At 29.4% G+C, this 65,164-nt stretch overlaps 4 protein-coding genes across 4 annotated transcripts; 2 read left to right on the forward strand and 2 right to left on the reverse strand.

Moving 5' to 3' along the window:
• The first annotated feature begins 11,662 nt into the window (after positions 1-11,662).
• Positions 11,663-25,625, forward strand: FY (Transducin/WD40 repeat-like superfamily protein). The gene is made up of 18 exons (XM_028054955.2): positions 11,663-12,085; positions 12,843-12,934; positions 13,081-13,149; positions 13,318-13,422; positions 14,187-14,282; positions 14,373-14,455; positions 14,611-14,682; positions 14,757-14,854; positions 17,812-17,871; positions 17,963-18,023; positions 18,103-18,190; positions 18,716-18,779; positions 20,062-20,140; positions 21,002-21,091; positions 21,541-21,626; positions 21,952-22,457; positions 23,976-24,212; positions 25,403-25,625. Exons 1-18 carry the CDS (start codon positions 11,866-11,868, stop codon positions 25,442-25,444), a joined length of 2,148 nt encoding a protein of 715 aa, XP_027910756.1. The 5' UTR covers positions 11,663-11,865; the 3' UTR covers positions 25,445-25,625.
• Positions 25,626-28,531: 2,906 nt separating this feature from the next.
• Positions 28,532-33,551, forward strand: LOC114170063 (Tetratricopeptide repeat (TPR)-like superfamily protein). Its single transcript, XM_028055539.2, has 3 exons — positions 28,532-28,778; positions 29,301-31,559; positions 33,214-33,551. Exon 2 carries the CDS (start codon positions 29,425-29,427, stop codon positions 31,186-31,188), a length of 1,764 nt encoding a protein of 587 aa, XP_027911340.1. The 5' UTR covers positions 28,532-28,778; positions 29,301-29,424; the 3' UTR covers positions 31,189-31,559; positions 33,214-33,551.
• A 3,330-nt stretch (positions 33,552-36,881) lies between these two features.
• On the reverse strand, positions 36,882-38,799 carry LOC114170064 (two-component response regulator ORR10-like). The gene is made up of 5 exons (XM_028055540.2): positions 38,337-38,799; positions 38,099-38,199; positions 37,934-38,014; positions 37,489-37,559; positions 36,882-37,270 (listed from the first exon to the last, which is right to left on the reverse strand). Exons 1-5 carry the CDS (start codon positions 38,437-38,439, stop codon positions 37,084-37,086), a joined length of 543 nt encoding a protein of 180 aa, XP_027911341.1. The 5' UTR covers positions 38,440-38,799; the 3' UTR covers positions 36,882-37,083.
• A 13,316-nt stretch (positions 38,800-52,115) lies between these two features.
• On the reverse strand, positions 52,116-60,016 carry LOC114169714 (Major facilitator superfamily protein). The gene is made up of 5 exons (XM_028054981.2): positions 59,760-60,016; positions 59,247-59,464; positions 56,340-56,582; positions 54,356-54,639; positions 52,116-53,274 (listed from the first exon to the last, which is right to left on the reverse strand). The coding sequence occupies exons 1-5, from the start codon at positions 59,857-59,859 to the stop codon at positions 52,395-52,397; spliced, it is 1,725 nt and encodes a 574-aa protein (XP_027910782.1). The 5' UTR covers positions 59,860-60,016; the 3' UTR covers positions 52,116-52,394.
• Positions 60,017-65,164: the final 5,148 nt, after the last annotated feature.

Below are 65,164 nucleotides of genomic sequence, written 5' to 3' on the forward strand. Positions count from 1 at the left end.
ATGCAAGATGACCTAATCGAAAAGGTGGAAATCCCAAAATATTCATTTGACATAATTAATGATTCGGTTCCAGAAGAACCTCAGGTACTTGAAATTGTTGAAAATGATGAGATCTCAATAAATTATGTCATGAATCATATAATATGAAACCAAAATGAAGTCAACATTGACGAAACTTTTACATATAATATAGCGATAAATGCTATAAATGACAATGATGATCAATAATCAATGATCATTGAAGATTGTCGACAAAGACATGATTGGCCAAAATGAAAATATGCAAATAAGCATAATTAGATTTGCTTGCTAAACGAAAGATTTTTGGACCTATAGTTCGAACACCTGAAGGTGTGAAACCCGTTGAGTACATATGGATTTTTGCGCAAAAATCAAATTAAAAATAATGAAATTGTTAGATACAAAGTACAATCGGTTGCTCAAGGTTTTTCACAAAACTTAATATTGATTTGTGAAAAGACATTCTCTGGTATTGTATGCAACAACATTGCAATATTTGATTATCCTAGTTGCGCAACAAGATTTGCATTTACATCTAATGAATGATGTTACAACCTATTTGTACAGTTCTCTTAAGAATCATATTTATATCAAAATCCCTGAAGGATTTTATTTGCCCAACAAGGCAATTTTTGAAGAGAGTTATTCAATAAAATTGAACAAGCTCTTTTATTGATTAAAGCAATCAAGATGTGTGTGGTATAATTGTCTAATTGAATACTTATTAAAAGAACGATATAGAAATGATCCTATTTGTTATTGTATTTATATGAAAAGATCAAAAAAAGGAATTTGCCATAATTATTGTTTATGTAGATAATATAAACATCATTGGAACTCCTAATGAGCTCACAAAGGCAATTGATTGCTTAAAGAAAGAATTTGAGATGAAGGATCTTGAAAAGGCAAAAATTTTGTTTGAGATTACAAATTGAGTATTTAAACAAAGGTGTTTTTTATACATCAAGAGACTTATATAATTAAGGTGCGTAAAATGTTCTAAACGGACAAGTCACATCCATTATGCAATCTAATAGTTGTGAGATCGTTAGATGTTGATAAATGCCCTTCTTAGACCTCAAGAAAATGATGAAGATCTTCTTGTTCTAGAAGTACCATATCTCAGTGTTATAACAACACTAATGTATCTTGCTAATTATACTTGACGTGATATTACATTATTTGTTGTAAATTTGTTAAGCAAGATATAATTCTTCACCTACAAGAAGACAATGGATTGGAGTAAAAAAATATACTATGTTACCTTAAGGGTATTACTAATATGGAATTATTTTATCCAAATGTTTCAAAATTGGATCTAATGGATTATGCATATTATTTATTATATTCTCACAATTGCACAATGACTGATCACAAACAAGATATTTATTTACATGTGGTACCAAAATGATTTCATGACGATATGTGAAAGAGACCATAACATCAACATTATCAAAATCATGCATAATTTTTAGCATTACATGAGGTAAGTCGTGAATATGTTTAGTTAAGGTTTATAATTCAACATGTGCGACAAACTTGTAGTCTATCCTTGAGAAGAATGGAATCAACAACCATACATGAAGACAATAGTGCATTGTTCAATTGATATGATGATGTAGAGATCCAAAAGATTCGTTCATGCAAAAATTTAGCAGATTTATTTTACAAAGTCTATGTCAAGGAGAACTTTTGAGCAATTGGTTCACAAGATTGGACTTCGTCACCTTAATGATGGTAAGTTTATATGAGGGGGAGAAATAGAAGATGTAAAGAAAAATATTATATAGAATTGTGTACTCTTTTTCCTTCTCTAGGTTTTTATCCCAAAGGATTTTTTCTAGGAAGGTTTTAACGAGACACATTCTTCTATCAATAGACACCAAGGGGGAGTATTATGAATTAATGGTTGTCCATTTATTTGATATAGTTACTCATATGATTGTTTACTTTTCTTTCTACCTTCAAAGTATGCATATAAATGTCATTATCCCTTTGTCACATTCAAATGTATTTAAGATGAATTAAGATAAAGTAATATATTTGTAATTAAAAATAAAAATATAATTTTATTATATATATTTATTGTGCTTTTATATTTTCTTTTGTTTTTAAACTTTTTATCTTGTGTATTACTAATTTAGCTTTTATTCACATAGAACAATATAAATGATTTAATGTTTTATCTCCATGTATTATTTATATATATTTTTTATAATAGGTATAATGTAAGGCCCATTTATTTTCTGCCTAAATCCTTAAGGGCTGCCCCAAAGTTGGTTGGGCCTAGGGCTGGCTCAAAAAGGGGAACCATACCCTAAGTCTGCCCTAGGCTAATCTTTTCTTTTCATTTGCAAAACACAGTCGTCAAGTCCCTAACCTCTCCCTAGAAGCTCTGCTAGGGTTTGATCCTACGCCCCTTTCAAGCTAGCCAAACCTCGTTCTTCTGTCACGCAAGTGGTTCTTGAATTGTACTCTTCGCGTTCTAAGTTGGTTCTCATGGTTCTGCTGGGCTCACTGTAGCAACCTCGCCATTTTTGTGTCTTTAGTCACAGCTCTTGAGTCCGTTTTCGAAGCTGTTGGGTTCGTTGAGTCAGGAGTTGAAGTTGTTTGCTAAACCCTTTCCAGGTAAGGGAAGCTTGAACTTATAGTTGCCTGTAACTTTTGTATGTTTCTGGGTCCGAATCATATGCGTGATGTATGCTCATGGTTGATTGTGTGATAGTGGTGAATAGATGATTTCTGTTGATGTTGTGTGCTGTGTTTTCGCGTGTGTGTAGTGGTGGGCACTGTTTTTCTCGCCCAAGCGAGCGTGTCTCGCCCAGGCGAGACTAACAGAGGCTCGCCCATGCTTTTGTGTGCAAACTGTCGCCCAGGCGACTGGTTTTCATTTTGAGCGAGACGTGATCTCGCCTAGGCGAGAATGGTTTTCAAAGACTCGAGTTCTCGCCTAGGCGAGGAGGAGCTCGCCTGAGCAAGAGGATCTCTCGCCTGAGCGAGGCCTTCTAGCCTGAGCGAGACTGGGGCAGTTTTGTGCTACGATGTGAATGACCCACTGGTATGGTTGCTTGTTGTATGAATTGGGAAACATGAAATATATGAATTGTTGTTTATGCATGATGTTGGTATTATAGGGACTTTTTGATTGGTTGGTGAAACACGTATAAAGCGTGAGTAGGACGTAATCCCAGGGCTCTTGAAGGGAGAGCTTATGGTGGTGCCCCACTTAATGGACGTAATTCCTTGGACCCTCCTAGGGGGAGACCACGGTGGTGCCTCAGCTATTGGACTTAATCTTATGAACCTCGAGGTAAGAGTTCATGGTGGTGCCTACACAACAGGACGTAATTCCACTGTTTTGTGGTGGTGCCTCACGGTCAGGACGTAATTCCACGTAGGCCACGTGGTGGTGCCTCTTGTAAGGGTGTAATTTTGCGAAGGTCTCGTGGTGATGCCTCACTGCTAGGACTTAATTCCACTGTCTTGTGGTGGTGCCTCATTACGCGTATCCAGATTGTCTAGTTTTGGAATGGTAGTGGTTCGGTATCTCCTGTGTGGTTTCCATTATTTATGCTTGATTATGTGATTTGACGTTGTATGTTCTGATGTAAATACCTTGTACTCTAGCTTACCCTTTCGCTGGTTTGTATGATTGTGTGTGGTTTTCCTCCTTGCGATGATCATCAATCTTATTGATGTGATCAAATGTGAGAACTCCTGAGAGTGACAATGATAGTAGAGATGCAGCAACTTGATGGTTATGGACGGATATTGGGCCCGTTGTGGGACCCATCGCGGAAGGAGTTTCATTAGTTATGAGGGTCTTGTCTATACAAGGCATAAAATTATTATTTCCACCTGTGTACTTTGTTTTAGGTCGTGTGAGACCTCTTTCCATGTAAATGGGCATGTTTGGTGTTCTGTGTACCTTCATACTCTAACTTTAAAGTCTCTGAATATTCATGTATGTGGCGTTTGATTCAATTTGAGGTTATTCAGTTTTTGGGATGTTACATATAATTTTATCATAAATTTTGGTGTAGTCTCCATGTATTATTTTATTTATTTATTTTGTTGATAGTTTTCATGTGATGGTGAGTTTTTTTTTTATTGATAATTGTTAGTTGTTAGTTTTTGTTAGGAGGAAGTTGAATTCACAACTTCTCCCCTTTTTCTAAACCAACCTTATTTCTCCAAAGTTCATGTGATTGTAAGTGATCATAGATGAGTTTTACAATGACGTTTAACATACCTTATTTTTACATTAAAAACCATTTAAAACCGTGTGCAATGGTTTAAAATTTGAATATAAAAAAGGAATTCGTGTTTTTAATGGTAGGTATGAAGTATAATTTTTTTATCTTATTTTTTTTATTGAGTTAAAATTTTATTATTGTTTAAAAAGTTAGTCCACGAAACAAATAAAAGTCGAATGTATATTTACATAAAGTTTATTCAGTCAAATAATTAAAATAAATTTATTTTCAATATTAATTTGGTTAACAATTAATTTATACAACACCATTTTTAAATACTATTTTAATCAATTATTCGTTTAAATATTAGTTTAGTTATAAATCAATTTAAAATATTGTTTTAATCAATTATCAATTAATTAAATATTATTTCAAATATAGTTTGAGACCCCAATAAACACAAATTCTCTCGTGATTTTTTTATCCAAACATTACGGTCCTTGAGAAAATATATGAATTCAAATATATGTTAGTATAATATTAATTTTTTAAATAAATAATAATGAGAAAATTATATTAACTAGTTTCCCATCATATTTTATATCATTGTCAATAATTTACAATGCATCATAAATTCATTAATAAAAGAAGGTTTAATAAAAAATATTTAGTTCAATATATATGAGGTTTATTTAATCTAATCTTTTATTTCTTTTTGAATCCAATATACATTTTGTTTAAAATTAGTCAATCCAATCCTTTCCGTTATATACATGTTCACGTTATAGACATTAGAGTCGTCAAAATGGGTTATAACCCGCGAGCCAACCCGGTTCATCACAGGTTCGGGTTGGGTTGAAGAAAAATTACAAATTTCAGTACATGTTAAAAATGAACCCAACCCATTAAGAATCCGGCTCATTCGAGTTGAACCTTTGATGAGCCGGGTAGGCTCATCAACCCGTCAATAAATTTTAAATATTTAATTAATATATATATATATATATATATATTAATATACAATATATATATATATATATATATATATATATATATATTATATATACATATATTATATATATTATATATGTATAATATATGTATATATATATATATATGTATATTGTAGATGGGGATAAAGAAGATGCTTCAAAAGATGAAAATGTTGTGGATTTATTCATTCAAGATTCTAATACTATAGTTTGATAAGTGACAATAATGATTTGATGTTAGATAGTAATTTACATTTTTGTGATTTTGGTTTGTATTTGGAGTTTAACATAATTTGGGATTTTATTTGGATTGTATTGAAGTTTATTTAGATTTTTAATCGGAATTATAATTTAGTTTTTTTTTTAGATTGAAGAAAAAAATTATGTGTTTTTTTTTAATTAAGTGAGTTAGTGAGCCAACCCGTTTAACCCGCCAACCCGTAGTGAGTCGTGTGGGGTTCTAATTTTATTGGCTCGCTAATAAGTGAGCCGGGTTGGGTTGACCCACTAAGTGGTCAACCCGTTGCGGGTCGAGCCGGGTTAGGTCAGGTGACCCGTTTTGACAGGTCTAATAGACATATGATAGCGTAATTATAATATGACATTATAAAATTCAAGTTGACTTTTGTTTTTCAACTTAACCTACTTAACATCCTTAGTAACATAAATATAACAAAAAAAAATTACATTCACTCTTTTATACCAAATAAGAATCGAGAAAAAGAAAATCAAAAAGATTACATTAAATAAGTATTACAAATCTTAAAACTAAAAATTCTATTAAACCATAAAATAAAAAAATAAAACAAAATCCAGGTACAAAACCTTCTTAAAACTACACCAATGACGTTTCTTCTCAAATATATATAAGATAGTCTAATTTTTATTTTTTTAAAGATAATTATATTATACTTGAAACTTGATAAAATAAAAATATAATTTTAAAGATGTATATATACTTATTTATATTTATATTATAATTTTTACATCATATTTTACACGTTGGATTTTTATGTAATATATTAGGATTAAATATGTTTTTAGTCCATAAATTTATATGTGAGATAGGATTTTTCATTATTGTCTAAAACTTTGATACATTTTGGCATTTAAACTTTGAAAATAAATAAATATAATCATTTTAACTCAACAAAAGTAATATTTTATGTGTTAAACGATGTTTCAAGTTGATATAAGAGTATAAATGTGTCAAATAGTGTCACTAACTCAAATGTTAACATGAAATATCATTTAACACTTAAAAAAATAGATTCGTTAGGTTAAAAAGACTATATTCATTCATTTTCAAAGTTTGGAGACTAAAATATTTCATAGCTTGAGAGAAAGATGAATTTCAATTTCATGTATAAGTTTAGGGATTAAAAACATACTCAAGTCTACATTATTACATCCAATACATTTTTAATACTAGGAGAATGAGAAGGAATGCTATTTAGTTATTAATTTTTTTATATATTATTATCACTAGTCTTCATGGAGTTGGTGGAAAGAAGTTAATGAGAGGGTTCGCCTCCACCAGACATATAAAAGATAGCTCCAATTTAGCTTTCTAAAATTAGAGGTGTGTTTGGTGTTGACACAAAAAGTAAAGGTAAAGAAACTTGTCTTAGTGTGAGAACCTATAAAATCTTATTTTAAAAATTTGTAGTGTGTTAGAAAATGAGATCTTATTATTATTTTAATAATAAAAAGCTTACATAAAAATATAAATTTCGTAAAAGGATCTCATTACCTAAAAACACTTTATCTCTCTATAAACCTTTTCTAGGAACTCTCTGCCACGATTAGAGATTACTGGAGAGATCTCTGCGACATATTCTCTGATTCTGTCTGATTAGTTTTCTCTACGGAGTATGTTGATTTTCTAGCCTTTTCTCTGTCAATTCTCCTTAGGGATACATGTGATGATTGGTGAGTCGCATCGGTCTTCTGATCATTTTTTGTGAGTCTTTGTTGATTAGTGGCTCTATTTTTGTTCCCTGATCATGTTTGTATTGTTTCTAGGTTGAATTATATGTTCGAAAACTAAAAAAGGGTTTTTCCGCTGTTTAGAGTTGAGGTTGAGTTACCATGTAAGGCAAACTAATAATTATTTATATGCAAAATTATGCAGACTCGTTGGGCGAGCTACTAAACCAGGGGAGTCCTGATTCATGAGTTGTCGGGCGAGTAGGAGCTCGTTGGCAGATTATGAATCAAGGGTTCCCTATTTTATAGGGTTGGTGGACGAATCCCTTTCGCTGGGCGATTAATGGGTGAATTAATTCCTTGGAGTCCCAATGATAAATTCGCTAGGCAAGCAATGGCTCTCTGGTCGAGAATGTACCTTTAGCCCAACAAGAAGATGTGCTCGCTAAGTAGAGATGGCAAATAAACCCGTGTCCGTGGGTATCACCCGAACCCGTCCCTGTTTTGACGGGGAATCCCCGCTTTGACTGGGTATGGGTATGGGTATGGGTAATACCCGAAATTTTCAACTGGGGATGGGGATGGGGATGGGGATATATATATACCCGCCCAAATACCCGTCCCCGCTTAAATTACTAAACTATTTATAATTTATTAAATAATCTAAAAAATATATATAAATAAATAATATATTTACACATATAATATAATATAATATAATATAATATAATATAATATAATATAATATAATATAATATAATATAGTATATATACATATAAATAAAATATACTTTTATATATATATATATATATATATATATATATTTACACATATACATGTAATATAATATAATATAATATAATATACATATAATATACATACATAATAATATAATATAATATATATAATATATACGTATAAAACAAATTAATCATTTAACTAGTGAGATTTTTTATAAACAAATTTATAACATTACAAATTTATAAAAATTTAAAAGAAATATATATATATATATATATATATATATATATATATATATATATATATAAAAGCATAAAATATCTACGCATATACATATAATATATATACATAATAATATAATATATATTATTATATTTATATTATTATATAATATAATATATACTTAAAATAAATATATATCTATAAATATATATATATATATATATATATATATATATATAAACTTAAGATATCCACACATATAATATATATACATAGTAATAATAATATAATATAATATATATAAATAATTATATATATATATATAAACATAAGATATCCACACATATAATATATATATACATAGTAATATAATATATAATATAATATAATATAATATAATATAATATATATATATATATATATATATATATATATATATATAACATATTTCTCATTCTCTTTGTTTTTTGTTATACACTTTGTTTACTCTCTCAATTGTCTGGTTTGTTTTTCAAGATTTAATTTTGAAGGTAATTTTTCTTCTTCTTATTACATAATTTACTCTCTGTACATGGTTATGTTCAAATAGGTGTTCCTCAATTTCATTCTATGAAATAATTTTTAGGTTACACATTTGATTATCTTTATTTATTTATTTATTTTCATGAAAATGTTCGACTCTTATTTTGTAGCTCTTCTTTTTGTTACTTTGGTTATACACTTTTTTACTCTCTTTTAATTGTTTGGCTTGTTCTTTAAGGTTTTACTCCTTTATGATAATGAATCTGATGAAGAAGGTACATTATATTCTAGTAATTAAAATTTTCAATTTCAATTATTATATCATATCTAATTTTTCATTTTTTTTTATGTGTAGGTGGATCGAATGCAAATGAAACCACTGATCATTTGTAAAATTAATAAATATTTTGGTTATTATAAAATTTTAGTAATGTGTAATTTTTTAGCTTTTATATAATTATTTGAATTTTATTTAGTTGTTATTTGATACTTTAATTTGAGATTTATACTATTATAATATTTTTCTTAATATTTGACATCATGAAAATCAAAAAGAGTATGTTATTTTAATATTGAATATTTTGATAGTATCATGATTCCGTTGGTGTGATTTTTAAATTTTTTTTATAAAAAATATTTAATTGATATATGGAACAATAAAAAAATGGGTATGGGTATGGGTATAAGAAAATACCCGTTACCCGGTGGGGATGGGGATGGGTCAAAAGTTGTATACCCGTTGGGTTTGGGGATGGGGATGGGGATGAATTTTTATTATGGGGATGGGGATGGGATCATGATACCCGTACCCGCCCCGCCCCGTTGCCATCCCTATCGCTAAGTGAGTGGATCAGGACTAGAACTCAAGGTTCCTCTTTCATACTGAAATATGTGCTTTGTATAAATTTGATGGTAAATGCTAATTGGAATAATTGTATATCTGTGTATTTATATGTGAGTATGGTGTGAGAATTTATTTTTAGAATTTCAAGGGAAGTTCTAAGTTGTGGTACTTTAGTGTATGCAATAACATAAAGGTTCATTATTGGTTAGTATCATTTCTCTAATAACTACTCACACTTAAGTTGAGTATAGTAGGTTATGTGGTGAAGAGAAAAAGGATGTCCTAGCCACTAGACTCGATCAAATCCTAGGCGTGAAGGGGAATTACCTTGTGAATGGTTGGGTGATAACCCTTGAGGCCAAACTCTGCAAAGTCTGGGAGCCACACACATGTGCAGACCGCTAGGGGATCTGATGTTTATTGCATGTATCCGGATAATGGAATCAATGTTTTGTGATTTTATGATACAATTAACTTGGTATGTGATTTAATTACTTAATGAATGTTTGTGACTTGATTTTAGTTTATCTGAATAACTCTTTTTCATATTAGCTTACCCTTTGTTGTTTGTGTTATTGTGTTTGTCTGTTTCTTTTGCAATGATCACTGAATTGTGTGAGCATATGAGATTTTAGGTGAGGATATTCCTCTTTTGGACCACCGTGGAGCTCGGGAGTAGGATTTGTTTTAAGTTGGTTTAGTAGTTTTGGTTTGAGCGATAACAGTCTCTTAAACGTCTTTTGTTTAAATCTTGTATATAAATATATGACTACAGTTATGAGATGATTGCATTAATATTTTTATATTAGTCTTTCACTATCTATTTTTGGTCTATCATCATATATAATGTTTTATTTAGTAGTTTAAAACTGTTAAATGGAATGTTACAGTTACAACAATATTGGTTTGCCATGTGGTTCCTAAAAAAACTGCTACTATGTTTATAATGAAAGGATTTGGCATATTTGGAGCTACCATATGTTTTAGATGAGATTGTGAAATTTTGTTTTTCATATAATAAAATAGAAAATTTATATAGATATCATGTAAAATCATAATTTACCAAAATAGGATAAAAGTAAAATTCAAAGACTTTACTTTTATCATACTTTAAAAATATTTGAATTAATTTTGTAGTAGTTACCAACAAAATAACTCAAGAATATCTCAATGTGAATGAAATTTACCTATTTCAATTTCAAAGATCACACTTCAAATTACAATGATCAACTCATTATTTATCATACATTTTATATTTTCACAATAATCAGTATCCTTATATATCTATTTGCTATAAGTAAATAAATATTTGAAATCAAACAATACAATAAAATAAATAAATAAATAGGATCAATGTTCAATTGAAGACAAATATAATTAAATAAACAATGTTAGTGCATAACTAGGTAAAAATAAATAAGCAAATATGACAAATGTGTAACTAGAGTTAATATAAATAAATATGAATGATGTTAGAGACACCTAACTTAATATAAATATGTAACTAAAAGGCTTAAAAACTAATTTGACCTATGTTTTCAATCAGGTTTTTCAATGTGGTACTAGTTTTTTTCCTTCTTTCAATTAAGTCCCAATTGAACAAAATTAATGAAAATTGGGTTTGAATTGAATAAAAGTAATGAAAATTGTGACTAAACTTAACAAAATTAACAAAAATTGTGATGAAATTAAATATAATACATGTGGTGACACTTAAAGTGACTCATAGGTCACAAGGATATATTGACTTGACTTGTTATGTGAGACACTTTCACGTGCAATACAATGTTAACTTGACACATGTACAATTTTTTTAAATTAAAAATAAATAAATAGAAAATAAAAAAGTCATGAATTAACACGTGATACATGGTCACTTTTAAACATCGTTATCAAAAATAATAAAATTAACGAAAATTGAGATATGTTCAAAACAAAATAAATGACCAAATTACAAAATACATACTAAAATAAGGACCAAAGTTGTTTAAGTATTTTTCTTAAAAAAATAATTTATAGCAACACTTTTTCTAAAATAAAAAATATTAAATAATAACTTATTTAAATAAGATGTGTTTTTTCTTAGTGTAATATTATCGACTTCCAATTAAATATAGTTTTAAAACTTTATATAAAATTAAAATAAGATCTTATGTAAACTATATCTGTTGACACCTATCAAAGGATTTAGAAGTTTTCTGAAAAATCTTTAGATTTGAGTAAAACGCCGTCGTTCCTGGATTCGTTCCCTTCTTCTCTCTTTCCCGCGCCGCGCTATCGGTTATTTCTTCCCTAATCCCAACCAAAATTTGGGGTTTAGGGTTTTCCTCTGTCCTCTGCAATCCAATTTCTTGCATTGCTCAGTCTCTGTTTCTCTTTATCCACAACCCAGTGACAATGATGTATAATGATCCGCAGCACCAGCAGCACCAGTACCAGCAGCAGCAGCCGCCGCCGCATTTCCACCACCAGCCGCCGGGTCAGGAGTTCCACCGCGGACCTCCGCCGTCATCACAGGCGCCTCCGGTGATGCGGCAAGGCTCCGCTTCGTCGACGAACCTGGCTCCCGAGTTTCACCACCCCGGCCCCGGAGGACCCCCTCCTCCTCATTACGATGGTTCGATTTTGCTTGTTCTTCCTCCAATTGCTACTTATAATCATGGTTGATCTAACATGAAAACTTACACGTTGTTGTGATTTCATGTAAATGTGGTGCTATTAGGTATGTATCTGAGAGAGAGACGGGCTTTTGGAGAGAAAGATTGTTTAGAGAGAGAGATTTTAGAGAGATAATCTTTAGAGAGGTGTTTTGAGAGAAAAGATTTGAGAAAAAGAGACTTTTTAAGTAGATTTTCTTTTAAAGTTTAGTCAAAGAAGAGTTTGATTGGTTAATTAATGCATGGACTGGGTGGGCATGCGAAGAGATGAACAACTAAGACTTGAATTTTAACTTCTAAAGCTCATTAGAATCTTCTAAAGATATGGCATGTGAAATGTTTGCAATAATTTGATTTAGTGGGTTTGATATGGAATTAAGAATCATTCTTTGTGACCTTATTTTCTTTTGATGGAATGAATAGTTTGTTTCTCTGTGGATCTCTCCATATATTGTTATACTTCAGTTTAGTACTTGTGTGGATATATTGTTTTTTCCCGTGTATAATGTTTCTTCTATTTTTTACTTCTGAGTGAAAATTGCATTATCTATTGCATGTAGAAGAGAAGATGATGCTTGTGGTTTTTGAAAAATGTCTATTCTCATATTATTATAGTTCAAGGTTTTGAATTTTTAAATCTTCTTCATTTCCTCTAAGATTTAAATTCGTCAAAATTAGAGGGTGACTTTTCTAATTTAACATTGATGAATTTTTCAGTTCACAGTGATGGCCATGGTGCTAAAAGAATACGAAAGCTTACTCAAAGGAAAGCAGTTGATTATACAAGCACAGTCGTGCGTTATATGCAGGTAATGATTATTCGTTAATAACTAATGGAATTGCCCATTATTCGTCAATACAAGCCCATAACTGTATTGTTCAAATTTTCTACTTTTTCATCTTCATCTGTGTCATTACAATTTGAAATTTATGGGCAATCTGTACCCGCCTTCAGGTTCGTATGTGGCAGCGGGATTCAAGGGATAGGACAGTATTGCAGCCTACCCCAGCAGCAGCAATTGATGTCAGTGAGCCTCTTTATTGGTTTTCTACTTATTTAATTTGTTTTAAGTTTGTATATTCTTTCCTTTATTCAATTAACATAGCTTGATAGGTTTTAAGAGTTATTTTTAATCTTTAATTTTAATGATCAATTCCTTTTACTAAACACCTTATGCTATTTTTTGTGCAGATGTTGCCAGCAGTTGGCTATCCAGACAACCCATCCACTAGCTTTGCTGCTAAATTTGTTCATACATCTCTAAATAAAAATCGTTGCCCCATTAATCGCGTTCTTGTAAGTTAGATGGAAATGTTGTGAATGGCATGATATAATATGGTATGCAGATTGTCAGTTATTGATGTACCAGCTGTATGTTTTTATTCTTTCAAACATTTCTGAATTGAAGCTGCTTCTCATTTGGATTGATTTTGCTATTTTAGGGTTCTGGAGTAGTATGATATGCTTTTTCACTTGTGTATATCAATGGTAAAATTTGCTGCTAATTTTGTTCAAATGTTACCATGTTTTAAACGAAATAGGCATCCTGTTAATTTATTCTCAAAAATTGGATTGAATAACAAATAATATTGTTTACTTAGTGTCACTTATTTAGTAAAATAATAAGTTAATGACATGTTGAATGTGGTTCCTGTTCTATTTTATAGGTGTTACTCACATGTTTCCTTTTGATTCCTTGATAGTCTTGCTACATAGAAATGGTTTACACCTTTACAATTGCATGATTAGCTGATATTACAAATTGCAGTCTGCCTGCTCCTTTTGGCAACTTGTATACACTATATAATCTGTGTGCCATATCATTCTTTTATTTTATTGGATTTTTATTGTGATATCATTCTTTTATTTTATTGGATTTTTATTGTGAGACTTTTGTATTGAATGCTGTATTATATTAAGTTACAGCTGGACACATTTGTTTCTATCAGGCCTTTCAATTGGTTTAGGAAGATAAAACTAATGCATATTTATTTTCTGAATGTGCCACTGAATTGCATTTGACTTCGTTATGCGAATCGCTGTTTGATTTTCAAAAATAGTGGACTCCAACAGGCCGGCGACTTATTACTGGCTCACAGACTGGGGAATTCACTCTTTGGAATGGACAATCTTTTAATTTTGAAATGATTCTTCAGGTACATAACTTGAATTATTGTCTCAATATATTATTGTAGTCATTAGTCGTTAAAACTAAAAGTCAAATGTGGATTTTGAAACACATGCAGGCTCATGATCAAGCAATCAGGTCCATGGTCTGGAGTCACAATGACAACTGGATGGTCTCTGGTGATGATGGAGGCGCAATAAAGTATATCCATAGTTTAATCTATTATGTTTTAAGCTTTATATTGCATATATTTATTTATGCAGATTTTGGTTGTAAAAGGAACATATGTGTAATGGGATATTTTTCTTACTGTATATCTAATTATATGTATTTGTATGTGTGTGGCGTATTTTTAGGTATTGGCAGAACAACATGAACAATGTTAAAGCCAACAAATCTGCTCATAAAGAATCAGTCCGTGACTTAAGGTAGATGTTTTATTTGAGAAAACAAATTTGTAACATGCTGAAGGGGATGGCTTCTGTAACTTTTTTATAAACAGTTTCTGTAGGACAGATTTGAAGTTCTGTTCATGCTCTGATGATACCACCGTTAAGGTTTGGGATTTTGCACGTTGTCAGGAAGAGTGCTCATTAACCGGTAATGTGCTTTGGATGGACCATATCTGAAAATTAGTTACCTCTTTCTAATCAACTTGGTGTCTTGAGATTGAATCTTAAATAGTATTGTGTCTAATATATTTGTTGTGATCTTACTCCAGTAGTATTTTCTTATTCTCTGGTTTATGTCTGCTTTATATTTTTAGGCTTCCTAATTACAAATTGTGTTGCTTGTGCATTTAAAATTGAATCTCTTTACGTTAAATAATCATTTGTGTTTCTAGATGTTGGGTTGTCTATGGTAGAGGAATTGTAAGTTTTAAAATAGAGGAGTATCTGTTCAATTTTCAAGTAATACATGCCACCAGTTGCCTCCTTCTATTTGTGCTGGTGTGAGTTGGATTATTCTCATTATTACAGCTCTTTCTCATCTTATTTGTTGTGGAACAAGTCCTTGTGGATGACTATTTTCATATTTTGATGGGGATACTTGTTTACTGTTGTTGGTTTAATGCCTTCTAATTTACCATTTTGCTTTCTTAGGGTTGCTCTCAATGATTTAGTTTATTTATTTGGATTGCTGGCTTGTTACTTGTGAAGGACCTGTGGGTAGGACTTGCTGTTGCACATTTGAGTTGATGTTTGTTCTCTCTTTTCTTTCTCTAAGATTTATTATCTGTTTGGAATTATCATGAACTGTAGAGTCAACCATTTTGGTAGGCCCACAATACAAGGGGGAGGGAGAAGAGGGGGCGTGGGAATTGAAGAGGGAATAAATGGACCTAAGAAACATAAGGAGGAGGGCAAAACAGAACGGACAGGTGGAAAGAGGGAGATATGAATCATGCAGAAGGATGAAAAGGAGAATGATTATTTGGAGGGGTGAGTAACCAAAGATGGGCATGAGGCAACATGAGTTAGAATTGTTTGGTTAGGCGGAGTGGAGAAGTTGGTTCTTCCTCATAAAAAGGGTGCTATAATTTCTAGTGTCTTATTTTCAATCTTTCCAGAAGCTTTGCTCCATCCATTGTCAGTGCTTTTATTCTTCTAGATTTTTCATTGTAACAGAGGCCTCCCTCTGATTTAGTTGTAATGCAGTATCAATTATATTTCAGATTTATCATTCCAATTCTGGTGCCTAGCTCATTTAAAAAAAATGATTCCCTGCTCAACATCTTGCAATAAGACCCCTTCATTTTTAAACTGTTATTCGACTGTTTTAAGTAAAAGTGCTTGTGGCTTTTTTCTTTTTTCTGAGCTAAAAGGGGTCATAGATGAAGAATTTTATTTTTAAGGCTTAAATATGTTTTTTTTTCTCCAAAATATGTTTATTTTTTTGTCCCTGATATTTTTTACTTTTGGCCCCCAAAAAATAATTTTGTATTTCTTCCTTTAAAACTTTTGGATTTGCTAACCGGTCCTTGAAACATTTTTGGTCACTAAAAAATCATCATGTGTTTTCCATGAAATGATGACATACGTTAATAATGCCAATTACATTTTTTTTTCAGAAACCAATATCTAAGAAAGTTATCGGGGACCAGGAAAAGTATGCCACATGTTTTGGGGAATAAACATATCTAAGCTGATTTTTAAATATCATTTATCCACGATTTAGAGTATAACTGGAACTTCACAAATTTAAATGAAGATAATGACTGGATTTGTAGCATTATGTGTATACATGTACATACCATTATGGCCTTCAGAATATACCATAACATGTTGGGGACCGAAAAACAACACTTTGTTGTGCAATTTGTTAGAGATTTTTTTTTTCATACGTGAAATACTACTATGGTCATTAATGTTCTACTTTAAGTGCATGTGGAAACTTCAAAAGTTCCAAATATAATGGAGTCATCCCACCATGTCTATTTATTCTTATGTCTTTCAATGCCTTATATCGATTAGAGATATGATCAAGTTATATTATATAAGTGAGTGCAAATCACACTTTACAAACCTGTTTTATAAAGTTGATTTAAGCTTAGAGTTTACTTTTTAAGGTGATATTAGAATCTATTCTTGCGAGTTTGTTGGGATTATCATGCTGCTTGCACTCAAACCACCCACAAATATGTATTCTTACACTTGAGATGTCCAACTCTTGGTTTGAGAGGGTGTGTTGAAAATCCCGATATAATAAAATTATAGTATATAAGTGAGTGCAAACTTCATCTTATAAGCTGGTTTTTTTTATGTTGAGTTTGGTTTAAATTCTATTTTCTAAGAAATGCTTAGATTTTTATGCAAAGTTTTACGTCTTTAAATTTTCCTAGGCACTCGATTGTTCTTCTAGAATGTTACCTTTTATTAGTTTTTCTTTAAAACCAATCAATTTGATAGGACCCAATTAATTCCTGGATTTATATTTCAAAAGTCTTACAATCTATGTTGTGTTTATGGATGACAAATGAACTTATACCCACGGGTGTTGTTTGAATCTATCTCAATGTTGATATGAGTATGAGTATGAGTAATACTTGATAGGTAATAGAATTTGAGATAAACATAGAAATGCAGTCGTGTGACTGAGATAAAGGGAAGGTTTTGTGAAAGAACAAAATGAAATCTACGTCTATATTGTCACAATCTGTCATGTTTTCAAATACATTGAAGAACTTCCTGAAGTAGCAGTTGTAGGAAGTCAGGAGCAGTTACAGATTAATGTAACTGCCTAGAGATACATAACAGAGAAATATAAAATATAACAGTAACAGTAATGTACAGAACAGTAAAATTATAAATTACAAACAGAAAAAGAGATAACACTAATGATAGGAATGGAGATGAGATACAAATTTCATACTCCTTAGGAATTAGGAACAAGGATGGATATGAGTTTTTAATATGGGGACAGGGACGGGTATATTTAAACTCGCTTTTGCCCAGCCTTCTTGCCATCTTTAGTTGTGTTCATTCATTATATTGTTTTGTTGTCTGTTTTGAAGGCCTAACCTTAGATTTATCTTTGTGGCATTTGAACTCAGCCAGGCCATGGTTGGGATGTGAAGAGTGTTGACTGGCATCCTACAAAATCCCTTTTGGTATCAGGCAGGTGCTTTAAATATTTCTTTTACAAATTTCTCAAGATTGTCAATTTCAATGAAGTGATTATATGTCCCATCTGATTTTCACAATGCAGGCGGGAAAGACAATCTTGTGAAACTTTGGGATGCTAAGACAGGGAAAGAGCTTTGCTCATTGTGAGTGTAAACATTAGTGCTGATTTCTATTGTTTCTTGTGTTTGCTTGTTTTTATAGATTCATACTTCTGTCATGCAGTCATGGGCACAAAAATACTGTGCTATGTGTCAAGTGGAACCAAAATGGCAACTGGGTGTTAACAGCTTCAAAGGATCAAATAATAAAGGTTGGTAAATTTATCTTCGTGATGCTACCAATTATTGGATCCTTAATATGCATTTGCTTGTCATTTATATTTTGAATTGTTAAGTAAACCTTTGAGGATTCCGAGTTATTTTATCCACCGATCAATCTTTCGTCATTTTTTACTGTAGCACTGCACTTTGATTTATTTCTTTGTAACTTTACCTTTATTGCTCATTGCTTCCCATTTTTTTCTTACTTAATCCTGCTCTGTTACTTATTTTCTCGCTTTTGGCTTATTATGCAGTTAAGATAAAATAAGAAGAGTGATTTTGAGGCAATATTTTTGAGTGCACAATTCACATTCAATTAAATGATATCTAAACAGATATTTAATACGGATACAGTTCGCATGAAGAGTAAATAAACAGTTAAATTCTCTTAATTTCCCTCAATACAATGAACTAAATCTAATAGAAAGTGAGATAGTAATGCGGTTGTTTATAACTCCATCGTATGCATTTCCTATCTCAGAGTACCAATATTCATATTTACCTTGTATTTACAGCTTTATGACATTAGAGCCATGAAGGAGCTTGAGTCATTCCGTGGACATCGCAAAGATGTTACTGGTTAGTGGTGTATCTTTCTCTTGGAATAAGAATGGAAGTATAGTTCATTGAGATTAATATATCTTGCAATAAAAATAATGATTGCTCAGAAGGTGTATGATGATAAAAACAGGATTGTCACCAGAAATTCTTCTGCCTAAACAACCTAAAAGTGACTCTGAAACATTTAGGAAAGTTCATTGTTACATATAGGCTCTTTCATAAATTTTTTGAAAATCTGTCACGCAGCTGAGATTATATTAGTATATATGGAATTTTGCTGTGTTACCTGGCTTTGGAATGCGTCAGGTCATTGTAAAACTGAAGTCGAGTTGGGTCAGAATGATATGTGACACACAATTAACTTCAAGCTGCTTTTTAAGTTTTGATTTGAAGTTTGATTGGAATGATTGATTTTAATTGGTGGAAATGTCCTCAAAGTGCTATGAATTGTTTATACTTATGTTTGGGTATTTTATGTTGCTAGATGTGACTAATTGTATGACTTGGATTTAGTTTAGTTAATAATCCTAGCAGGTTAATGCTGAGTTATTTAGTTCAAGTATTATATGTTCTGTTCTTTTATTAAGATCATGTCATCAGTCTACTAATCTCAATAACTGCTTTGTTGGCTACCATCTTTCCTTTCCATATATGCCTTGACTATGCCTAACACTGTTAATGACAGTTAGCAAAGTTAGATTGCAGTCAACAAAAATACTTTATCGAAAACTTGAGCTAAAAATGGTTAAATTAAATGATGCAACAATTTAGTCTCAACCCCAAATAACATTTTTATGGAACACTTTGAGCACCCCATCCAATTTTAAAATTAAGTTCTGTGTATTCTTATTGATTAATTATACTGGTTTTCCTAATATAGTGGTGTATTTGCTGTTGTATGCAGCAGTGAGCATATTGATATGCCACTTTTTTATTAGAAATTGAGTTTAAGGCCTAACTTAACCTCATAAAATTGACATGTAAGAGGAAGATTGCCCTAGCTTATAAGCATTACAGAAGCCTCAGCTCTAGTAGACGAGGGTTATATCCACCCACTCACCTATAACATTGAATGTGCATGAGATTGCAAATTAAGGGTGGCTGAGACTGTCCACAACTAATGCAACTTTGAAAGCTTTTGGGTTCCTAGAAAAGAAACTCGTAGTTCCACACGTTATGAATGCACGCACAAAGTTACTTGTTGCTTAATGTTTGATGTAGGGTAAATGATACTTTCTCTAATACTTCTGCAACTGTGATAAAATGGAATATAATCTTTCTGACTTTTGACACTTGTTAGCTTTGGCATGGCATCCATTCCATGAGGAGTACTTTGTGAGTGGGAGTTATGATGGTTCCATCTTCCATTGGCTTGTTGGGTAAATTCGTTTTCTCAGTTGTTGTCTTCTCTCTCTGTAGTGCTTACATTATTTTGTACAATGTTCTTTTTCTCGTCATCCCTGTCTATATCAGTTTTATTTGGTTGTGATTTTTCTGTTATTTTTGAAGATGATTGGATTCTTTGAAGCGCTTAATAAATAAGTACTTATCATGTAAGCAATTGGATTTATGTTTTTATAATTATAGAGAAAATAATGTTAAACAATTTTTGTATAACTTGTAAGCTGTTTTCGTAAGTTATTCTGTTGGACTAATTCGAAAGCAGCTTACGAACGTATCAAAGGCTGCTTTCATAAGCTCTTCCAAACACTTACGCGAGTGTTTATGTCATAAGATATGTCTAAATAAGTTGTTAATAAGCTATTCTAAAGTAACGGGTCTTCTTATGCCTAAAATGCATTGGTGGAGTGTACTATATGTATTCAAATTAGTTGTTACAAGTTTTTAAATTAAATTTGGGGAAAACTATTAGTTACTGTCATAGAATTAAAGTTTGTGTGTTTTGCTCCATAAGAAATGTTTGCTGAATTTGAGCTATTGCTTCACACACTGGGCTTAGGTGAAAAATATCAGCTATTGTTTTTAGTTGTAGCACCAGTGAGTTGATTTATCACAATTTTTATTATTACAGCTTCTGAAATAAATGGTTATTTTTGTTTTCTTTTTTGTCTTTCAGTTTATATGTATAGAAAGCAAATGCTTATATAGGTTCAACTTGGAAAAACAGATGTTTCGTAGTTCAGATTTTTTTCCACATTATCTATAAAATTAATTACTTGTATTTTATATGTTATGTCTTGTCGTAATTTCTGATTATTGCATTTCCAATGTATATACAGGCATGAAACTCCCCAAATTGAAATTTCTAATGCCCATGATAATAACGTGTGGGATCTTGCATGGCATCCTATTGGATACCTTCTGTGCAGGTGAACTTTCTATTTCTTTCTGCAATAGCATCTTTAATACATAATTGAATTCTTGCTGTCTCTTAGCTTTTTGGATTACCAATATTCGAAAGGTTGTGTTCCATTTACACTGCCTGTCTTTTATACTAAAGCAATAACCTTCTGTTTTTCAAATGTTCTCCGAAATCAAAAGTATTATATTCTAAAGGAATTTGGGAAGAAACTCTGACAGATATCATGATTTGTTTGAGGATTCTTTCGAAGCTTTTGGTTTTATATTACAATTTCTGTAATAATATCCAAAATTGTGATACCTTAGTTCTCAGTTCATACAATTACAATAACGTTTTGCAATTATATAAATTTTCCTGAAATGGTTTTTTCTCGGTAGCCCATTTATTGACCTGTTGATAAACGTAAAGAATGTGATTGCTGATACCTAAGTTACTGGACCTTATTTTCTTCTACAGTGGCAGCAGTGATCATACAACAAAGTTTTGGTGCAGAAATAGGCCAGGAGACACCCTTCGTGATAGATTTAACCCTGGCATGCAAGGTTTGTTCAATCCCTTAAAGGCAAACGAAGAGCATATATTTCTATTTTCTTCAGAATCAAATCACTAAACCTTTCAGTATCATTTTTCATCTAAATATTGAACTGTATAGTTTGAAAGGTTTTGGATTGTATTACTCTTCAACATTTCATGGTAATGCGAATCCCTTAAATTTTGCTTTAAACTTGAGGTAGAGATTGCAGTATTTCAAGGCTTTTTTGTAGGATGGAGAGAACTGTGGTTGGTAATTTTAGTTAGAAACGATGTCTGTTTTGAGTGACATTATTTATGAAGTGTGACGTTAGTTTGAACACATTCATCTGTCAGGATATGCTGATCCAAATCCTGTTGCTGGTCGGGTGGGTGGTAATTTTCCAATGGCCGAAGGCCCAACAACTCCAGGACCATTTGCCCCTGGGTTAACTCGAAACGAGGGCACCATTCCAGGTGTTGGAGTTGCAATGCCCTTATCTATTCCTTCTCTTGACATGCCTCAAGGGGAGCAGAAGCAGCCCCATCCTGTTTCAATGGGTGCTCCACCTCTTCCCCCAGGTCCACATCCCTCTCTTCTTAATGCCAACCAACAGCAACCATACCAACAGAATCCTCAGCAGATGCCGCCACAACATCAACACCAGGGTCTACCACAGCAGATGGGTCCTTTGCCAATGCCTCCAAACATGCCACAATTACAGCATCCTTCACATTCACCCATGGTCCCTCACCAGCATTTACCTCGCCCTCCTCCACAAATGCCTATTGGCCTGCCAGGATCTATACCAGGGATTTCATCAGTACCTACTTCACATCCGATGCCAATGCCTGGCCCTATGGTACGAGTTCCTTGGAACTTTTCTTGTATTCTGATTTTTCCTATAAAATATTGTAAAGATATGTGGATTTAACTTCTTCGTGACGTGATAGATTGTTTTGAGTGTTGTATTAGTGGTGGCTGTATTGGGCTAGATATTGATGTTTTTGTTGATCTTTCATAGGATTAGCATGATAAAATGTGTCTTTTCTTAATCCTGTGGAAGGGAGATAGAAAATGTTTGTACACTTTTAAGGAGATAAAAGATTTCCCCATGTTTTGGTGTTTCTTAGGGCTTGTTTTGTTTGAGAAATAATTTTTTGTTTTCATTTCTGTTTCAGAAATGATTAGAAATGTGCCATCTCATATTTACTTTCTTTCTGAGGATTTGTATTGGAATTAACCTAGACAGTCAATATACATAGTATGATACAGTACAGATGTGGATAAGGATATTTAAAAAATTCAAAGTACAACACCCTCAACATTTGTTTCCACACACATGCATTATATTTATAAAGAAACATTCAAATTACTGATTACACATCAGTACATAAACATAAAAATTGTCAAGTATATAACTGCAATTTTAAAAATACAGTTATGATTATAGCAAGTAGAGTTACACATCTTTCCTTCACCCATATTTGAATATACTTTTTTGTACTATAAATGTCACAAAATAACAATTTCCATGCCAAAGTTAGAATGCAAAAGAAACTTTTTTAACAATAAACATGCCAATACAAATCTACATCATGAAGTTGTATACTTGATGTATCTTTTAGCTAAAATGGAGCTGTATTTTGTAATAGGATGAAAATATCAGTGAATATGAGATATATCTTCCTGAGGGTTCCCCCTTCACAAAAGATTTCTCCTTTTCTCAAAGAACCAATGCTCAATTTACAATATTAACAAATCTGCATCTCTCCTATCCTTCTACTGTTTATATCAACTAAGCAACCCTTTTTAATATTCCATCTATCATAATAAACTTATATCCTGATTGGCACTGCATTTATTTGTAAAATTAAAAAAAAAAAAGATGTAACAGAAAACATCTTATCCTAATTAGGTTCTTATGTTTTCCAGTTTGCCTTAGCCCATTAATTTGAACTTTTTATATTACCACAAGCTTTTCTTTAAAATAAAAATAAAAATGTTTTATCATAGTTGGACAAAAGAGATGCATTATCTTTTGCACAAATAGGAAATAGAAACCGTCTTCCTGTAATTATGGTGTCATGCTGCTGTGTGCGGACTACAATATTTATATTTTCCACATTCAGACCATAACAAATTAAGAGTTCAAGTTATTTGGAGGGCTTTTGTGTGATACGAAGATGATTTAATCAATGGAGAATAATATTTATGTTTGCTAGCCAGTACAGACATCATTCTTTGAAGGAGACTATAACAAGAAATCAAACCATTTAATTGTATGCTAATTTAACATATCGGGTTGTACAAGATCTCTGTAATTAAGTTTGATGCACATTTAACAGAACCATTTCTTTTTTTTCTCCTTTGATTTCAGGGGATGCAAGGGGCAATGAATCAGATGGGTACTCCAATGCCACAAGGTCCTTATGTGGGCATGAATCAAATGCATTCAGGATCCTTGCCTACGAGTGGAGGGCCACCACTTGGTGGTTTTCCAGGCAACATGCCTAATATGCAAGGCCCATCAAGTGGCAATTATCCTCAAGGTGCTTCATTTAACAGACCTCAAGGTGGCCAAATGCCTTTGATGCAAGGGTATAATCCTTACCAGGTAAGTTAGCATGTTGCTTTCTGAACTACTTGTTACTTCATGCTACTAGGTTTTCCAAAAGTTGAAACTTCTGTTGTTTATGATCCTATTCCTCATGTCTTGTCTTGATAGAGCTATTAAATATAACACATGTCAAACTAAAAATATTTCTCTGTTGCATTATTCTCAACATTAATAGCTTCCATCTCCACACTCACCTTTTCCATTTTTTACTTTCTCTCGGTTTTTTTCACAAATAAGAGATTTTGCTTGATGGATAACTGAGCAGTGGGCATTGGTATATGCATTTGTTTTCTGCTCCACTTGATCATAAAATTTATTCAACATCTGTCAATGAGAAATTTTCCGTTTATCACCATGGTCTTGGCATAACTAAATTAGGTTTGATTTGTGCAATATCTTTGATAGTCAATTAATTAGTTCCACTGGAACATTGGATGGAAAATGTCTGGATATATTGGAGGAACTAGACATATGGTTTGTGTCTGCAACTAGATTAAGACACATGGATTCTATCTGATGAGGCATCACACAGGGCTGTTTCTTCTTAGTGACTTTTTCAGCAATGATACAATTCGAAGTTCGAATTTTAACTTCTAACACTGCTGATGTTTCATTTAGTGCTGTTAGTACTTTAAATTGTAATAAACGTAAATAAAGCCATCTGCCTTCTGAGTTTTGAGACAACTAGGATCCCAATTCATTCTGTCAATAGATATTTTCCTGACCGGGGGAAAGGAATTGTAGTTTAGCTGGAACACGTTTCAGATTCACATTAATAGTAAGAAAACTGAAAATTCTGACATTCGAATCAAAATGCAGAAAAATTCTGAAGGACAAGGGATTGAAGGATGAAAAAAGGTCAACTTCTAAAGAAAGAGAGCACACTTAGCCTTTTGGAATTACTCTTCATTTTTTTTTCTGATTCTCTTGGTGTTTACCTGTTTTGAGATTGTGATTTACTTTCACATGGATTCTCAACTGACTTCACATTGCACCAAATAGAATTTATGTATTTATCCAAACTGTGACATGTATTGTTTAATACATAAATTGGATGAATTTGTTTGATATGTTGTGATGTCAATGGTTACATGATCATACTCCTGTTTTTCATGATCATTAATTAATTGCTGTTTTATTTCCTGTTTTTCTTGATGATGAATAAATTGCTGTTTTATTTCTTGCAGTCTGGTAATCAAACTGGGATGCCTCCAAACGCACAACCCTAGAATAGGAATTTTCTTCCTTTTATTGCTGTAATTTTTATCCATTGTGAGTTCGGTCTTTCTGTGTAATTGATGTTGTGTTCTGCTGCTGAAGTTTCATGTAGAGGAATTTGTATTCTATTTTCTTACTGTTAGTTCTCTCTTCTTACTGTTAATTATTTATACTTTTCCCTTTTGATGTGAATGCTTTGGTATTTTAGTCAAGGTTTACAGTTAATTTATGAAGACGTAGATTACATTCCCAAATTATTAATCACATCTAATTTTTTTATTTATGTAAATTTCTTATGAATTCTACTCTTTAATCTAGTCATATTCAACGGCACTTTTGATCTAACCAAATAAAAATTTTATAATGAACAAAAAGTATACACTCGAGAGTGATATAATTTCTTAATCTACTAAGCAAAAGAAGGCATGCTATTATTTTAAAGTTAATAATTTATAATAAGGTCATGAAATAAATTATATGAGAAACAACCTTCACAAATAAAATTTACTTGTTTAAACATTTAGTTATTAATAAAAAGTGCATTTAAAATCATGTCATAAAATATATAAGTAGTATTTTCTTTGCAACAAATACCAAAAATTGAAGTTAACAATTAATTTAATATTCAATATTTTATTTCCTTCTCTTAGTCCTTGAAAATACATTCCAAAATTTTTCAAAAGCATTTAACCTAATATCACTTTTAGTGTGTACACCTCTGTGGATATTTAATTTTGGTCATGAAATTTTTTAATTATATGTTCGTTTTTTCACGTTTCTAAAACAGTATTTTTTTCTTTATTTTCTTAATAAACATGTTTGTTAATAATGATATAAACTCTATTTCTCAAAAACATGCTTAACAACCTTTAACACTACTTCCAAAACAAAAGGACTAAATGAGTATTCAACTTTTTATTAAAAAGTTAAAGATCGTACAATTATCAATTAGGTTTAATAGATATTTTGGTTACGATATTTGTAAGGTTGATTTAATCGGATTTTTTTTAATTCAGTTTATATTTTATTTAAAAGTATATTCCTTCAATTAAATTAACTATTGTGACAATGAGTGAATTATACAATAGTGAAAGAGAATATCAGTATTATTTCTGTCTGTTATTGTGAAGAACTGAAGTTTAGGCTTAATTGAATCCTTTCATGTCTAAGTATATCCATCTTGTGCATGAGACTTGACATTAATGGGAATTCAATAGCGGGTGGAATGATATGCCCAACAAATGACAAATCTTGCTATGATAAATTCTAACAATGACTCTAATAATACCATGTAAAAAATGGTGTTTAAGCCTAGTTCAACTTTACAAAATCAGCTTGCAAGGTGAGATTTACACCTACTTACATACTGTGAACTGACCTTATCGCTAGTCGATATGAGACTTCCAATACATCCATTCATGCTAAAGTATACTAAAGTATATCTATCTCGTGCGTGAGACTTGACATTAATGGGTGGTCCAATATTAAGTAATATGAGTTTCTCCTTGGATAAACAAGACACAAACCGTTTGACGAAAAAACTGACCGAAATTGAAAATCTCATGCGAATGGGAGGATGGAGGATGCAAATTGATAAACTTGAAAAGGGAATACGAAAGAAACTATGTCACTTGCTTCGCTTGCAAGATAAGTAGTGTTTCACCGATTGAAATACAATATGTCACACACGCTACTCGGCTGAATCGAGATAAGTTTAGTTCATGCCACCCGAATCCTTAGGATAATTGAATGCATCTTCACACCACTCATACGTTTGCAAGATAAGTGAAGAATGCTGTTGAGAAATGGAATTATGCTCCTTTCCACGCCATTCAATAGGCTCCATGACATAAGTGGAGGAGTCACCACTTGAGCCACTTGTTCAAGATAAGACTCAGGCACACATACACAAGAGAATCACTCAACAATATCTCTTCATGTATATTCAAAATTTGTCTTTATAATGAAGGTCAACCCCCTATTTATAGTGGGGGTTCAAATGACCTAAAAAAAGTCCTACTAAACAAGATTTAAACCCTAAATAAAAGAAAACACAAAAATGTGTTTGCACTCACTCGGTCGTGGTTGTTGGGCTGATTTGGAAATCCTTCTCTTCATGCCCCCTTCCCTAGTCATGCCAACATTAGCAAGTGGAACGATATGCCCAATAAATAACAAATCTCGTTAAAATAGGTTTTGATATCATATGAAAAAGTGGACTTTAAGCTTAACTCAACCCTACAAAACCAGCTTGTAAGGTAATGTTTGCATCCACTTATATATTGTGAATTAGTTTTATCTCTAGTCGATATGAAACTTCTAACAACTATTAGCACTTTCGTTCTCATCTTAAAATATTTTACATGTTCTGATTTCCTTTTCCGTAAAGATTGTGTTTTAAAAAAGAGGTTTCATGTTTGTTATAAATGAGTGAAAATTGTTTGCAATGCCCTCAACCGATTAAGAATATGAAAGAAATTGGTGAATAATATTTTAATGATATATTATGCGAGTTTTTCTTTCAACAATTTTGAATATTTATCGATACAATTATAATAAGACATGATATAAAACCTTAAAAGTAATGTGTATCTTATTTTTTAAATGTTAATTAACTTTATTTCATATTAAATATGATATTTAGACTAACATTTATTGAATTGTTTGAAACTATCAAAAATCTTAAATATCTCTATTATATATATTTTTTATACCATCATAACAAAGATACATCATTCAATAAGTTTGTTAATCTATTACTATGCAGTACTATGCAGTACAAGTAGAATATTAAATCTCTTTTCAAATGTAATATTTAAAGGAATAATTATATATTAACAATATTTTTATTTTATAATAATAAAGTTATCATTAATAGTATTATATATCACTTTTTATAATAATGATTATTATTATCACTAATTAGAACTATCATTATTTTCCTTATTTCATAGTATTATATCAATTATAACAATTATATTAATATTTTTAATATTAATAATGCTTATAACTAATATACAATTATTAAAAAAAAAAATCTGTTAGCTTTCCTTAAGTCTTCTGGTTGACTTTTACGGCTGACATACTTTGCTCGAAGGAAGAAGTTTCGGGTCCAACCCCATCCAATAAATGGTTGGGCCACATGACCCGGCCCAAACCCAAACAAAATATTTCAAACTTAACCTACGTCGTACTCCGCCGCCGTCGCCGCCACCATCTGCGAAGGCTTTCCTCAACGTCTACCGTGCTCGGTTCATCCCACCGTAGCAGCGTCACTGTCCGACTACAACACTATCATGTTCCTGCCACAGCTTACAACCGCAAAGTCCTTTTTTCTTTTTTGAGGTTTCTTTCTTGTCTTTTTGAATTCTAGTGTTCGTTATTTCTTTACCCATTTTTCAATTCAAATTATTTCTGTGCCTTGGATTGCTCAGTGAATAAGTATTATTCAAATTTGGGTGTTTCAATTTTTCGCTTGGTTTTGGCTAATGGCTTGTTTTCTTAAGATATTAATGTAATGCAAATATTCTTAGGGTACTGATTTACCTTTCTGTTTAGACTTAGATATTGAATAAGATGCACACCTTGTGTTTGGTTAATGCCCCGACTTAGATAAAGGAGATGAAATGTCATGTGAAAGTTAACAATGTGAAGCTTTGTTTATAAACAATTATAAGCTTTATCTCCATTTACAGATTCCAAACTTACCATCAACTAGTTTAGACACATTCAAAGCTTCTACTAATGTCAGAATGCATTAGAATATTTTACTAACGTATTTAAAAATTCAATTTATTATAAACGTTCTCAAAATAGTTTAATTCTTTCTTATTGGATAATATTTTAATGAGACATTTTACTTCTCAGGGTTTTCAAGAAATGTGAAACACAACTCATAGCAAGAAAACAAATTCAAGAAAACTAAGCGTAGCACCAAAGTATGGTTGTGAAATGAAAATTATGGGCTTCCTAACTGATCATATTGCCAGACATGGTTTTCATTGGGAGTCATAAGCAATTTATTGATAGTGTGTGCACAATTGTGATCAAGGGTAACTGGGGCAATCTGTTGAAGGTGAAGAATGCCTCTGCATTCACTTCTTCTACCATTCACCAGGTACTGTTGCAACTCTCACTCTATGATTATGGGCTCTCTCATTCCTTCCCATTCTTCAAATGGCTCGATTCCATCCCAAATTATAGCCATTCCTTGCAATGTTCATGGGTCATGATTCACATCCTCACCGAACATAAGCATTTCAAAACTGCACAACATATGCTTGAAAAAATTGCGGACAGGGATTTTCTTCCATCATCTTCAGTTTTGAGAACTTTGGTGAGGACTCATGACAACCCTGAAGTCAATTCTCAAGTGTTGAGTTGGCTTGTCATACATTATGCTAAGTCAAAGATGACACATGATGCAATACAAGTTTTTGAGCAGATGAGGTTACATAAAGTCAAACCTCATTTGCATGCTTGCACTGTTCTTTTGAATTCCTTGTTGAAGGACGGGGTTACTCACATGGTGTGGAAAATTTACAGGAGAATGGTTCAAGTTGGGGTTGTTCCCAATATGTACATTTACAATTGTTTATTCCATGCCTGTTCAAAAGCAAGAGATGTGGAAAGGGCAGAACAGTTATTAAATGAGTTGGATTTAAAGGGTATGCTTCCTGATATCTTCACATATAATACTTTGATATCATTATATTGCAAGAAAGGTATGCACTATGAGGCTTTATCTATCCAGAGCAGAATGGAAAGAGAGGGGATAAACCTAGATATTGTTAGTTATAACTCTCTTATTTATGGATTTTGCAAAGAAGGCAGGATGAGAGAAGCTATAAGGATGTTTAGAGAAATAAAAAATGCAACTCCCAATCATGTGACATATACTACATTGATTGATGGTTACTGTAAAACAAATGAACTGGAGGAATCTCTGAAAATTCTGGGGCTGATGGAGTCTAAGGGATTGTACCCTGGAGTTGTAACTTATAATTCAATTTTGCGAAAGCTCTGTCAAGATGGCAGGATAAAGGACGCCAACAAACTCTTGACTGAGATGAGTGAAAGGAAAGTTCAAGCTGACAATATCACTTGTAACACACTTATTAATGCATACTGCAAGATTGGAGATATGAAATCTGCTTTGAAATTTAAGAACAAGATGTTAGAATCTGGACTAAAACCTGATTCATATACATATAAGGCACTGATTCATGGATTCTGCAAGACAAATGAGTTGGAAACTGCAAAGGAGGCAATGTTCAGCATGCTTGATGCTGGATTTACACTCAGTTATTGTACATACACTTGGATTGTAGATTGCTACTGTAAGAAAGACAATATGGATGCTGTTTTAGCACTGCCAAATGAGTTTCTGAGTAGAGGTCTTTGTCTAGATGTTTCAGTATACAGGGCATTGATAAGAAGGTCATGCAAGTTAGAAAGGGTTGAATGTGCTGAAAAGTTATTCAATGAAATGGAAGGAAAGGGTATATCAGGTGACAGTGTTATCTATACCAGTCTTGCATATGCTTATTGGAAAGCAGGGAATGCAAGTGCTTCCATGGGTGTGTTAGAAGAGATGACAAGGAGAAGGTTGATGATCACAGTCAAACTGTATAGATGCTTTATTACTTCTGATGTTAGTGAAAATAAAATGTCACTGATCTTCTGGAATCATGTGGTGGATAGGGGTCTGATGTCGAGAAATTCAATGAATAAAATACAGCAAATGTTGATATGAAGGAACCCTCACATCTAGAGTATTCTTCATAGACCTGTTTGAGGGGCAATGCATTACTTCTGCTTGTTAATGTCTTCATGTTTTCACTTTTCATTGGAATTTGGAAACCACTGAGATTTGGGAAAATATGATGCAGGCCAACCTCTTTGCAACCTTGCATGTTAACCGTCATAAACTATCTTGTTTTAGAGTCCATTTATGCATCATGTTCATAACAGATACAACTCTTTATGGACCGGGAACAGTCACTGCTGTTTTTTTTCTAAAAGGTTATATCACAGAAGAACATCATTTTCAGCTTATTAGGAGGAAGCACATATCCTTCAAATATATGGGATTAGGCCATCATGATTAAGCTGGAGCTTGAGCAGGTATTTTGTGTTGATTTGGATTATCGTGGGACTAAAGTTTTTTCTTGCTATGATAATGCATGTCGTATATAATTTATGTATTTCTTTTAATGATAGCTTATCTTATGAACTGCAATATTGATAGTTTCCTTCTCTGTTTCTTACGGTTGAAGTGGGGTTGGGCGAGGCAGGAGAAAGGTACAACAAAGACAAATCTAGCAAAAAGAAAAAGACATTAGAATAGCTTGCACTCTATGAACATATCTAGTGAAAGGTCCAAGTTTAGATATTTCCCTTTTAAAGTCTTGAGTGCTCCACTCCAAACAAACAAACCAAAATCTTCACAGATATGATTCTTCCATCCTAGATCACGCCTAAGTAAATTTAAGGAAGAAATTAATCCACGTTTTAAAGGCAATCCTAGGATTTACCTAAATGTTAGAAATCTTACTCCATCTTTAAATGGTTTAATAGTGTCGTACGAATAAGTGTGCTGTTGTTTCTTAGTTGGAGAGCCAGGGACCCATATCAATAGAGTATTTTATGACACTAAAAATCTGCAATAGTTCACTAGTATCAAGTCTCATCATATAAGAAAAGTTTGGCTGGAACTTTTGATTTTCAAAAGAGTCTTTCAAGAAGGATTCTCTTTCCATTTGGATGTGGGGAATTCAGAAGTGCAACATGGGTGCGACTGAAGAAGTCTTACAATCTGATAGAAATGGACAAGGTGAGGACCTCAGGACCATTTAAAGTGGAAGGACCGATGAACATTGGACTCCTCTTAATGGCCTTACTATCGGAGTTGAATTGATTGGAATTGGACAATCATTCGAGAAATTGTGGTTGATAAGCAGTGGTACAAGCAGATCACTCAGCCTCGTGGTGACTGGTGAGCAATAAGATATGACTTGGCTCTTAAGGAAAAAGATAAGCTAAGAACATGGCCTGATACAAGTGACAAATGGTTAAACACTAGCATGTTGGTCAAGATGGGCTTAGTGTCTACACATTGGTAGGTATGTTGCAAGAGAGGTTGGTGCACGCTGGCGTTGAAAATTCAGTAAAGGTTTATACAAAAAAAGTGTGGCTTAAGAAGTGGTGTTGGGCCCACTTATTTTCTGTACAAGAAAATTAAAACAAATCTCCTTAGGTTTTTGGACTGAAGCTGGTAGCATAACACTAGGGAATGAGTAAGAACAGAACTAATGACATACTAGGAACCTGGTTGACTTTAAGTCTAACTTAACCTTACAAAATCAGCTTGTAAGTTGAGATTTGTACTTATTTATATATTGTAAATTGGACTTATTTCTAGTCGATCTAGAACTTCCAACAACCTCTCTTTATGTTTTCACTTCATAATGTTGCTTTGGTTTAAGTCCATTGATTATCAGTTGGCTTCTCTACGTTACTATTGGGGAAAAACTATTGAAAATTACATGCAAACTAAGAGTTAATGAAGGCAATGCTAGATAGCAGATAACAACAGAAGAGCACACTCCCACTTTGTCTGTGATCTTGCAACATCACACGCCGTATTGACAATGACAAATGAAGTTAATGAAATGTTTGTTTGAATGTAATTGTGGCAAACATCAAGCACTTTGTTTTCAATGCACATAGACATTGTTTACATATGTGGACAATATTTATAGATTAGACATTTCCGCAGGTTTACCAACAGGAGTTTCAACGAATTGTGAAGGTTACTGGCTTGAGTGTCATACAATTTTGGATCCTACAATGCTGTGGAACGTGCTTGATCGTCCAAAAATCAAAGAGGTGACACAAACACACGTTCAAAATCAACTCATTGTGCTTTTCAGAATTTCAATTTGAAAGAGTTTGCATCAACAGTATGCCACTTGTTCCCTCGTTCAATGTATCTCAGGGTGTTGCATTATCTACTTGATTGTGATGTAACATATCATGATATAATTGTCAACATTATTTTGAAAACTTTAGTTTGAATATTGTTGCCTATCAGATTCAATGATTACAGTTGTGCAAGTTTGGTGTCATAATATGCATTTTTAATGAAACATTGTTGACAAAAGCAAACAGATATTATTTCTTAAATTTATTTTTGAAATGCTAGAAATCACCTCAGATCAAAGGTGTATCTGTATTGATAAGTAATTTTGTTCTTTTAGCATGTTGTCAGAAACTTAAAGTGTATATTAAAAGCTATTGACAGATATCAACTTTAGATCTAAGATTTTAAAAGATTAGTTTTTGACTTACATACAGGGAATATTTTGGATTCACCCAAAAAAGAAGACATTATAGAGAACCTAAAGCACTATTTCGATAATCATAGTTCTATGTGCTATTTTTTGGGTAAGATTTGTGTTATTTAGTTTTTAATTCTTTTTATTGTTTGTTTAAATATAAAATATTTTATAATATTAACATAAATAATACAATTTTATTTAAGTAATTAATATTAAAGGAACAGGAGATGAAAATGTTTATCAAGATATTGAATATGAAAAAAAAAAACGATAACACTCATAATAAGATTTAAGCTGTAATAATTTTTTTTTTGAGTGATTCTTACAAAGTGATAATGTGTTACACAAAAGTAAAAAAAACTCAAAATGTCATTTTGTTACCAATTTTGTAAAATAATATTGTCTTATGTCTACCGTGTGTTACTACTCGGTTGCAAATCTAACTAATTGGTAAAATAAAACAAATTAATGATATACTATAAAAAATTAGTGATAAAAATTGTTAAATAATGATAATTAAAGGATAAAATTTAAGAAACTTATTCTTTCTTTCTAAACAAATTGAAGCATGAGACTTTATGTTGTATAACTAAAAAAAGAGAATTTGTTATATATTATAAACAAACAACACTATCATTTTGATAAATAAGAAATTCTCTACAACATCACAATTTTTAGCCATCAGTTTAGGATAATAAAATAAAATGTAATTAGGATTACACAATAACATTTAATTACTATGGTCTTTTTAAAAAAATATATTAAATTTTTTATTTTTTATTTTCATTTGTGTTATTTAATTTAATATTTTAATATCATTTATGATTTTTTAGTTCATTGTTTTCATATTTCAATCCTTTAATATTTATATTTAATAGAATACCGACCAAAGATGCAATTCTAGGAACACGAATTATTGCCTAAAAAAAAGGCAAATAATGTTCAACTTATCAATGAAAAAAAAAATACAATGTCCAAATATTCACCATTACAGTTCAAAAGCATGAATACAAGTAAAGTAGTACAAATATTTTTTTAATTAATATGTTGTTATTAAATATTTTGGAATTACTTTCAATATTATACTAATTATTTTGACAAGATCAATATTATACTAATATTTGAGCTATTACAATTTTTTTACAATTTTCAAAAATTATTTTTTGTTCAGAAAAAGGCTATAAGAATTGAAAATTTGTGAAAACTAAACCTATATTTACTGAAAAAGTATTTTATTTGGATAATTAAAATTATTAAAAAACAAAATAATATGTTTTTGGTGGAATTTTTATATTTTTGACCTAGTAACTCTTTGGTATCAAGTAGCTCTATCAAACCTGACTTTCATGTCTTTTTTTTTTACATAAAATTAACTTGACTTTCTTGTTAATACTGAAGCTAATAAAAGTTCTAAACCTAATAATTAAGAGGAAATAGTTTTTATATTAACTAGCTATAGTTCCAAAAATACAGAATATATAAAATTACCTTCTTACAAATCAAATTGGTCTTAGTTCCATTATAATTTTAAAAAAGAAAATGCCTTTTTAAGTATACCAAAATTTAGAATTTTGATTGAAATTTAATAGATTACAAAAAAAAAAGAATTCTCAACAATTGATTAATTTTAATATAAAATAAACTATAATTATCAATTGTATTTCTCTTTCATAATGTTACAATATAAAAGTAACTATTTTAAACAATCCAAATCAATTAAACTATCTTAGAATTATTTTTATCTTATGTTTCCAAATAAACTTAGATTATAATTTTATTGTACTAAAACTATATTTTAATTTTAAAAAATACAGGTAAAATTTCATAAAAAATCACAATTTTAAAAAAATACCATCGCAACGTTTTTTATTGTAATATGGTCTATTGACCCTAAAATACCGTTAAATTATTTCTAGGAATGGTTTTCTTTATTTCCATAATTTGTTCCAGTACCTTTTAGTTAAATGATAAAAATATATTTTTTAAATTTTCAGATTATCTATAACAACGTAACAATATATAAAGAGATTCTCTTTTATGTCCACATCTCATAATACCAATTATATCCTTTACAATATAATTATTTATTAATATTTTAAAAATTAATGGTTATTTTTACTTATTTTCTACAAAATTGTTTATCTTTTTTTATTCATCAACAATTAATTTCTCTATTCATTTCATTTTATTTTTAATAAATATAAATTTATTTTATATATTAACTTAATAACATTATATTTTTATTACCTATTAACATAATATCATTTATATTTAAAAAATGTGTATACACACGTCATGCGCTAGTATATTTAAAATGTATTATAAAAAATGTGTAGAATAAAAATAAAAATTGCATATTCTAGAATCCTCGTTTCTGTATACGTTTTTCCATAGTATGGAATCTTTTAATACATTTGTAATAACATTTTCGTATAAGAACTTTTTTTAATTTTATTTTAGGGTGCTGAAAAAATATTAACTGGTCAAAAATGGAGACTTTGTAATCTTTAAGTTGAATATAATCATTTTAAATATAAACAAAAGAAAATTATTATTTTATCAATCATTATTAATTCTTTTTATAAAAGATATCATTTACTCATTTATACTAATTTATAAGTTCTATGTCTTGATTTTCTAAATTTTAAAATTAACTCACCGTTAATTTTTTTAGTTCTGGATGCAATGTTGTTATATATTCAATGAATGTTATTATATTTATTTATTAAAAATTATAATTTACTTGGTTTAGACCTTTACATATACAAATTGAAAGTTAAGAAATTTAAGAATTAAGGTTTTATTTTAGATTTAGTATTATATGACTTTGATATTATGTTATTTTAATATTACTATTTCGACTATATTTAAATTATTATACTTTGAACTTATGTCTTTATTCAATAATTAGGACAATTTTAAAAACATTGATAAACTAAACTTAATAATTTGACCAAATGGGGAAGAGCTTGAATAGTTCTCATCAGATCTTGTATTATAAATTTATAATCTCATTATTTTAATCAATTTAATGAAACTTTAAATAAGATTAGTAGAATATCCTCTTTGAGTGTAGAAGGAGAGGGAAAATTCCAAACAAAAAAAATTTAAAATAAATCACTATTTTTTAACCAAAATTGAATAAAATTCTATCTCAGAATATTTACATCAATGACTTTTACTGTCTATATCCTTCTTTTTTTTCTGCATAATTGACTCATTTCAAATTTTCAAATCAACTGAGACATAGAAATGAAAATTTTGTAAGCACTACCTACGCTTTATTCATCAATCTGAAACCAATTCTTCTAACTGCTACATCTCAATCTGGTTTTGTTTGGAGAATAAATTTCTTCCATATCCTTTCTCTTGTTCTTCAATGATTCTTCATTTTCTTCTTTACTTTTTGATTTCATCAAATGTGGCTTCAGCTTATTCACATCTGCTTGTTGAACTGGTTTCAGAAAAAATTCTTCTGCTCCTTCTTCCAAACATCTGATACAAAATCATATCACTCAAATTTAGTCACATCAAATCTGAATTTCATAACATTTTTCTGATAAAATTTCCAGTAGTTGAAAGTCCCGCATCAAATAAGATGAAGAACTGGATGATATATAAATTAAAAGAGTTGAAAGTTTCACATCGAGTAAGATGAAGAATTGGATGATATATATAAGTCAAAAAAGAGGTTGTAGGTTCAACTCCCTCACCTATTGATCCTTGATGGCACATTCTCAGAGGACATAATCACAACTGGTATGTTTTTAAGTGATTTAGATTCCTGCAAATCAATCAACTTAATGTTATTTTTTCAAATCATACAGAAGAATGCACATGCTGTGATGGCCATGGCCATGACCAAATTTGATCTCACATTTGTTTGAAAATTTGTCAAGTAATGCAACTCAGATGTCAGAAAAGATTCTTCATTAAAAAAAGAGGAAAATTGTTTGAAAAATTCACATGATTTGATTTTCAGATATGAGATCATATACTTTTAAATAGCTTCCTAAAAGGAAAAAAACATAAATCAAATTCCTAGTGCATGGTTTGACCAATCTCACTGAGTGAAATTGAAGCCAGATTATGCAGAAAAAAGTGACACAAACTTAAGAAATTCTCAGAAAATATATCCATAGAATCATATATATATACCTTGATTTTTCTCAGAAGATCATAACCAGTCATTCCTGGCATACAGTAATCTGTTATAATCAGGTTAACATCTACAACATCCTGCATCAACAATTGAATCAATGATCAATTCAAACTCATTGATAAAACATTTTAGGTCATGCATAATTGGTTACAGAATTTTACCTGATGAATTTCTGATGCAACAGAAGATTCAAAATTCCTCAACTCATCTTCAACCAAACCAAGAAACTTCAAGGCCTTGGTAGCAGAATCAACTGTAGTAACTGTGATTTCAACAAATTTCAAGAACCAAGTATCAGTAATCAAATTCATTACCTTCAGAAAAAGAAAAATGATTGCACAAACATGAATGTTCATATCAGATAAAAAATGCAGATTAAAAGAGAGAAAAAGAAAGTACCATTGAAGGAAGAGGTTTTCAAGAGTCTTTCAATCAACATTCTGTCAATGAGACTGTCATCAACAGCCAGAACATGGAACTGAGTCTCTAAAGCCATAGCCATAACTAATAACAACTCAGAAGAGAATACAAACAGATGAAGAAAAGATACAGAGAAGATGAAGATTAAAGTGTGATGTGTGATGAAGAACAAGAGTGTGAGATTTTAAATGGGAAGCTATCATGATCAAGAAGATACACAATCCTCATAGAAAATCTGACTGTTTGGAAAGCGATATCCCACAGATTTCATTCAGAATCTCAAGGATCTTCTGAGTTTATTTTTGAATTTTTGAATTTTTGAATTTTTGAATTCAGAATGAAGCAAAGGAGGAGGTGCTGAAATTTTACCAAATTTAAAAATTGGACTTGTTCATTATTATTTGGTTTGACCCTTTTGCCAATGATAAACACCTGTTGGAGTGAGTTGGTTTGTTAAATTAATTAATAGTATTAATAATGCTTCTATTCTTATTCCATTTGGCTTTTCATGGTGCCTAAAAGACATTGTTCATAGACATAAAAAATCTCATTTCCATATCCATGCATGTGCATCAACTGTTTAGTGCTTTTCCCTTAACCTCCATTGCTAGGGCTACTCACTTTCCTACTGCCTTGTTTGTCCTTTCACAAATTTTAAAGGACAATTCGGAGTTTTTGAGTAAAACCATATACAATTCTTCAAGGAAAAAACAATCCTCCAAACATGTCTCTTGTTTTTATTTCCTCTTTTACAACTTTTCTTAATTCATATTTTTTACGAATATTTTTACGAAAATATTAAGAGATACAATACGAATAAGACCTGAATCCAACCACATATATAAAAATGATACTACTTTTAACTTAAAATTTTAAAACAATGAATTTACGAATTTTATGGTGGTGTTCAACTTTATTATATCCTTCTAATATACACACTTGAATTTTCAATAATATTATACTTATTTTTCAATGCTTTATTTATCTTAGTCTTTGTATGATTAGGTTAATCCTTGATGGTTCAATAATCCTTATTATAGAAAAATACATATTTTTGTTATAAGGTTACTTTTTTTGAAAGGTTTTTTTTACACGTCCAATTGAATATTTTGAATGAAAAAATTTATCCAAAGATTGTAACATTCAATTATAAGCAATATTTTATAGAAGATTTGCAGCTACAAATTAAATTGCAAGTGTGATTCATGTAATGTAATTATGGCTACATTAGTGGCATTTTATTTGTGATTTCTTATAATATCAAGGATTGTGATAAAAAGTAATTTGAAATAGCAATTTGAACTTTGATTAAAATAGTATGTATGTCAATATTGGTGTTATTTGATTTTTTGTTCAGGTATTTCAATTGTGCATATTATTTTTTGAATTTTCAACTGGGAACTTTAGATATCTCAAGGTTCTAATTTGATCCTCCAAATATTCTAAGTTTGTAATGAGATCTCAAATATGCTTTTTTATTCTATTTACCATTTAAAAGTTTTGTTCTAAACTATAATTTTAAAAATAAAAGGCCATTTCAAGATATTGGTTTATGATTTCAGTGGTTGAACTACAACTAAACGATTTCAATAAATAATATAAATAAATATCATTTCTAAATATATCGTAATAAATATGTAAAATTAGTAAAATACAATATATTCAATTAATACTAAAAAATTTGCATACAAAATGAAAAAGTAATATGATATAAACCATATGAAAAAGAGATATAAAATATAAAATTAATATATTATCTATACTTCTATACTAGTTGATTTTTCATTTTGGTGTACACATATTTTTTTACAAGTTTACCTTTTATTAAATAATCATTTACAAATTTTACCATTTAAGTGTTTTTTTTTTAATTTAACTATTTTCTTACATTCAACCTTTTTTTTTACATATAATATTTTTAAACTAAAATAAGTATCTATAACAATATATACCCCTTTTTGTGTCCACATTTCAAAATACCAATTTTACCTTTTAAATATAATATATTAAATTTTTAAAATTTGATCGTTACTTTTACAAGCTTCTTATAAAATCGGTTATCTCCGTTCCTTTTCTTCTTCTTTATTTATTAATGATTATTTTGTCATATGTTCCGATATATTTTACTTTATTTTTAATAAATATAATTTTAGTTTATATATTAACTTAATAACATTACAATATTATCACCTACTAATATAATATCACGTATATTTAAAAAATACATACACACATACGCTAATTATTATATAAAGAGATCCTGGTGTACACCATTTTATTTTTAAACTTATCATTTATTAAGTAACCATTTATTAGTTTTACTCTTTAAGTGACTTTTTTTAAAAATTTAACCATTTTTATTATTCAACCTTTTTTTAAAATAATTTAATCATTTTTAAACTAAATAACTATTTCTAATAAAATATTACATACAAAATAAATAAAAATTATCTACAATAAAATTAAAAAACCTATTTATATTTATTTTAATAAGTATAATTTTATTATTTTTGTTATCGAGAACACACAAATAAGTTTTATAAAAACAATACTAGTTCATACAATAATATCAATTATTTATCTTAAATTTTTAAATATTAAAATTACTTTCTTAATATAAGTTTAATGAAACGATCTTTAACCTGTTTTTGGCCTACTTTAACTATTTCAATAATTCCAACATTTTCTATGACTGAGAAACTAAAACCTTAGTATTACTATAGTTAGAAAGGGAATTATAATGAAGTTGTTAAAATAATAAATTATTAAATTATTGAAATTTAAATTATGTTTATTTGCGTTACGTGGGTCAAAATCAACGTTGTTGTTGTTGTTTTGTTCGAATGTCAATATTGACTTTTCAACCATTCATGGGTTTCCAATTTTTATTCTCTTTCTTGGTGGCCCAATATTATTATTCATATAAAACAAATACATAATTTAAACAAGATAATCGTGGAAGCATATGAGTTATTATTAAATAGTAGCAGATGTTATTGAACAGTTCTCAAATTAAGCATTGAATGAACTAAACTTTTAGTAATATGAAAGTCAAAATCAACTATTGCATTATATTATGTCACATATCCTATTATTTTGTTTGGACTGTTAAATAAAAAAATTAATAACAAAATGATTTTGTCCTTCAAGTTAACTGATATTTAAAATTAGTCTATCTTTAAAAATTTTGACCAATTTAGTCATTCATTTTTTAAAATGCATGAATTTAGTCATTTTAACCAAATTTTGTTAAGTTTATCTGACATTTCAAATGCATATCATGATAGTATTTGAATTGTTTATCCCGTTTGTCATATTTTCGTTTCAATGTTAATTCAAATATAATCATAAAATACATTTAAAATGTCAGATAAACTTAACAAAATTTGGTAAGAATGATTAAATATACGTATTTATAAAGATGAATGACTAAGTTGGTATAAAATTTTGAAAAAGAAACTAATTTCAAAATTCACTGAAACTTGAGAAACAAAAACATATTTAACTCTAGATATTATTTGCAGGAAATAATTGTGAGCTTTTAACAATTTTATTACATCCATGCTAATTATATAAATATTTTACGAATAAAAATTTACAGCAAAACCCTTAGAAATTGTTAATTATTTCTTAGAATCTTCTAAAACGAATTATTACGAAGAGGGAGTATAAAAGTAATAAAGGAAAGTGTAAATAGAAATTCTCAAATATGTAAATGTAACTTTGTGAGGCTGGTGGCCCAATTATCTTGTCTTCTTTCAATGGTAAGAAAATGAGCTGAGTTTTCAATCTTCCTTCTTCTTTAAACCAAATATATAATATTTTATTTATATATATTTGTTTTCTGATAAAGGAAATCAAATCAAATACTTTGAGTCCCGACAATTATGCATCTTTTCAATTTTAATAAATACAAACAGAAATAATTTAGTCCATGCAAAATACAAATTAACTCTTTATTTTTAATTTTATTTCAATTTCGAAACTCTCATTTCTAATTGTCTAGATAACTTCATTAAAGAAGTTTGCATAGCATTTGATTGTTATACACAAGTTATTAATGATATACGATTAAGATTAATTAAATTTGATTGTTAGTTTAACACTCATTTACGTATTAGAATTTCACTTAATTAGTATAATGAACCAACCAACATAAAATTTAACACAATATTTTTTGCACATATTACCATCTTCAATTTGAGGGTGTTGATAGGGTTTTGTATTTTCAAAATGAAAAGCACAAACCTAAGTCATTATTAGTTATATATTAATTGTAATATAATTTCAAGTTTAAGCTTCTAGTGATGATTTTTCCTTTTTCTTTTTTAATTTTTTTTAAAAGGTTTCAATCTTAGTCATGATTTAGTGATTCTCTTCATCATGGGTTTAAGAATCATCACATGTTATTGGGTTTGGGCCCAATGGTAAATTAATGTATATAGTAACCATTTATGATGGATGGAGCTATAGAAATGGGGATAACTTAATATTGTGATTTTTAATAAATTATATGTAATAGTATAAAAATATATCCGATTCAAGATAGACTTTTCCAATAATATGAGATTTCATATGATAATGAAAAACCAATTTCATAGATATGTACTAAAAGTCACTATAATAAAATCTTTGAATAATAATCGACTTTAGGAACAAAATATAATTATTTTTATCAATTTAAATATTAATTTATAAACTAAAAAAATTAATGACTAAAATAATTTTAAAATATTATAATTAATTTTAAAATTAATAATTAAAATAATTTTTATTATGAATTGATTTATTAATTAATCATTATGTCAAAATTTTAGTTACCAAAAAAATTATCTCTAATTATAAAATTGATTTATAAACAAATATTTTATCACTTAAATTTATTATTATTTACATTTTTTTGTTGTGAGCAATTACTATATTATTTATAGTCGGTGTCTTGAGTTGGCATGAACATGTAAAACGTGGATTCCATGAATTTCAAGTCATGAATTACCAATATATAAATGAAATGTTATCAATCCCGATATAAAGTCTTACTAAAACAATAAATTTATAGAATTTATTATATAAATAAATAAATAAATAAATAAATATATATATATATATATATATATATATATATATATATATATATATAAAGGATAAGATGATATATTTTTGGGTTAAATATATTTTTGATCTTTTAATTTTTAGTGAATTTTGAAATTAGTTTATTTTGAAACTTTAGATCAATTTAGTTCTTCATCTTTCAAAATACGTGAATTTAGTCATTTTAATCAAATTTTGTTAAGTTTATTTGATATTTCGTATGCATTTCGGAATTGTATTTAAGTTGTTTATACTATTTGACATATTTTTGCTTTAATGTTAAGTCAAATGCTATTATGAAACACATTTGAAATGCCAAATAAACTTAACAAAAATTTGATTAAAAAGATTAAATTCACGTATTTTGAGAAATAAATAATGAAATTGGTCTAAAATTTTAAAATAAACTAATTTTAAAATTTATTGAAAGTTATGGAACTAAAAACATATTTAACCATGTATTTCTCTTTTTTATATGTACGTTAATTTGATTTGATATGATTTAAAGAAAGTAAGAATAAAATTAGAGATAAGGATTGAAGGTTAAGAAAGCATGGTATTACATGATTGAATCAAAGGTTACCAAAATGAGGAAGACAATTTATATTGCATTGTAAATGTTAGTCCATGATTGGCCTTCAATAACTAATAATGGATTTCATATTTTGACTTTTTAGACACAAAAATAGAGTACAATAACATAAAAAGATACACATATCTCTGCAGGATCTCTCAATAGACACAAATCAAAATGATGAATATTAAATCACATCTTCACTCACTCACTCTGACACCTCCACTTATTCAAATTTTTAATATACTTTTTGCTCACAACTTTCATCTTTTTTCTTGTCAAGTTTTGGAGAAGATAGTGCAAAAATCTTCATGCTTACCTTCAATCAATGATCCATGAGTCAAATTCATCATCCAAACCCTAACAAAAAAGTATAGAGTTTAAAAAAGAATAAACAACTTCATATAGGAGTGTTTAGTGTTATGGATAAATGTTAGTTGCTATTTTATTCGCAAGAAAAGTTGAATTTATGATTTTTCTTTTACTTTTTTTTTTTTCAAATTTTAGTGAGTTGAATTCACATTCTCTTTTGTTCTTCTTTTTTATTTTTATTATTAAGTCAATTTTACATCAAATTTCTAGGTTGATTCGTACCATTAAATATAATAAAGTTTAATTACTGTTTTTTCTATTTTTGTTTAAAAATGTTAACTTAATCTTTCGATACTTTAAAGTTTTAATTTAATCCCGATTTGTACAAAATTAATTTAATTTGGTCATTTTCGTTAAATTTTTTTTAAAAAATTAATAATTTTTTATTGAAATTGACACCATGATTATATTAATTACATTGATAAAATAAGTCATTTTTATTAATAACTTTAATTTTGGTGAAAATTTATTAATTTGTTTCAAAAAATTTATCAAAAATAATTAAATTGCATCAATTTTTTAAAAATTAGGACCAAATTGAAATTTAAAAAAATTAAAAAACCAATTTAATATTTTTTGACAAAAACAGAGACCAAAAGAATAATTAAATCATAAAATAATTAATTATAAAATAGTGTTATATATGTATAAAGATTCATATCGATTCAAAATATATATTGATTATAACAAAGAATTCAATCATCTTCTCATCTATACTAACTTTTTTTTGTTGTTGTAGAAGTTTATTAGTTTCCATTTGAGTCAAATTAATCATCTATTTATTTTCATCAATCCATTAAAAAAAATTGAATACATGTTAAATTTTAAATGAATTGAAGTGAATAATTGAATTTCACATCCTGTTTCAGTGGATGTCCCTCATAAACATGTCACTATGAATCTATGACATTTTCCATCATTAAGTTGAAATATTCACTAAATGCTTGCCACCAATTTGTGTTCTTCCTCAAAAGAAAGAGCACAATCAAAATATCTTAGATTAGACCTTTTCAGATTTCATCACATTGCTTAGGTTGGATATTGGAGGAAGAAATACATATATGTGAACTTGGATGATTCAACAAAAAACCCTAATTAAGATATGAGTTTTCAATATTCTTCTTGTTCCAAATTAAACTATAATTTCATCTCTTAAATATTATTATTTTTATTTTCAAATGTGAATAATTTTAAACATTTCTTTAAATATCGTAATTTTAAATAACTGTTGACCTTGTATTTTTTATTTTAAGAAAAAAAAATATTTTCAAAGAATATTTTAAGAAGTTAAATGCAGTTAAGTGAATTTCTTTGTCTGTGTATAGTTAACAGAGGTATAGTACTCTTCAGACCAAATATAAATATATATGGAATATGTATAATTAAATAATATTATACAATTTACTTTAGTTTTCAAAAATGAAATAATATTATTATAGTACAATTTTTAAAAATAGTTAATAATTTTATATAACTTAACTCAGTTAAATATTTCTTTAGTTCAATTCAGTTTTCTCTATTAACAATTTGGTTCCTGAGGTTTTCAACAAAATTTTTATGTTTTTCTTATAGTTATCTTAGGATAACCATAACATAATACTAAAATTTCTCGAAATTTTGTTATAAAATATAGGACTATATAATAGAATTTTATTTAATAATATTTTTTATAGATATTTTGAAAAATATTCTCCATGCATAAATTAGTGTGGTGACATGACACTTTTGTTTATGTGGATGGTGCATGGGCATGGTGTAGCATGGGCATGATGCATGGGCATGCATGAAGGGTTTGTTTCCTCTGTGGAGAACTGCACGTGGCGGGTGACGTGACACGTGACGAGTGATGTGACACGTGGCAACAACACTCATGTGGAAGTCATTATAGTGAAGAGACTGCACTTTGCTTTTGGACACACCTTTTGGCAGAGAAATAGGTCAACGCAGTTCAATTTCTCTCTCAATTCATTGCATGATTCATTTTGAAAAAGAAAAGGAAAAAAATTAGGATGATGAGTTTAATTTGATTAAAGAGAAAAATAGAAAGGGAAAAAAGTGTTGTCTAATACAGAAAGTAATCTTTTAAAGACTATTAATTTTTAATATCAATTTTAGATAAAATTATTGTTCACGTATGATAATATATAAGTAAATAATATTAACCTAAAATTTGAATAACATTAGTCATTTTTTACTAGTAATAATAAACAATTATCCAAGATACTAAATGAAGGTTACTTTATTTTTTTCTCTTATAAAATGACTTAAACGAATTTAAATAGCAGGAATTGTGTTGGAAAAAAGTGAGCAAGCTCATTCCTCCTAGTTAATTCAAAATATATTGACCATTTCTTTTAGTAAGTAGAAAAATAAAAACAATTCAAATTAATTTCTTTATAGGATAAATTAGTTTATAGATAATTTAATTTATGAAGTTTTCTATTTTTTTAATTTTAGTTTTCCATATATATGTTTTTCATTTTTCCTTTTGCAAAAATTAACAAAAAGTTACCTGAGAAAAAAATATATTAACTCATCAATATCATGAAAGTTAAATAATTAATATATAATTAAAGATACCACATGTATATTATTCGAATTCGTTGTGAATTTTAATAAAAAATTATTATCTTAACTGAGTAATATAAATATAAATAACTTTTAATTTTTAAATTGGATATTAACACATGGAGGAGTATGTACATCTATACTCTCTCCCATCTCCTCCTAATATCACTTTCTCATTTTCTTCTTCCTTTAAATAACACATTTAGTTTATTAGATAACTTAAAAAATTTATATTAATTTTATATGAAACTTATTTTTAGGAAACATGTTTAATTATTATTATTTATAATAATTTAAAATTTATCTAATTTTTATATGATATTTATGAATTTAGAATATTTTTTTATATTTGATATTAGAAAAAAAGAAAATATAAATTATTTTAATATTGAATATTTGATAATATCATTTTTTTATATATTTTTTTATAAAAAATATTTAATTAATATTTAAAACAATAAAAAATATGTTTGAGTACCTTATGCAATGGAAATGTGACAAATTTTTTATGTGTTGCTTTGGTAGGAGTATGAGTTTTTACTTGAATTATGATTCATTTGTAGAAATGAGAAATATCCCCACCTGTTGTCAACCCTGTTGATGAAACATTGAAAGAGTCAAACTTTATTTGAAAATCACTTTTATGAAAGAATAATTATAAAGATAGAAAAAAAGAGTTTATACACACCATTGTTATCCCTAAGGTTGTGTTCCCATTTACAGATTTACTATAGAGAGTGATTTGTAGAGACGGATATGCGAGTGATTATTATGTTCCTATCCATGGATTTACGAGAGAGGACGAGTGCCAATTTGCGGGATAACATCCTCATCCCATCTTGCCAAAGGGAAGAGGATTTGCGGTGATAAGGTGCATTTTTACAATAATGTCATATCACGTGCATGCGACAACTTGGTGTTCTTCGTCCTTAATCTTTTGAGGTTAGTGAGTAGTGGAATGAAGATGACAAGAGTGTAGCGAGTGTGAAGTTGCATGGCACATTGGTGAAGAACACACAATCATAAGTGAGAAATCCATCTTCATGTGTGAGGGAATCAATTATGGAATCGATTCCATATGTCCACAAATGAAGAAACACTAATTTCGCAGTCCACCTACCTTCTCATTAATCAATAAAATTAATTTATTTTTCTTTAAAAAAGGGAGACATTGACATGAAGTTACAAAGGAAAGATAAGAATAGAAGAGAATTGGTACATGCCTCTTAGAGAAAGTTGAAAACTAATTTGATAACACAAAGATATATTGTCAAAGACTTACAATAAGTTAAAGATTCTATTACTATCAGAGTAAAAGTCTAACACCTTATGATTTTGATTAAGTGCTAAAAATAGTCAAGTACAAAATATGATTATGCTTCATTTGAAAGATGGTGATTTAATTCTACAACAAATAATGGAAGACATATGTGTTTCTGACAAATGATATTATACTATGCATTCTTCTTTTTCTTATGTCTAATATAACATTGATGTTGTCATACGATAATAAGCACATGGAAGTGAGTTAACCTCATGCTATACAAAAATATATATAAATGTTTATTCTATGTTGTAAGAGATATTCACTTTCATCTTCCAAAACAAATGTGTTAAGCAAATAACAAGTCATATATGAAGATCTCTTGGATAAAAAGTTAAAGTTTATTTTCTTCAATAACTTTATGAACAATATTGCATTGACAACTTTAGAACAACTATCTATTTCGTACAACATTTACTTTAGACAAATTTAAGGAGGGACACACTGTTAAAGAATAGATAAGTATATCTTGTGATGATACATAGAGAAGAAAAGAACATTTATCGTTGCATGGAGTGCATTTAATGCATCCATCAATATCGAGGTCATTAGACAAAAGAAAGACATTAAAAAAGAGCCAAAAACAATTTTAAATTGGTTGCTTTCTTTAAACCCTATATGAAGTAACTCAAGAAAAAGAAGAAGAAATAGAGAGTACATTGGATACTACAAAAACGCTACTAAAATAAAGACTAACAGTATTCACCTACTCAATTGCCGATGGCTCACATCCATTGGTAAACAAATGCGACAACCTTATCAATGGAATTTACCGACAAATAGATGGTCCACAATAATCCAATGTCCCAATTTACCAACGAGGGTGGCGAGACATTACAAATCAATTGTTTGGTTAAGAGCGCCACCAGAAAGCCAAGGAAACCCAACCAAGAGATGCGAGTGTTGACACTTGGAGACGCCCAAATCCTCACTCGAAGTTGGGTTTCTGAAGGCAATGTTCAGTGGGGAACGAAGGTTGGTGAAATTGGGACATTGTAAAGGAAGAATTTGAGGCAAATTTTGGGGAATGGAAGATTTTAGGGAGGAGGAGAATGGGAAAAGTAGGTTTTCTCGCAACCTAGAGAATGGAGGAAACACCCTTTTGAATATGCGAATTTCATTTTAGTTATCACTCAATTATCGATGACTTGCATTCATCGGTGAACAATTGCACCAACATTATCGACAAAATTTACCAACGGATAATTAGTCCACAATAACCCAATGTCCCAATTTATTGACAAAGGGGAAAGGCGTTCTAATCGTTTGGTCGGGAGCGCCACCGAAAAGTCGAGGCTCGACCTGGAGTCACCCGTGCTAACACTTTGAGATGTCCAAATCTTAACTTGAAGTTGAATTTTTGAAGGAAATGTTGAGTGGGGAACGAAGGTCTGAAAATTGAGACGTGGGAAAGGAAGAACTTGAGGCGAAATTTAAGGAAATGGAGGATTTTGGAGAAAACGGGGCTGCTTGCGACCTGGAGAATGGCAAAAACACCTCTAAATCTAGGAATTTCATTGAATTTTTTCACTCAATTATCGACGATTCGCATCCATCGGTAAATAACCACGATAATTTTATTGACGAAATTTATTGAGAGATAATTTATCTATGATAACCCTACTTACTAACTAAAGAAAATTTTTGTCAATGAATAAAATGTCAAAATCTATCTATAATTCTCCTCAATAAATTATTTAATAAATTTTCATTATTTAATAAATTTTAGTCAAGAAATTCGATATTTCTAGCAGTATGATTAATTCCTTTTACTTACGTCCGTTAATCGTATAACTCTAAAATTGTCTAACATTTTTTCGATAAATAGATAAAAGATCATCAACATTTAACTAGACAACCAATAAAGTGAACTAATTATTACAATTTAAAATCTTATCTTACTCAATATTTTAATAGAGTTGTTTTAATAAACTCCAAGCTACCTAAAAATATGATCTATTATAGAAACAAATAACTAAATAAACTGAATATTTAGCATATATATAGAGAGAGATCATAAAATAAAGATTAAAAATGTTATAATCTATTTTATATCTTTTTTCATTCTTTATATATTATAATTGTAATTCTAAAGAAAATTTGATGTCTTCCATAAAATATTTTGGTCAATCAGAAATTAAATTAAATAACTTTAATTTACAAAACATATTACTCTAGTCTCTAAACTTATTAAGTTCTATTCATTTTAATTTACGAAGTTATTAAACAAGGACAATTTTTTAAATACTCGTCATTTAATAGGTTCAGATATTGAAATAATAGCTTTTGTGGACAGAAATTGAATTTATTAATAATATTTATAATTTAAAAAAAGTAATGTGATATGTATAAACTTCTTTTTATGCTTTTGGATGCACATAGATAAAAAGGTGTGGGAACAAGGTGTGTCTCTTTGCTCAATTATCACTTACTTTGCCACTTAAAGGTATCCCTTAAAGATGCTCCTGCTTTAAATTTACCAATGTCAGATTTGATTCCTTTTTATTTTATAGTCTAATTATTTTAACAATTGTGAATAAAAAAAAGTTAGTAGTTTAACTGTGGTCAAATATAGCCTAAGTTAACTTTAATTTGTTTTAAAATATACTACATATACCTATATTTTACTTTACATTATCCAATATATTTGTTTTAAGGTTAAATTTTAACATAAAATTATAATTTATCATTTTCAAACTTTAAAATATTTTAATTTTCAAATATTAAATATAATATTTTTATCCCAACTATGTTAATAATCTTATGTACTAAGTGATGTTTAAATTAATATTTGAGTTACAATCGTTAAAATAGTATAAACAATTTAAATACTAGTTCAAAATACCTTAAAAAATAACACAATTAAATTACAATGATTATATTTATTAAATTTTAAAATTTAAGAATCAAATTCTATCATAATTTGGAACAGAGTTGAATTTTAATTTCACATTAAAATTTAAAAACTAAAATCATATATATATTTTTTTAAACAGTCACGTTTAAAACAATGTATAGAAACAAAAAGTAATGTATATAAACAATTGGTAGTGCTAGTTTTGTCAAGCTTTTTCATAAATGAATATTTATCTTTGTTCTCAAAGAAAAAAAATCCTCCGAGTTTTTTCTGTCATGCATGGGTGAATTTGAGAAAATTTTAATATGACACCGTAAATAAAAAAGTTGTGACGATCGAAAAGACTTAGGAATAATAAGGTTTTAGGAAAAATAAGTGAAAAACGTGTTTACTGTATTTGTATAATAAAAATTCCTTAAATGTCAATATTGATTGTAGAAACACTTAGTTTTGTTTACGATAAATAGAAATTAGAATATTATTTTTTATCTTTTTCTCTGAACTCTAAATTTAGAGATTGAAAAAATATGTGGTGTCAGAATGTATTCCTTTGAAGAATAATGAGCAGCATACTTTGGTTTGATGTTAAGTTTTGGTACGTACATAAATGTTTGTTCTTCTCCTTATGAGTTGACTCTTAAGAAAAGATGTTGCTGAGATTCATTTTTTAAAGTTTTTAAATTCTGAAATTGTTTTGTTAATAGGCATGTTTAATCTTAATATCATTTTTTTTATTTTAATATTTTATATAATTTTACTTGTTACAGTAATATTAATATTAAGTGTTTCAATACATACATTTAAACAAGAACAAGAATCAAACATGTATTATTTTATGTTGTTTTCACATGAATGAACATATTGTCTATTTGTTGACTACTTACGCCAAGTCATTTATTCAAGTTACGAAAAAGCAAAGCTTTAAAAGAAAATAATATTTAATATTTAGTATAAAACAACACAAAAAACTCATAAAACAACACAAATGGCCATTTTCAGAATTAAATTATACATTAACTCATGATTTTATACAATGCTTTAAACATTTATAACTTGAAATAAATATAACTAATAATTACCCTCTCTCTCTCTATATATATAAATATATAGAATATGATGATAAACTAAATCCTCTCATTGAAATCCAAGAGAAACTACTATTTATTGGAACTAGAACTGTAATCTAGACTTAACTTTGATCTTGGAGTTGGTGTGGTTGGCAAAAGCCAAACATTTGTGTTCTAATAACTCTCAAACTCCTGGTCTGTATTTGTGGCCAGAAGAACCCTGATGATCACTGTGATGACCCTCATCAACTTTTTTGTACACATAAACCATTGAAATCCACACATAAAGACACAGGTTAACAGCACTCAACCCTGCCAAAACCCAGTAAAAGTGGTGAAGATGTGCCCTATTGAGATTGTTACCAAGCCACTTCTCACCAGACCTTGATGTGATAGCCTCAACAACAACTATGACAATGTTTCCAACAAAACTACCAACCCCAACAATGCTTATGTATGCTGCAGCTCCCAAACTCCTGAGAGCCTCAGGCATTTGGTCATAGAACAACTCCTGCAGCCCCACAATTGTGAATGCATCAGACATTCCAGTGATCAAGTACTGAGGAAACAGCCACCAGATGCTGATTGGTAAAACTGCTTTTGGGTCATCAATTAGGCCATGTTCCTTTGCAACACCAACCCTTTTGGCCTCCACAAGTGCTGACACAACCATGTTCAGAATTGACAGAAAAAGTCCAACACCGATTCTCTGCAGCACTGTTATCCCAGTGGGTTTGCCTGTGAACTTTCTCGCCAGAGGCACAAACACACGGTCGTAGAATGGCACTGCAAAGAGGATTGTGACTCCAACAAGGCCTTGGAGTGATGCTGGAGGGATCTGAAAATGTGGCCCTATGGAACGTACCATTGTGGCACCTTGCTTGATGAAGAATGTGTGCACTTGAGATTGCACAACCGTGAACATCAAACAGCTTATCCATATTGGAATCAAACGTAGGACGAGTTTCACTTCCTCAACCTGTGTCACTGAACACAGCCTCCAAGGATCTCTTGTCTTGCTTTTGGCATCAACTTCATCGATTATCGCTGCCTTGTCCAAAAATCTGTTTCAGTTTCATCCAATTTCGTCTCAGCAATCATGTGGTAATCCAAAGTGTCAACAAAAACACAGGGAAAAAGAAAAAGATTGTCCTTGTTCCACAATCTGTTGTTGGTATCAACTCCAACCATGGACCAAACCCTTGTGGCCCCCATCAGTTTTCGTGTTTCAGAGTTGACTCCAATCAGATTTTCAGTGAGTGATGGGAATAATTCTTGTATGAGTGGTACAACTAATAAGATACTTGTAGAATGCATTGAATAATGATAAAGTCTATGTTTCTTTCTTTTTGGTAGTGGCATAGTCTATGTTAAAGAAAGTCTTGTGCTGAAACATGGGTGATGGTTAATTTAATATTGTTCCATGCTTTTTCATTTGTGATTATAAAATACGGTGTTCACAGAAGTGCTTGTGTTAAGGATGCAAAGCAAAAAAAAAAAAGAGAAACAGAGACACCTCCATAATAGCCTAGATATGAAAAAATAGGTATGCATATAAAATAATAGCATTCACCATGTGCGTGTGACAATGGATTCCACTTTTTTCAAAATGAGAAAGGTACACTTTATCATCATCTAACACATTGATTTTTTAAACAATGGTTGAAATTGCGATCACCTTTAAAATTTGGTGTACATGCATTTAATATGTAAAATAAATTATCAACACCTAGATGCTTCTTTGATTTATAGGGGCTGAAATTTGTAGAAAACCCCCCTTATTCTTTTTAGCAACATTGTTTACTTTGATTGATTATACCTAATGTTCTTATCTAAGAAAAAAGAAGTTCAATTTAGTTGCTGAATGACTCTATCATCACACTACCACAAATCCATCATCATTCCTTCCACCTCTACTTAATCATAATCCACATGGAGGAACTATTTAATTGTTTTCAAGGAAAAAAAATGATTCTTTCTATGAACTTTTAGTAAACAGAAATCTTATTCAAGAACCCTTTTGATTTAGAGGTGGATCTAAGAAAAGATTGCTATTTCTAATAAATAAAAAAAATGTCCTTTTTTATAGAATCATGGGAAAGAAAAGTGTGGAGAATTCTAGTAGTTAAAAGAAGTGGCACCCACCTAAATTGAGGAGTATGGAGGAGAGTGTGGATTTTTGGTTGAACATGGAGATGATGGGGCTCATCAAGCTCCTTCTCCTCATAGCAATAATTGTGGTGGTGACCGTGCGTGGAGTGCACGCGCCACTTACGCGAGGCCGCAACAAAGACTTGGGCCAGCCTGGTAAATGGGCTCCCTGTTGGGCCTTCCTTTCTGTACCTTTTGATTCCCAACAAGAACAGTGCCAATGCCAAACCCAACACCCCTGCCAGCACTCCCAGCCCCACTCCCCACCCAACATTGTCCTGTTTCATCATCATCATTCACAATCATATACATCAAAACATCATCAAGGAACATCCCATGACATCATAATATGTATTATTTATCACCATAACATGAAGAGAGTGACATAAATTATGATTTGTAATTTTGGATAATCTCCTCTAAGAATTCAAGATTAAGTATCACTTGCGAATTTAGATTCTTTGTTGAATTTTTTTTTATCATCCATAACTATTGATATTTCAAAAAATTAAATATATTAATATCAGTGTATTTTTAATATTCAGTAAAAATAACAGAGAATAACACCAAAATAACAAGTAGACTTCATCGATAACAAGGAAAGGGTTTTTGTCTATATTTAACCAAACATTCTTTGTAAAATATTAAAAGTCATGGAGCACTCTTCTCACCTTTTTTTACAATGAAGAGTGCATTTCACTTATGACTTGTCCAAGGGTGGTGCATATAAATGGAAAAGACTTATGTGAGGAATATGTTCCCATGTTAGTGAAACTTGATATTCTAATAAAGAAATGCGTGTGATCCATAAATTCTCTTTCGGGTGTTTATCCACTATAGTACTATTCCATTTGATTTAGCCTCACACACATATAAAATAAACAAATAAATCAATTTTATATTGCTTCTTTCATTTTACTAGTCCCACCTATGACCTACCTTCCAAACCATTCTTTCATAAGAGAAAAAATAATGTTATTTAATGTCAACTAGGATATTATATTGTACATTGCATCTATGCATGGCCATCTTTTTTTATTAGTTAATTACTTTCTTATTTGTGGATAATGACTACACAAATAATAATAATAATCAAATGTTTTTATAATAGTTTAATCTTGAATAGGGTTTTCCAATCATGGTTTTTTCCCAAGAAACAAATGCGGAAGATTCAACCCTACACTTCGAAAAAAACTAAGAAAACAACTTTATCCTAAATAAGTTAACTATAGTTGTGTTGTCAAAATCTGATGGTCCATGGAATGGACATAAGTTAATATGTTACGTCTTAAATATTGATTAAACGAGTAAAAAAGTAAAGTCATATTCAAAATTTGACTAATTATGAAACATAGAAGGTATGTGCTAAACGTGGTTATATTACCAAATACGATTAAATAATTAATCACAAAACAACAAATTAGCAATAGAGGAAATCCAACTTTTGTCATTCGACAGATTTTCGAAAGACTTTTTTGCAACAATTTGATTCTCGAATGATTCTTTTCAGTTAAAAATATTTCCAAACTTACCGTGTACTGGAATCAAATTAGCGCCACGAGATAATAAAAATTCGAACATGTTTTTATCAGCAAAAGCTTAAGATAATAATAGTAATAATAATATAACATTATTTCTCATTACCTTTTGAATTTTTTTTTTAAATAGATCATATCTAGACAATTTATAAATGCAAGAGTTATTCTTAATAAAAAAACAATTTGGTGTTACCAATATTTTTAGATAAGCAAATTGATGTCAGCATTTTTTTTTTCTTATCATCCATGATGAGAAAACCAAGCTAAAAATGTAATACATCAAATTAATCTTTAAAATTATTAAAATGTCCTTTTAATATCTAAAATTGCTAAAATAACCCGATCAAATAGCATCCAATTTATCCTCTAAATTTATAAAAGCATATTATATATTTTACTCAATTAGAAACAATAAAAACAAATGAATTTGATGAATTTACCTGAAGATATATGACAACAAACACAGAAGCAGTTGAGCCAGCAACAATTCCTAGATACCACCAGTTGAAGAAGGAACTTTTGGTGTCTCTTTCTTCTGGCGTGTCCTCGTCGAATTGATCGGCGGCAAAGGTCTGAACGCAAGGTTTGTGACCTCCGTCGCCGATGGCGAGGACATAAAGTGCCAAGAAAAAGAGGAGTTTGTGCTTGAGAGCAGTGACTGAAAGGGTCAAGAAAATCATGCCCTGTAGCATATACATGATGATGATGTGAGGATAACATATGATATTCTTCTTCCATCAACGCTAAAACTATGCATTAAACTAATTGACAGTGCATGCATGGCTGACATGTATAGTGTGGACAATCACAGGAAATATGCAAATCTTGTACGGAATATTGGAATCACAATTGATGTGCTCAAGCATTTGAGTGTTCCATGGAAGTGGAAAAGTGTGTTCCCATAACAACACATAATACCCCACATAATACTCACAATTAACATCTCAATAATTAAGTGCTGAAACTTGAATCATGAATAGTGTATTTTGCAAGTTATGTTCACCACCTTTCAATAATTTAGTTGGCTAATGGGTCTCCTAATATTATTAGTTTGCTAATTTAGTTTTTACATTCATTTAATGGTGTTTTTCTTCTTTTAAATTCAACTGTGGTTTCATATTTAACAAATGAATGGATCTCTATTAGAATTTTCAAAATATATATTTAAGGCTCTTAAATTATATTAATGGTTTTCAGAAAAAAAATAAATTCGATCACAGTGTTCAAAATGCAATGAAGTTTGTGTTTAGAAGAAAACAACCTTCGATGACGCCATTCACAGGTAGTTGTCAGGTTGTGATATTTATTATAACTGTACCATAGTTATCAATTTATTAAATGACCGTTTTTCTTCTCTCGGATGTTATTATTTATTATTCCTTCTTTCGATGCAATTTTAATTAAAGAAATGTCAAATTACACATGCTTTTAAGTTTTTGATACATAGTTAATGATTTTACTTAAGGTTTAATTAATGCATTAATTGAACTACTTTAGGGTAATTGCATGGTCATGCAAAGCACTACGAAACTTGATATTCATAAATATTTATTAGTTAACTCTGAGTTGGTGTTGTCTTTTTGTTAAGTTTACAAAATAAAATATATTCATTTATCCTAATTTTGATATATTAAAAAATTTTAATATGTTAAAAATGGTGTATTTTGAAGACATATTAGGAATACTACAAAAAGATTTAACAAAGAATTTACACTCCAAACATGACATAGAATTTATAACTCTAAAATCATAAACTTGACTCATAAAAATAAAAAGAAAATATTTTTAAAAGAATATATATATTTCTATCATCAGTCAAATACTATTAATTAATAAAAGTCATAACATTCAAATTAAGATCTTATGTGATAAAAAAGATATTAAAAGTGATAATAATTAAAAATATATTTATTATTAGATAATTTCCATAACAAACTTGAATAAATTAAGCATTAATTTATTTTTCATGAATTCCATTATTACACATCACTTTTAAAATTTCTTACAACTTTTATTTAATTCAATACTTTAATTAATATTGTATTAGATAATTCACTACTTTAAAGCAAAAATCTGTTATTTCCTTTTTACAACTCAAAATCTTACTTAATACGTATATCATCATACCGATAACGTAATTAAGAGATATTATAAGATTCTGATTCATAAATTTATAATCTATAATAAAAATATCCTTTAATGCTTAAAATGTTAAAGATGCGACGTATTTCTAAGAAAGGAAAAACATCTAGACCCTATATTAAATAGTTTAATTTAGTTTCAAAAATTACTAATAATCATAATTAAAGCAATATTAGAGACATTTTGGGTATTCTATTCGCATAAAGAATTTTTTTTTTGAAGTCACATTCCAAAACTGTAAGAAAAAAACAGAGTCCAAACCAAAAGAAAACAACGTATAAATAATGTTATACTATTTTTTACTTACAATAAATGTTTGTCATCTTAATTTTTATTAAGAAACTAATATACACAAAAACATCCAATGATGAGAACAAGAAAAAAATATTCCGTGTCCTTAAAATAATAGTTAAGGAATCAATAAATATTATTTTGTTTCATTTAATCCATTTTTATAAGCAAGGCACGGTTCTTTAAAAAATATTTAACTACACAAATTCCTATACCAAAATATTCCTTTAAAATTAACTTTATAAAAAGAATTAAATGTACTTGCTATACAATATAAATCCATTTAAACTAATATACGTTTTTCCTTTCCTTAAAAAGTACGACTATTTCAGACAAATTTTAGTAACACAACAAATCATTGGCCAAAAAAAATATCTTTATTTTGACAGTTGTAAATTCATTTCTAGATTCGAGTGACATATCAACAGTAAACAAAAAAAAAAGTTTTAATAATTTTATATCTTTTTAAAATGAAAAATATTCATAATTATGTATACATAAATAAAATAACAAGTAAATAGTTTTCAATTATGATAAATAAAGCATGAAATTTATTTGAGAGGTGTTGATAATTTGTATTTGCCGCGATAAAATAACGCGTTTACGAGATTCCGCTGAACGAAAAAAAAAAAAGAAATAGTAAAAAAGTAATGTGATATTTATTATGGTTCCGGAACGATGTGGGACCAAAGACGTAAGGGAGTGAAGTTGCAAAAAGACAAAGTTGTTGCATCCAAAGAGCAGTGAGCACATAAATTAGATTCCACCCATTCGGCAAGAATCAAGCAGGGAAGAAGAGAGACATGACAATGTTTTACCCAAAGCAATTGAACTTGTTGCAACAGTGAAAAGAAAGATTAAAGCAAGCAAATGATGAAAAAGGGGTGTGAAAAAAAAAATAAATTTTTACTTACCACAAGATAGATGAGCGAGGACAAGACAATGGTGTTGAAGCGACCCAGATAGGAATCAGCTATGAAACCTCCAAGCAGAGGGAAGAGGGAAGAAGCTCCCACCCATGTGTTCACATCTTTCGCTGCTTGCGTGATGGGTTCGTTCAGAACATTTGTCAGGTACTGGATAAGGTTGCTCGCCAATCCTTGGTACGCAAATCTCTCAGCAAACTCCACAACTATGGAATCATCAAGATCAAACTTGTGATGATGATGATGATGATGATGAAAGAGAAAAAGTGTTTGTGTGTGTGTGTTTGTGTGTGAGAGTGTGTGAGTGTGTGATTTGATTTCATAGGTTAATGTGTGTTTGGATTCATTTCTTGTTGTTTTCAGAGCTTGATGGAATTGTTGGAAGTGAGAAAAGTTTTGGGAAATTGAGGTTTGATGTGAAGTATGTGCAAGGTGTTTGTGTTAATGTTTGTGTGTGAAGAGATGGAATGAGAAAGGGAAAATGAGGGAAGAGAAACTCACATATGATGAAGATGGCAGCATTCCAACCACCGCGGTGGTTTGAGGGATGGTGGATGAGGGAATTGCTCTTGCTGCTGGTGCTGGTTGTAGCATCAGCCATGGGTGAATTGAATGGTGAAGAGAAGAAAGTGATGAGAAAAATTTGAAAGGGGTTTGGAGAATGGTGTGAAGGGTTGAGGTTTGGGGAGGTTCCATGAGGAGACTGGTGCTTTTATAGGGTGAATTGTGGGTGTGAGTGAACACCACCACTCAAAAACTTTGGTTTACACACTCTACTTATTTATTGCTTCTCTTTGCAGCACAAATTCACTTTTAAGGAATATATTATTTTCACCACTCTCTTTTTTATTTTATTTTTTTATTTTTTATTTTTTATTTATTGTTTTGTCTCTCTCACTTTTTTTTTTGACTTGTGTATTCTTTTTAAGAAAAAAATATTAAGTATCATATTTAACTTTTTTTTCAGTGTTTGTCTGATATATTTTTCCAAAAATAAACAATTTTTTTTTTGCTTTTTTAAATAAGGAAAAAAATTGAATCTCTTCTGTGGTTTTCCTAAAAAACTAAATACTTTAACATTTTGAAAAGGAAAATAGTATATGTTAAAATTTTAAGTTGTAAAGTGGGTGTATTTTACTTTTTTTATATATATTTTCCTTTACAGAACTATTCTAATCTCTTTCATGTTTTTTTTAGATAATGGTTGGTAATTTTTAACCCTTTTCCAGTTCATTTATTGATAAAAGTTGGATCAATTTTTTAATTGTTAACAACGGAACATTATTTCTAATAGTTAATAAATATTAATTGAGATTTAAGAACAGTAAGAGTTATAATATTATAAAATGTATAATTGTACTACTGTTAGATACTTAAAAAGGAGTTAAATAAGTTTCCATTTTTAAATTATTTTAAATTATTTTGTTTCATGAGTTATAATCAAATATGTTGTTCTATTACTAAAATACTATTTTACTAAATAATATGTAAAAGCTGAATAGTTAGTTATGAAATTTTGTTTATTACGTGAAAATAGTTGTAAAGTTGACAGGGTTAAATATTTTATAATTTAGTTTAAGGTAATATATAATTTTTTAGGATTATGTTTTTAGTCTTAAGATTAGACACATATTTAAATTTGTCATGTATTTTTGTTTTTAAATTTTAAAAATAATATGTATAATTATTGTAATTTAATTAAGTTAAACTTTTTAGATTGGTAACAATTTAAGTTAATGTTTGAATTGTTTATAATTGATATTTTTCATCTCAAATGTCATTTTATCTGTCAATAATTCTAAAAAAATTAATATCATTAAATTAGAAAAATTATAATAAAAATGTATTAAAATTTAAAGCATAAATAAATTTTAATTTTATATTCAAGTTTAAAAATTAAAAATATATTTTTAACCCCAATATTTTGTAATAGTTTAGATAAAAATTAAATATTTTTTAAAAATTAAAAAATTTGGTTAGATTGGGGAAACTATTTATTCAACATTTTGTTAATTGGATGATACAAGTAAATAAAAAATAATATGAGAAAAATAATTAAGGCAAAAAGGTTGTTATTTGACCTAAAAGTTCATTGTTTCATTTGTGGAGGAAGCTGCACGTGCCGATCTGGTTCGTGACAACACCCACGTGGGAGTCATTATAGTGAAGCGACTGCACTTTGGTTTTGGTCAGACTTTTTGTTAGACAAATATGTGAACGGAGTTGAGTTTGGTTTGGTACATAGGATAGGATCATTCTCTCAATATTCATTGTATGTTTTATTTAAATACAAAAATATAAATTTTAAAAGATAGAAAAAAATAATAATTTTAATCTAAAAGATTAAACTTCAAGAATTAAAGTGGAGAAACATACCCATCAACAACATATTTAATCATAGTTGTAGTGTATGCGTAAATGCAAAATGAATAGTAAAAAATACATATGTATTATCATTTTAAACACAAGTGTAATCTACTATTAAAATTCAAATACACCTTATGCTAAATTATCTCAAAATAATTTTAATCTATTCAATAAATCTAAAATACATAATATTGTTAGTTTAAGTGAAATTTATTCAATATTCTTCAATTTTAAATACATGCACCATATAAGAAATTAGTATTACCTTAATAGACACTATAGTTTATCTAACTTGTTAAAATAATTAAGTTACTTGTGTGTATAACGCACAAAATATGGGTTACATTCATATTGCTCTAGTTAAACAAAATAAACATAGATGAGAATTAAAGTTAACCGATGCATATAAGGATTTTTTTTTTCTTTAGAAACACAAACTTTCTCTTTCCTTTTTTCAAGTTTTTTTTTTATTCTTTCTAACTATATTTTAGTTTTTTTCTTGAATAACTTTTTTTTATTATGATTAAATATTTGACCATTTCTAACCGATTATAATACTAGTATATGTCACTTTTTATTTACTCGAATTTTCGAATTTCATTTCTTGTTGTGTCTTACATGGGAACTTTTTGTGGGTGCATGTGACATGAGTTGAATAAAGATATTATTGTTAATATAAGTTGGTAGTGACATGTTTTCTTTTGTGAATCATGCTTTTTAGAAGTAAGTCAAAACTTCTTTAATTTTTCAAAGTTTTGGAAAATTTATAAGAACACAAAATCTAAGGTGGTGGGAGCTAACTTGATTTCTGAAAGTATTTGGTTTTGATGACATTGGTAATTATAGATAAATGAGAATTTGAGTTGATGTTTTTGAAAGTTGTAGACATTGTTTTGAATCAGTTAGATATTGGTGTATTGGTGTATGGAAGTTCTTAATTATCACATTAAATTAATAATGAATTATTGTTTTGATAATGTCATTTAACTAAGTAGTATAAAACTATTAGAAATTGTGTAATATATTATTATTATTAGGCTTAAATACCTTTTTGGTCCTCATTTTCGTAGTGTTTGTTGCGGATAGTCCTCATTTTAATAGAATGTTTTAAATGGTCCTCATTTTTACCGAATGTTTAAAATGGTCCTTATTTTCGCAATTTGTGTTTTATTTGGTCCTTTTCTGTAACGATTGTCTCCAACGATTACAACCAGAGGTAAAAGAAGAAGATTGGGACCGTAACATATCTATATAATGGGATTGCAGGAAGAAGAAGATTGCAGCAACACCAATTGGGAATGGAGGAACAAGATTGCCAAAACTCACCAACTGCCCAAACATTCCTTACCAAAACCCTAGCTCATTTATTTATCCCTAAATATCTAATTACCACACCTGTACCGTACACGTAACACACCCTAATATAAACCGTGCCACATGTACAATGCTCCGTGAATGATTTAAACGGCATTACAAAAAAAAGACCAAATAAAACACGAATTGCAAAAATGAGGACCATTTTAAACATTCGGTAAAAATGAGGACTATTTTAAACATTCTGTCAAAATGAGGATCATCCACAACAAACACTACGAAAATGAGGACCAAAAAGGTATTTAAGCCTTATTATTATTATTATTATTTAACCCACTTATAATATTAGGTATGAAAACCAATTAATCAAATGAGATAACAATGTTTGAATGATGATTTTAATCATATAAATTAAAATACTTGGTATTTAGAAGTTGAGGAAGGTTCTATAAGTATATATGTGACTTATAAAACTAAGGTCTATAAACCAAAATTCTTAAAATGAGTCAAGTGAGAATGTTTGATAAAATATACTTAACACAAGTCTTCTGATAAATCTTTTAATATTGTTATAATTTCATTGAAGTTTAGGTTTGTAGTCCAATATTTTGAAATGGTGTAAATAGACTTGATTTGATTTTATGACACTTAGATTTATATATCAATAGTGTATGAAACTAGTCAAGCGAAATTTTTTGAGTGATACTGAATTAATTTGATTACAAATAAATATTGATAAGAAGTGAACTTTAAATTTAACTCAACCTTACAAAACTTGCTCGTAAGGTGAGATTTGTACCAACTTGTATATTATAAATTGACCTAATCTATAATTTATGTGTAATAAGTTTTACAACAAGAAAACTCTTTCTTTCGTGAATTTTAAATGTATGTAATGATGAAAAAAAAAAGAAATACGTGCTAAGAAATTATTATTTGTTAAGAATGAAATTTAGGTACGATGAACTATAAGAAATATATCATATTTTGATATCACAAAAATTATAATGTTTGGAAAATTATGTGGATGAATTGAACTTTTTATAAAATTATTTCATTGGTTTGGAAGATGCTTTGATTAGAAGAGATAAGTCTAATAGTTAGAATGATATGTTGAACAAGTTTATGACTTATAATATTAAGTATGGAAACCCATAACATTGAATGATGGTATGAATTTTGTAGATTAAACTGTTAGCATATAGTGTTAAATGACACGTGCATTAGTCACACGGTAGCATATAGTGTTAAATGGCACGTGCATTAGTTACAATGTAGCTTATAGTGTTAAATGACACGTGCATTAGTCACAAAATGGAAGAAGAACAAGGGAAGAAAATGGAACCCAAAAGAGATTAGGATCCTCTTCCAAGGTTCCCAAACAATTTTATCATGTTTTTCATACTTTCTTGGATTCCAACTTGTCTTTCTCAACTAAAATGCTTCATATTCAACTTATTAGACACGCATAAAAAGGATCAGAGTTATAACTAACTTAAAATGACTAAAACATAATAAATTGCAAAAATAAAATAAAATTGAGGACTAAACAAGTTAAAAACTAGATAAAAGTTTATTTTATTAATAAAAATTGACTAACATTAAAGACTAAAATTAATATTATCAAAAACATCATATATTTAGAAGTTGAGGAAGATTTAATAAGTTTGGTGCATAACTTATAAAAATAAGGTTTGTAAACAAAAATCTTAAAATAAGTCAAATGATAATATTTGATAGTGTATACTTAATACAAATCTTCGAAAACTTCTAATATTATTTTGATTTAATAAGTTTAGTTTTGTAAACCAATAGTATTTAAATGGGACAAAAAGATTTGATTTCACTTTAAACTTACATACTAATAATATTTAAAATTTTGAAAGACTTTTTGAATCTCACTTATTTATTAGATTGAGAACGAATATTTTAATAAAATATTTTAGTATTGTAAATTCACATTTATGCCTATCCGTACACAAACATAAATTAAATCATTCATGAAACAATTTTTTTACACACAAAATGTCTTGCTTTATATTTTCATTGTTTTTATAATTTTCATTCTTTCTTTTATATTTTCTTACCCTTATGATATTTTTATATATAATCTTAAACTCATACTTTATATTGTCTTACACATATTCTCTCTCTCTCTCTCTCTCTCTATATATATATATATATATATATATATATATATATATATATATATATATATATATATA

Source organism: Vigna unguiculata, chromosome 11, assembly GCF_037176805.1.
Source record: "Vigna unguiculata cultivar grain cowpea cultivar isolate G323 ecotype 2 chromosome 11, ASM3717680v1, whole genome shotgun sequence".
Classification (NCBI taxonomy): domain Eukaryota; kingdom Viridiplantae; phylum Streptophyta; class Magnoliopsida; order Fabales; family Fabaceae; genus Vigna; species Vigna unguiculata.

What these genes read in the sequence shown, in the direction of transcription:
- LOC114169714 (XM_028054981.2), bottom strand. Translation starts at nt 59,859, where the DNA reads ATGGCTGATGCTACAACCAGCACCAGCAGCAAGAGCAATTCCCTCATC. An exon ending in TGCTGCCATCTTCATCATAT is followed by an intron (nt 59,465 to 59,759) that starts GTGAGTTTCTCT and finishes ATGATTCCATAG; the next exon opens with TTGTGGAGTTTGCTGAGAGA. An exon ending in TTGTTGTCATATATCTTCAG is followed by an intron (nt 54,640 to 56,339) that starts GTAAATTCATCA and finishes ATGATGAAACAG; the next exon opens with GACAATGTTGGGTGGGGAGT.
- LOC114170063 (XM_028055539.2), top strand. Translation starts at nt 29,425, where the DNA reads ATGGTTTTCATTGGGAGTCATAAGCAATTTATTGATAGTGTGTGCACA.
- FY (XM_028054955.2), top strand. Translation starts at nt 11,866, where the DNA reads ATGATGTATAATGATCCGCAGCACCAGCAGCACCAGTACCAGCAGCAG. An exon ending in CAGTCGTGCGTTATATGCAG is followed by an intron (nt 12,935 to 13,080) that starts GTAATGATTATT and finishes ACCCGCCTTCAG; the next exon opens with GTTCGTATGTGGCAGCGGGA. An exon ending in CCCCAGCAGCAGCAATTGAT is followed by an intron (nt 13,150 to 13,317) that starts GTCAGTGAGCCT and finishes TTTTTTGTGCAG; the next exon opens with ATGTTGCCAGCAGTTGGCTA.
- LOC114170064 (XM_028055540.2), bottom strand. Translation starts at nt 38,439, where the DNA reads ATGGCTATGGCTTTAGAGACTCAGTTCCATGTTCTGGCTGTTGATGAC. An exon ending in GAAAACCTCTTCCTTCAATG is followed by an intron (nt 38,200 to 38,336) that starts GTACTTTCTTTT and finishes TTGAAATCACAG; the next exon opens with TTACTACAGTTGATTCTGCT. An exon ending in GTGCCATCAAGGATCAATAG is followed by an intron (nt 37,271 to 37,488) that starts GTGAGGGAGTTG and finishes ATTTTGTATCAG; the next exon opens with ATGTTTGGAAGAAGGAGCAG.